At 34.3% G+C, this 72,089-nt stretch overlaps 1 protein-coding gene across 1 annotated transcript; it reads right to left on the reverse strand.

Moving 5' to 3' along the window:
• Positions 1-16,102: 16,102 nt before the first annotated feature.
• On the reverse strand, positions 16,103-49,662 carry LOC126881751 (uncharacterized). The gene is made up of 3 exons (XM_050646222.1): positions 48,226-49,662; positions 47,536-48,099; positions 16,103-16,120 (listed from the first exon to the last, which is right to left on the reverse strand). The coding sequence occupies exons 1-3, from the start codon at positions 49,660-49,662 to the stop codon at positions 16,103-16,105; spliced, it is 2,019 nt and encodes a 672-aa protein (XP_050502179.1).
• Positions 49,663-72,089: the final 22,427 nt, after the last annotated feature.

Genomic DNA, 72,089 nt, shown 5'->3' on the forward strand with positions numbered 1-72,089 from the left:
TGTTTTTCGTTTCAAAGATATTTATTTTGTTTCATACCTTATCTCAACCCTGTCTATTGACCTGTGATTGTGATTTGTAATAATTGTCATTCACTTAATAATTATTTCCAGTAATTGACTGAATTTAGATTCGTAAATTGCGAGATTGATTACATTTGTCTATATAAGATCATAGATTCTCCTTCTGTCAATATTGATTCCACCATTACATTCACCAGTTTTGACTTACTCCTTTAGTAACTCCAAAACTTTTATTAGTTTGAAAATTTTCAGTAAGAACTTTGATTTGGTCTCTACCATTTTAAAAAGAATCTGCACCCGCTATATCTTCAACTTCTTTATTAGATCATACACAACAAAATACAATATAGTGGCAATAATGAATGCAAAGATACACTTGTGTAGGAATCACAGCATATAAAATCTGGCGAGCTAAGTGGATAGAGACCTTAAGGGTTAAAATAACGTTATCCTTGAAGATTCTCACATACATTATACAATAATTTATGAGTCTGGCTAAGTAAATCAAAATAATAATGTTATGGACGCCGAGGCTTAAAGTAATTGCTGGTAATGAGATTGCTGATGGTATTGCTAAAGAATGGGCAATTACTCTTTTTATCGCACAGGCACAACCATAGCCATTCTGGCGTAAACCAAATAACGATGACAACGAGTAAAAAGCATATTTATTACAAACTTATTCCTCAAGGCAAGCGTCCACAGACCCGCATCGTACGCATCGGACGCATCGTACGCAACGGATTTTAGTTTGCCTTGTACAGAAACTTATGTAGCCACGTCCACTGATCCGCATCGTACGGATCGCATTATCGGCAATAATTGTAAGGCAAACTAAAATCCTTTGCGTAAGATGCGTACGATGCGGGTCTGTGGACGTTTGGCTTAAAGCTACTCTTAGATCTGGACAGGTGTTCTGGATAATGCCCACTGAGATAGGGGGTAGAGTACTCAGAGCAAGATGCAATACGTATATTCTGCAGCGCTCTGCTGAAAATGTGGACAGACCAATTTGAAGATTCTGCGAAACACAGGAGACATATTGTCCAAAACTGCAGAATCATTGTTCACCAATGTCATACATACCTGGAACCAAAGTGTTATCCAAAATGGATAACAGACTTTCTGAGAAGCCAAGATCTGTTGTACTGAAAATATATTTAGAATATAGGTACACAAAATATTTTTCAAGTCGCAGTGTGAAAAGATGTATGATATCGATATCTGATGTGATATTAAATAAAAAGACAGAAGAAGCACTAATCGATATCTCTTCTTTGTCACTGATATTTTATTATCTCCTCTTACCCATCCTCTTCTTCTTCATGTGTCGTGCTCTATTATCGAGCGTTGGCTATCAAATTGGCGATAGTAATTTTGTTAACGACAGCTCAGAAAAGGGATGCAAGGATCTGTTAAACCATTCTCTCGGGTTTCTAAGCCATGACGTACGTTCTTCTTAGACCTGGTCCACTTGTTCCATCTACCTTGCCTTGTATTATTAAATGGAGTATGTATTGTTAAGATATGTAAAATTTGAATTAATATGGTTTCGATCTTAATATTTTAGAAAAGTTAAAACATATAATAAAAATATACCAAAATTCATTTCGAAGAAATGAAAGTCAATTATCTTTGGATGGCCGTAGGTAAACAAAATTTAAATAGGGATTAAGTATTTTCTTTGTACAGTTAGTATGATAAGAAAGTGGTTATGTGTTTGGACAATGAGACCGGGTTTCCCAAATGGACTTTTGCGGCGAGGGAACAATTGTATTTAGAAATTTAAATGAATGTAATCTTTGTTTAGATATTAAGAAAGGAAAAAAAAACCGATTGGCATGTAATTAGTTTTAGGAAATTTCTAATGGTAGGGAAAATTGGTGTTTGTTATCTGAAAGGTAGATGGGGATAAAATTGAGGAACTCGGATTGGTGAAGAAGGAAAAAGGAGGGGCTAGGTATGAAGAATGGGAGTTTAGCGAAATGTTAGAGGGTGGAAGAAGAGTCAGTTGTTAAATGATCGTTAAGTCGACTAGTGGTGATCTCTAAGAGTCTCCTGAAATAGTAAGGCAGATAAGTGAATAGTTGTGAGTTTGTTGAAATAAGTGTCCTGACGGAAGCTCATCACGTAAAGCATTGTAAGTTATATTGTTCTACTTATATTCCAAGAGTCACCGTTGCATGCCGGAACGAGAAATAGATTCAGTTTATCGAGAGGAGAAAAGGCTAGCATTGTTTTTTGAAAGATACGTGCATCTGTAGGGGGTCATTAATGACAATAGGCTTGCAATAATTTGTTGCGAGATTGCTGACTACATAGGGGGCTGCTAAGAGTAAATTGTAGGCGACCAGAGACAAGAATTTGGACAACTCATCATCCGAGAGACAGTTTTATTTTTTTTGTAGAATTATTCATAACGCAAATTTCAATAAGTACTTTAGATAGTGGTAGGGTTATTTCAATAATCAGAATAGGAGATATTATTTTTAGAGGATATTTTGAGGGTGAATTTATTTCAATAGATGCTTTTATACCATATATGTGTTTTATTCCGTTAATCTTTGACCTTATTTATCATATGTAAAGCAAAGGAGATATTGAAGCACGAGAATATAAAACCCTGAGATTAGAGCATTAAATAGTGTGATTAAATCATAAGTGCATCATTAAAATTAAATTTAATTAATTAGTTAATTATCTAATCAATTGCTTTGAGCACACCGATCTTTGAATATCACTTTAACTGGAGCCCAGAACGTGGTGGCTTAAAAATATCGCAGCTTTGCATTTGATGGTAGGGAAAGAGATAAGGAATAACTACAGGTGATCCAGAGATAATTTGACAATTTTTCCAGGTGTAAAAATAATTTTGATTTATGGATTGATCGTAGGTATTTGATATTTACTGCCATTGAATTATTTGATTTTTTTTTACCAATCGTACATTTGATATTTATTTTGAAATTTACTGATTGCATATTTGATATTTGTGGAGAAAATTTATTAAATTTGGGGAGAAATATTTGTCGTGTTCTGCAACTTATAGAGTGTTGTAAAATTTCACATTTGGCGGGGACAAAGAAAACAGTAACGAAAAGAAACAACATGTCGACCACAAGGAGGCAAAGCAAAATGCAAGAAAACAGAGAAGAAGAAAAAATTGTTGAAGAAGGATTGGATAATGAAGGAGATACAACGATTATGGAGAGAAAAGAACAGGAATTAACAGGAATAGAGAAACTATTGCAACTGATGCAACTCCAGTCACAACAAATGGATAGAAATCAACAGGAAACAAAAAGGACAATGCAAGAAAATCAACAGGAATCAAAACGAGCCATGGAAGAAACACAAAGAGAAATATCACAGAGAATAGAACAGAAATTGGAAGAGAATGATGGCAAATTGGAAAAGCGTTTGGAAAAATATGAAAATGAAATGAAAGCCTGTTTAGAAAAAGTTAGAGAAGAAACAGAAAGGAAACTGGAGATGCAACGAGAAGAAATAGAAACTAAAATGAAGGATATTAAGAATGTGCAGAAGATGGAATTAGAACAGTTAGAAAGCAAATTTGAAAATGCAATACAAGAAGACAGGCGAGAAATAGAAGAAAAATTTAAGCAAAACGAAAAACAAATTGCGGAACTCAAGAATCAACAGAATTGTGGAGAAAGAAGGGAAATGATTATCCATGGTACAAGCGACGCGAAAATACAATTTGGCGGGGATATTAGAAAAACACACCCAGTACCATTTGTTAAAAATTTGAGAACCAAATTGCAACATATTAGATATTTTGACGACTGCAAAGAAACAATTAGAAACCATCTGAAAGAAGGAGCAGCGTTATGGTATGAAAGTAAAGAAGATGAGTTTGAAAATTGGACAGATTTCGAAAATAAATTTCTCAACTATTTCTGGGGGAAAGTTAAACAGAGGGAAATCAACCAAGAGCTACAGAATGGAAGATATCACGAGAAAATGGGAATATCGGAGGAAAGATATGCTTTGCAGATATATAACAATTCCAAATATCTAGACTACAAATACTCTACCGAACAACTGGTAGAAATGATAAGCAGACATTTCGAAGAAACGCTGGAGGACCACGTGATTTTGAGAAACTATCAAGATATTGATAGTTTGTGCCAATTCCTTCAAGTAAGGGAAGCAAAACGAAGAGAAATGCGAAACAGAAGACAACATGAACAATATAATGGACCGGCAAGAAGGTATCAATCAAATTATGACCAGAGAAACCGACATGCCCAATCAACAAACGAAGATAGGCCGAGAGAATACCAAAATTACAATAGACAATAAAATTATGATAACAGGAATCACGCAAAAAATAGAACATATGAAAATCACAACAGAAACAGAGATGCACAAAATCCTCCGACTAGGAATACGAACGAACAAAGGGACGGTAGAAACAATCAGAATTTCCAACGACAAAATAGAAGGGAGATGAATCATGTAACAATAGAAAACGAGGAAGAAGATATATGCAATGAATCCAGACAGGATTTTCAATAAAGCATCCACTGAACAAACATAAACAACTCTCCGGTATATTTTGTCATCCGAGAGAGTTTATACAGTTGGCGGGAAATGAAAGACAAAGTTCTAATTCCAATTTAATATTCTTAGATGCATTTATAAAACATAAAGCGATTAAAATTTTGATTGATTCTGGATCGGAGATATCGTTAATCAATAAGAAACTAGTAAAAGAATTAAATTTGGACAGATTTGTGTATAAAATTCCTAGGGTTGCTTTAGTGGGTGCAAACAACAAAAAATTGACGACAGTAAATGAAGGTTTGGGAGTGCGGATCAGAGTGGGAGACAAATACTATATTATGCAATGTGTGGTGATCGAAGATTTAAACCATGATATGATAGCGGGAATTGATGAATTGAGTGAAAAACATATCACCATAAATTTTTCGGAGAATAAACTGGAAATCAGAGCAGAACCAGACAACATAGAAGAAGAAACGGAAATAGAGAGGAAAATAATTGTTGAAAAGATAAATGAACAGGAAAAACATAAAGAAATCAATATGACTGTAGAGGAAAAACCGAAAGTACAAGAAAAAAATCAACCAGAAAAAAAAAAGAAGGAAGAAAAAGAAGACGAGTTCAAAAAGAAAGAAGGAAAACACGGTGGATACAAGAGAAAGACAGGAAATCGAAGATACGGAAGAATTGTCGGCAATCGACGATAAAACAGAAAGGAAGCAGGAAGAAAAGGAAGTTCTCATAAGAGAAATGAAAGCAGTAGAAACATGGTGCTCGGGATACCAAATGGAAATTGAAGATAAAAAAAAAACAGAAGAAGAAATAAAGGATGAGGACAGAGAAGAAATGGCAATAATGGACGAGAATCCAGAATTTTATGAAGAAATATTATGGACAGTGAACACATGCGAACAAAATGAGGATGAAAGAAAATTAAAATGTGGAGAAAACATGGAAAAGGAAGTAGAGAAGATTCTAGAAAATTATGGAGATTTGATTAATGAAGAAAGCCGAGTGGCTAAAAATTATGAACATTCTTTTAAAGTTAAAAACTTAGAAAATTTTAAATCCAAGACATATCCAATCCCGTATAAATACAGGCAAAGCGTCGGACAGGAGATTGAAAAAATGATCGAAGACAAGGTGATAGAAAGATGTGACTCTCCATATATCAACCCGATAGTATGCGTTAAAAAATCGAGTGGTGATTTGCGATTATGTTTAGATGCAAGAAACATTAATTCACACACAATCGCGCAATACGAAGCGCCTTTGAACATCGAAGCCATATTTGGACGAATCACAGGGTCACACATTTTTTCCAAAATCGATTTGAAACATAGTTTTTGGTTAATACCTTTGGCAGAGAAATGTCGAAATTATACCGCTTTTTCGATCGACGGAGTGGTATACCGATTTAGGGTGGTACCATTTGGCCTACAGAGTGCATGCGCTGCTTTGGTTCGCGCATTGAACACAATCTTAAATAGGCATGAAGAATTTGTTGTACATTACATAGATGATTTATTAATTTTCTCACCAGATATAACAAGCCATCTACGACATATTCACACTGTGCTAGAAGAACTGGATCAAGCGGGATTGAAATTAAATATTCAAAAGTGTCAGTTTTTCCAAAAGGAAATACTGTATTTAGGATTCAAATTAGACACAAAAGGGATTAGTCTTGCAGAAGATAGAATCGAAATTATAAATAACTACGCTAGGCCAACCAATTTAAAAACATTGCGGGGATTTTTGGGAATGGTAAACTATTTCAAAAAACTAATACCAGACATCAGCACAAAAGAAATACCGTTGATAGCATTACTTAAGAAAAATGTTAGGTGGAAATGGGGAACGGAACAAGAAATGGCTTTCAAAAATTTAAAAGGAGCTTTCTCCACAGCTGTAAGAGTACACCACCCAAGATATGATCAACCTTTCATTCTCCGGACCGATGCTTCCATAACAAAATTCGCAGGGGTGTTATCACAGATCCAAGACGATGTAGAGGTGCCAATCTGTTTTGTCTCCCGTGTAACCAAAACATATGAGAGAAAGTACAGCGTTACTGAATTAGAGTTCGCCAGTGTGTTATTTTGTGTAAATAAATTACGGTTTTACCTACTAGGGGCAAAATTCACCGTTGAAACAGACCATGCAGCTTTGGTACATATAATGAAAAATAGGCTGGTAAATAATAGAATTCATAGGGGCATTCTTTTACTTCAAGAGTATGATTTTGAATTTAAATATATCAAAGGAACTGACAATATCTTGGCTGATGCGTTGACGAGAGATGAACAATTCCGCAAAGAGGACCACAAAACTCTCCACGTTGGCATGAACATAATGAGAGAAGAAGCAGGCTTATTTTCTTTGGCTCAGATCAGGGAAAATCAGGAACAACTGGATGAAAGAGAAAAGCAAAGGGCCGAACAAGAAGATAACTTATATTTTAAGAGGGTCGATGGTAAAGAACTATATGTAATCACGGAACAGATGGCAAAAGAAGTTTTAGCAAAATTACACTGTGACAACGGACACATTGGAAGCAGGAAGGTGTGGCTTATGTTCAGGGAGAACTACATTTGTCGACAGGACTATACAATAGCCAAAGAGATGACTCGAAATTGCGAGACATGCCAAAAGTGTAAAAGTAAGAATTTCAAAAACGAAAACATCACAAAAAACGTCATAGCTCGGAAGAAACTGGATATTGTCGCCATTGATATGTTGAGCGATTTAATAACAACAACACAGAGGAATAAACACATATTAGTTATGGTGGATGTTTTCTCAAAGTATTTAAAACTGTACCCATGTAGAACCACGAAAGGAGCTGAAATACTTCGGAAGATAGACGATTTTATCGAAACAGTGGGAAGACCAGACAATATTTTGTTGGACAATGCGACATACTTTAGGAATGACCGTTTTAAAGGGGAATTAAGAGAGAGAGGCATAAATACAAAATTTGTAAGCATCCGACATCCACAGAGCAACCCATCAGAGCGTTTTATACAAGAAGTCACAAAATTTCTAAGAATTGCTGCGGAAGAACATCATCGACATTGGGACAGAAAAGTGTTTGAAATAGAGACGTATTTGAACTGTGCACCAAATACGGTTACCAAGGAGACGCCTTTATATGTAATGAAAGGAACAATGCCTACGAGACCGTGGGAAGACACCGCCCCCAGACAATACGAAGAAGTGATCGAGGTGGTTCAACGAAGATTGAGACGAAGTGGAGAGAAATATCTCCAAACGCAAGAGAGGACCCGAAGAAGAAGGCCGGTTACATTCCAGAAAGGGGATAAAGTTTTAGTGAGGGCACTGAGGGTGTCCAATTTACAAAATGGTATTTGTGCTAAATTGATGCCGGTATTTGAAGGTCCATATAGGGTCAATACGGAAAATGGGGTAAATAGTTATGAATTAGCGCATATAGAGACAGGCAAGATACGGGGTATTTTTAACATTCACGACATTTATAAGTATCATGAGTAGAGTTTGGTAACATAATGGAATAATTTGATCCTAAAAAAAACTTGTGTCATTTAAATAAATAACAGAGTTTTTCGGCAAATCAAATGGCGGGGAGTTGTTAAGATATGTAAAATTTGAATTAATATGGTTTCGATCTTAATATTTTAGAAAAGTTAAAACATATAATAAAAATATACCAAAATTCATTTCGAAGAAATGAAAGTCAATTATCTTTGGATGGCCGTAGGTAAACAAAATTTAAATAGGGATTAAGTATTTTCTTTGTACAGTTAGTATGATAAGAAAGTGGTTATGTGTTTGGACAATGAGACCGGGTTTCCCAAATGGACTTTTGCGGCGAGGGAACAATTGTATTTAGAAATTTAAATGAATGTAATCTTTGTTTAGATATTAAGAAAGGAAAAAAAAAACCGATTGGCATGTAATTAGTTTTAGGAAATTTCTAATGGTAGGGAAAATTGGTGTTTGTTATCTGAAAGGTAGATGGGGATAAAATTGAGGAACTCGGATTGGTGAAGAAGGAAAAAGGAGGGGCTAGGTATGAAGAATGGGAGTTTAGCGAAATGTTAGAGGGTGGAAGAAGAGTCAGTTGTTAAATGATCGTTAAGTCGACTAGTGGTGATCTCTAAGAGTCTCCTGAAATAGTAAGGCAGATAAGTGAATAGTTGTGAGTTTGTTGAAATAAGTGTCCTGACGGAAGCTCATCACGTAAAGCATTGTAAGTTATATTGTTCTACTTATATTCCAAGAGTCACCGTTGCATGCCGGAACGAGAAATAGATTCAGTTTATCGAGAGGAGAAAAGGCTAGCATTGTTTTTTGAAAGATACGTGCATCTGTAGGGGGTCATTAATGACAATAGGCTTGCAATAATTTGTTGCGAGATTGCTGACTACATAGGGGGCTGCTAAGAGTAAATTGTAGGCGACCAGAGACAAGAATTTGGACAACTCATCATCCGAGAGACAGTTTTATTTTTTTTGTAGAATTATTCATAACGCAAATTTCAATAAGTACTTTAGATAGTGGTAGGGTTATTTCAATAATCAGAATAGGAGATATTATTTTTAGAGGATATTTTGAGGGTGAATTTATTTCAATAGATGCTTTTATACCATATATGTGTTTTATTCCGTTAATCTTTGACCTTATTTATCATATGTAAAGCAAAGGAGATATTGAAGCACGAGAATATAAAACCCTGAGATTAGAGCATTAAATAGTGTGATTAAATCATAAGTGCATCATTAAAATTAAATTTAATTAATTAGTTAATTATCTAATCAATTGCTTTGAGCACACCGATCTTTGAATATCACATTAGTATATTATATCTCTCTGGGTGTCGCATAACATGGCCAAAATATTCAACTTTTCGATTTTTAACTGTTCTGACGACTTCCGTGACTTTTTCCATTCGATGCAAAACAACCGTTACGAACTCTATCCACCCAACTTATTCGTAGGATTCTCCGATACACCCAGATTTCAAAGACTTCCAGTTTCTTGAGAAGTGTATCCGTTAAAGTCCAACCTTCGACACCATACAAAAGAGTAGAGAAGACATAACATCTGACTAATCTAATTTTCAGACTCAAAGTAATATTGTTTTCACATAACAGTTTCTTCATCTTAAAGAATGCAGCTCTGACTTTCTATATACGTATTGTAATTTTTTCTTCTTCGTATTCTAATCATGCGAGTATGATTGATACGAAACTAACCTCGACGTAGCTAGTTTTGTATAAAATACAAGCATCATAATGATAATTAAATGCAAGTTGTAGGCTTGACTTTTTCTATGATCATTCACAACAAAAAAATGAATTCAAATTTATTTATTTTATAACACAAACAAATTAAGTACTTAGTTATAATATGATTAAATTAATTATTTTGTTGATACATTTATATTTATATTTGAATATTACAATTATTAAAATGAATTTGACGTTAAATTTTCAATATTTCTATGTAAAAAAGCCACAGTTATTATTAAAATTGTGAATAATATTTACAATTATTAAAATGAATTTCAGAACGTCATCTCGCTATTCTATTAGTTAAATATCTGTATCGTAATGAAAATCAGAATTCATAATACATATTGATATAGCGTAGGCACAAAATTTCGGACGAATCCTTTTTAAATGCATTCAATTTTTTCGAATTATGGAAAAACTAATAAATATTTTTGAATAATTTAAACGCAGAATGAAAGATTACATTATTACCGAGGGTTAAAAGTCCCTTAGAATAAACAAAAGGTTTATTTTTAACGAGTTACTTGAAATTAAAAATCACACTCAATTTTGTCTTCTTTTTTATTCCCGTATCTTCTTAAAATAATAAGTTTTAAGTGACCTTCGGCCTCCTTAATAATGAAATACATCATTGTGCGCTTAAATTTATCAAAAATACTTTTATTAGTTTAATGAGGAACTACCTTCCTGAGGATTCGAAAAAAATTAACGTATTTGAAAAGCATTGTCCCGAAATTTTGTGCCTACGCTCTTAACACGTTCGGTGCCCATGACGCACGAATAGCGTCACGAAGGTTTTATCAAAGGTGCCGATGACGCATAAGTGGTGTTAGTAGTACTGTACTACTAATATTGAACGATTTAAGTTTCGTGGTATTAGACGGAGAGCTAGAGCCGAAAAATCATCTTCATAAGTAATATGGAGTTTTTCCTGTGAAATGTGTCCATTGTATATTGACAATGACAATTATGACCCCTTTCAGGCTGACACCTCAGTGGATACAGGAAGTGACAATAAGGGATGAAAGGGAAAAGTTAGTGCAGTCATTAAAGGTTTTCACGTCCTATTTTGTTAAACCTACATCGATATGCATGAACATTGGTGACTAGTTAGAGCATATCTCAAGAAATAAAACTGATTTGGTGCCAACTTGCACTTTTACCCTGGTGGTGAATACCACCCCTTCCCGCGGTTGAAAACAATTTTATTAAAAATAACCCCACAAATCGATAGGGGGACAAATTTTAAGTAAAATTTGTTATATCATGATATTAAAATAAATCAATACTTTTTGAGTTATTAGATATCAAAGATTTGTCTATTTAAGAGCATATGCGTGAAGTTACGGATGATAAAAAGAACATATTAATTAATTGTATGTTAGTAAAATATTATTTTTATATTATTTCGATATTTAATTGAATTTTTTTTATTAACATAAATTGAATATGTCCAGAAACTGGGGGTGTCCAATAATGGGTACATTTGACATATTCGAATACACTTTTGCTAAATATATAATATCGAAATAATGTAAAAATAATATTTTAGTAACCTACAATTAATTAATATGTTCTTCTTATCATCCGTAACTTTAGGCATGTGCTCTTAAACAGACAAATCTTTGATCTTTAATAACTCAAAAAGAATTGATTTATTTTAATAACATGATATAACAAATTTTACTTATAATTTGTCCCTCTATCGATTTGTGGGGTTATTTTTAATAAAATAGTTTTCACCTCCGAGAAGGGGTGGTATCCACCCCCAGGGTAAAAGTGCAAGTTGGCACCAAATCATTTTTATTTCTTGGGGTATGCTCTAACTAGTCACCAATTTTCATGCAAATCGATGGAGGTTTAACAAAATAGGAGGTGAAAACCTTTAAAGACTACACTAACTTTCCAGTTTCATCCCTTATTGCTACTTCCTGTATCCACTGAGGTGCCAGCCTGAAAGGGGTCATAATTATCAATATACAATAGGTACATTTCACATGCCAAACTCCATATTACTTATGACGACGATTTTTCGGTTCTAGCTCTTAGACTATATCAGCCAAATGGCGCTTGTTTAAGATGGGCCCCTAACGTGTTAAAGTAAGAGAATAGAAAAACATATTTGAACACACTGTGGACAGGCAACATTTCCCAATACCTCTGTAAGGGTATGTTTGTATGATTCAGGATAAATTTTATGAAGAAATTTTGATGAATTATAATTTAACATTTAACATTCTTTAACGGCAGAAAATATAGGTATGTTATGCATTTAATGAAGTTATTGGATCTGTGCGTCCACACTGTAAATTCCAGTGAAGTGTTGATTGCTATCAGCGTTCTTTTTACAAGTCAATTTAGAGTTCATAAGATCAAAAGAAAGTAGATATTGGTATTGTCAGGAAGCGAAAAATGTGTTTCCTAATTAAAGATTTAAAGTTCTAGTTGAAAATTACTCGTATTATTAAAACGACAAACTAAATTAATTAATTACAATTCATATTCCATTATTTATATTAATAATTTACGTTTGAATTTATTATTTACAAACGTTTATTGATTATGGTTTGATGTAGCAGTAGCAGCAATAGAGAGTCTAATATTTACTTTTCTGTTTTAAATAATTAAACTCAGTCTAATCCCTCACATGTATCATCTAATAGAGTGCTAATTGAACTTGTCTTTATTTTATTGTTCAATATTGTAGTAATATTTCACAGCAAGAAAACGCATCGTCATCAATAGCCTTATAGTAGGGGAAGAAAGTATGCTAAATGTGCAGTCACTCGAGCGCTTTCGGGACCTATTGGGTTGTGAAGAGTAGGTTCTAAAACCAAAAAAAGTTAAGTAAAGTTTTCCATTTTAGTGGGGAATTTCCATTTTTAATTTAATTTTCCATTTCCAACAATCGTTTTTTCTTACTTTTTTCTTTCTGATGGAGAACAAGCCTACGTTCTTTCCGATGAGGCTCCAATAAGAGCCGAAAATCGCGATTCAGAGGACTGGACTGCGCTCCGTATTCTAATTGAAAAGTAAGATTGTTTTGCCTTCGCATTGCAACTGAATTAGAAATAAAATTTTTATTTTATTTTTAAATCGTTTTTTCCGATTATAGCGTCATCTATCCATAATTCGAAAAAATGTTTCAAATAAAAGTTACTTGTTTTTACGAAAGGAATCCGAATCTGCAATAAAAAAATGGGGGCTTCTATTTAAAATTTTAAAGTAACCCCCACCCCACATCCGTAAGGGGTCGTGTTTGGTGCCATTCGATAGATTTTTGAAACATATTGAATAAGTGTATTTTTCAGTTTTTCAATCTGATGTTCATTTCGCGAAATATCGCGGGATTCTTATTTAAAATTTTAAATTTACCCCCCACCCCTCTCCGTGGGCAGTCGTGTTTGATATCATTCGATAGATTTTTGTCAAATATTGAGCACATATTTTTTAGTTTTTATATCTATCGTTCATTTCGCGAATTATTCGCTTTTTTCTTGTGAAACTTTGTGACACCCATTTCCTTACGCCACGCCCAAATCGTCAGATTTTTGAAATATACACTGTTTTGCATGTACTTAACTTACCATATCTTAATCTGACGATTTTGAGTTTTTCTAAGGATAGATTTATTTTTTCGGCCCCCCTTAACGAACTCCCCTGTGTTTAGAGCCAATATATGGTAGAGGTATATCTACAGGGTACCAGGATTCTCCCCATATGATAATCTGACGCGCTCGAGTATCTGCAAAAATCCCCGCTTGGGCTCCCCTACCATTACAAGTATTCGCGAGTTTTTGCCGCGGTTACTATTGAGTTCCAATTTTGTCGGTACTGTGCCACTATTTCTCATTGTTTCACTCCTACTTTCTCTAGATCTTCTCTGATTGCATCTTTACACCTTTTTCTAGGCCGTCCTACAGATCTTCTCCCATCTGGTCTTTTCCAAAACACGTTGTTTATGAAGGCGATATATACCGGGTGTCCACTTATATTTTCCCCCATTTTAACTGCCTATAACTTCTAAACGGCTCAAGATAGAAATATGCGGTTTTCGCTGAAATGTTTTATTTTAGTAAAAGTTTTGTCTGAATGGATTGAATTTTTTATATCGCTTTCAAATACGAAAAGAAAAATGGCGGATTTTTGAAAAAAACGTTGTTGACTTTTTTTAATGGAACACCCAGTATATTTTTTTGTAAATTGAAAGAAAGGTCATTCACCTATCCAGCTATATAAAGTTTTTCAAAATCGGTTGTCAAATCACTGAGTAATTAATTTTTAAAATGAGAGGTGCAACGTGGATATCACATACCTATGTAAATAACATAATATGTGATTTCCACATTGCATCTCTCATTTTAAAAATTAATTGCTCAGTCATTTGACCACCGATTTTAAAAAAGTTTATATCGTTGGATAGGGGAATGATCTTTCTTCAAGTTTTTAGGTAAATAACCATTTTTTATGTCGCTTTTAAATAAAAAATGGCGGATTTTTGGAAAAATAACGTTGTTGACTTTTTTGATTGAAACACCCAGTATATTTTTTTTATAGCTTGAAAAAACGGTCATTTACCTATCCACCGATATTAAATTTTTTAAAATCGGTTGTCAAATGACTGAGCAAATAATTTTTAAAATGAAAGATGCAATGTGGAAATCACATAACATAATATCATTTTGCTTAGTTATGTTATTTATTGTAGGTATGTGATATCCACGTTGCACCGCTCATTTTAAAAATTAATTACTCAGTGATTTGACAACCGATTTTGAAAAACTTTATATCGCTGGATAGGTGAATGACCTTTCTTTCAATTTACAAAAAAATATACTGGGTGTTCCATTAAAAAAGTCAACAACGTTTTTTTCAAAAATTCGCCATTTTTATTTTCGTATTTGAAAGCGATATAAAAAATTCAGTCCATTCAGACAAAACTTTTAATAAAATAAAACATTTCAGCGAAAACCGCATATTTCTATCTTAAGCCGTTCAGAAGTTATAGGCAGTTAAAATGGGGGAAAATTTAAGTGGACACCCTGTATAATATAGAAATACTATTTATATATTACAAAAATCCATAAAATCCTTTATATTTATATTATATTTATATTTTTTTATTATTTAGGTATATATTACAAGTGAGTCCCTTCTTCTCGGCATTCCTTGATCCCTTGTCAGGACGTGACGATATTTTGAATATTAAAAAAAAAACAATAAAATACTTTATAAAAGGTATATATTTAAAATCCCTAAAAAGGGCTACATCACAGAACTAGTTTTCGATTGGTTGACCAATCATCATCAGTGCTTACGTGAAGTTTACATGCTAACCACCAAGATATAGTTTTACAAAAATATGTGGGTCAAAGCCCTTTACAAGTAGTCCGTCAAGGAAACATCGGTTAAAAATGCTATCTGGACGTTTAAAATATTTATTAATACGCCCCATACATCTGAGCTTTGGTTTTACATGTTCACATGGTGACAGTATAACATCCATGCTTAAGATAGCATTTTTAACCGATGTTTCCTTGACGGATTACTTGTAAAGGGCTTTGACTCACATATTTTTGTAGAACTATATCTTGGTGGTTAGCATGTAAATTTCACGTAAGCACTGATGATGATTGGTCAACCAATCGAAAACTAGTTCTGTGATGTAGCCCTTTTTAGGGATTTTAAATATATACCTTTTATAAAGGATTTTATTGTTTTTTGTATATACAGCCAACTACACGAAAACGTTTTCCTTGTGGATTTTGAATATTGTTAGCTTGCTGTAGCCATGAGTCATGAGCTAAGATCCTGTGCGCGATGAACATCTTCATGTAGGGATTTTCTCATCAGTCTTCATTATTACCTTTCCTTCTAGTAGCAATAATGGTTCCATAGTCTCCGATTTTTTGTGGCATGTTGCCGAAGTATATTAAGAATGCTCGTTTCACTTTTATGATAGCCTATCTTTCCTATTACGCTCTTCCAGAATTGCCAGGTTGGTTCTGTCCATGCTGTTCTGTCCTTGTTGTTTTCCGTGATACGCGTAGAATTCTTCTGTAGACTTTTTGTGAGTTCATGTTTCAGTTGTGTCTGTATATGTAGCAATTGTAAAAATAATGGCATTGACCAACATAAACTTTATTTGTTGTTAGTGTTTACAATTTTAATTAATTTAGCTGTTGTGGTTTTCGGCCAATTCTAGTCTACGCTTGATTTTTGAGAATACATACTTAAAAGAACATATTGGTATATTTACCTTGTAGCATGGTTCAAAGGGATTGTATTACCTGTAACAAAAAAAATATTAAATTAATACAAATTAAATATGTATAATATACAGGGTGTTAGTAAATAAGTATGAAAAATTTTAAAGGCTAATTCTACATGAAAAATTAATACCAGTTTGCTCTATAAACATATGTCCGCAAATGCTTAGTTTCGGAGATACGGGGTGTTGAAATTTTTATTTCAAACTGCCAATTTATTTATTGCTCTAAGACCAGTTGAGCTATGAAAATGAAATTTGGTGAGTTTTAGGAGGTAGTTATTACCAATTTTTTGACAAACAATTTAGAATGTTGTATTCATCATTGTCGCGCCTACGAGCAATGGTCTGAATTTTTTTAAAGAAATAAATAGTACGCCACTGAGATATTTCGAATTAAAAATTATTTTTTAATTCCATGTCTAATTTATGATAAAAAACCTTTCTTGCCTTTTTTTTTCATATAATGCACCGTTTTTATGCAGAAAAATAAAACATCTTGGCGCGTATTTTTCATTTCTTAATACATCATCAAGAACTATCCAATATAATAATACTAAACTAGAACAATAACAGAAAATATTACTAATAAGATTTCAACTAGGTGCAAAGCTGCAAGAAATGTTTAAAATGATCTCCTTTACAGATAACAGAAGAATTTTATATTCATCATTTACGCGCGTACGGGTAATGGTCTGAATTTTTTGAAGAAAAAAATAGTACGCCACTTTGAATTCCTCGGACAAAAAATCTTTCTTTCCTTTTTTTCATACGAGGCGCTGTTTTTATACAAAAAAAAATAAAACATCTTAACGCTTACCAAGTATTTGAGGTAGTTTCCATATGCATAGAAACTGGTACACGACAATTAGACCGAAATCATTAGACCGAAAGCAGTAGACCGAACTCATTAGACCGAAAAGCACTTTACCGAAACCTCACTAGACCGAATAGCATTAGACCGAAATGGTAAATAAATTTAAAAAGTTTGCAGTAAATTATGCTAAGATTTTGTATATCTGTCTTTTTGTTTATTGTATTTTTTTTGTATTATTTTATATATAGACTGTGTAAATTGTTACTCTGTGTAGTCTGATATGAAATAATTTTCATCCGTTAAACAAATTAGTGAAGGTAAAAATAAATTAAGGGCAGAGTGACGTTAACACCATTTTAACTATTTATAATAACCATCCAAATAACATTTAGTTGTAATTACATTAGTCTTATCTCTTTTACTGCGACAAATAAGAACTGCTTTTCGGTCTTCTGCTGTTCGGTCTAGTGAGGTTTCGGTAAAGTGCTTTTCGGTCTAATGAGTTCGGTCTACTGCTTTCGGTCTAATGATTTCGGTCTCTTTACAGTAAACCATAGAAACTTAGTTCAAATACTTTGTAAACGTTAAGATGTTTAATTTTTTTGCATAATAACGGCGCCGCATATGAAAAAAAGGGAAGAAAGATTTTTTGTCGTCAATTGAACGAGGAATTCAAAAATGATTTTTAGTTTGACATATCTCAGTGGCGTACTATTTTTTTCTTCAAAAAATTCAGACCATTACCCGTACGCGCGCCAATGATGAATATAAAATTCTTCTGTTACCTGTAAAGGAGATTATTTTAAACATTTATTGCAGCTTTGCACCTAGTTGAAATGGTATTAGTAATATTTTCTGTTATTGTTCTAGTTTAGTATTATTATATTGGATAGTTATTGATGATGTATTAACAAATGAAAAATATGCGCCAAGATGTTTTATTTTTCTGCATAAAAACGGTGCATCATATGAAAAAAGGCAAGAAAGGTTTTTTATCATAAATTAGACGTGAAATTTAAAAATAATTTCTAGTTCGAAATATCCCAGTGGCGTACTATTTTTTTCTTTAAAATAATTCAGACCATTGCCCGTAGGCGCGCCAATAATGAATACAAAATTCTTAATTGTATGTCATAAAATTCGTAATAACTACCTCCTAAAACTCACCAAATTTCATTTTCATAGCTCAACTGGTCTTAGAGCCATAAATAAATTGGCAGTTTGAAATAAAAATTTCAACACCCCGTATTTCCGAAACTAAGCATTTGCGGACATATGTTTATAGAGCAAACTGGTATTAATTTTTCATGTAGAATTAGCCCTTAAAATTTTTCATACTTATTTACTAACACCCTGTATATTAAAATATTCTTTTAATTTTTAAAATTTCTTTTAGGAATAGGATGAATAACTGGAAATATTTTTTGTTTCAGAATAAGACGCTTCAGCAAAAATGATTAGGTAGAAAATGTACCTAATTTAAAAATAGTATTTATCACATTTTTAAAAGAAAACATAATATATATTTTGTTTTCTTTACAAACTTTCAGACGAGACAGGGCTTATCAATGCTTCTCATTTCTTCGGGCACTTGTCATATGTCGTATGTTAATATTATCAAACAACATAATTATTCGCGGTGTGCAAGTACTTTGAAAGGATACGAGAAACGATCGTGCGCAAATATCGGAGAAATATTGAAACTATCTGAAATAATTCATATTGCCAAATTGAGGTATATTTCATACCTACTGTCATTGAAGAAGAAGAATTATATGTAGCGCCGCAATATTGATATGATATGCAAATATTATATAACATTAAATTTAATTAATTGTATTTTGCTTGCAGTACTGCATTAATAATTAATTTTATTTACTGCATACAATTGTTTACCTTTTAATAACATAACCTCAGTCTTAATTTTTCTTCTTATAACTTTTTTGGGCTGTGGCCTTGAGAATTTATTGTCCAGCAACTAGGACTAATGCAATTGGCCAATACAATTAAAAGTGCGAAAAAAATTGCTGAGCTATGAAACCAGGTGTCGCTTTTCCGAACTTGCACGGTTCCAATAACAAGTTCCCGAAACAAATGAGAAACGTTGAAAAGCCCTATTCGACAACAAATGATAATAGAAAAAACAATAATAGATGAATGACATCGAAAAACAAGAGCTACTATGGTACGGACACGTGAGACGAGTGGAGGAAAGAAATGAAAAAGGAAAGAAAAAAATGAAAATGTGATTACTTTCTTATTTTAAAAATCCAATTTACTAGTACATACATTCTATTTATTTTATTTGTAAAATTCCTCACATTTATTTACTATTCTAACGTTTTGGCAACGCTGTGGAGTTCCGACGTCAGAAATCTTGAATGACGTAAGCTGATTCTTGTAGTAAAAAACCATAGTAAATAAATAGGGCTTTTCATTCACAGTCATTTGTTTCGAGCTTCTGTCGTGTGTCATGTGTCATATAATATTAATATATCTACGTCATACGTTATTCGTATCTACAACGATGCAAACCAAAGACGTATGACGTAGATATATTAATATTATGTGACACATGACACTCATGACAGAAACTCGACACAATTGACAGTCGATGAAAAGCCCTATATAATGAGTTTTCAAACTGTCAACTATTTATATTATATGAATTTATAATAGGTGAACTTTATACAGAGGTTCAAAATCCAGAAACAGGTCGATTTTTATTTTGAAATTAACATTTTTTGACATATTATATATATATATATATATATATATATATATATATATATATATATATATATATATATATATGTATGTCATAATAGTGACGTAATCAATTTGAAAGGTTATTCCACTGTCTATTCAGTAATACAGTGATGAGCGCGCTAAATACATTGTGAAATAAAAACAGACGAAACTATTAGAGGTGGAAATTATCGATATAAACGTATAAATTAACATTACATTACATAGTTTCCCACCTTTAGACTTATCGGAGCAGTATGACAACTGTCACTGTGACAGGAGAATTTTATAAAATACTCCTGTCACAGACGTCTAAAGGTGGGAAACTATGCAATGTAATGTTAATTTATACGTTTGTATCGATAATTTCCACCTCTACTAGTTTCGTCTGTTTTTATTTCACAATGTATTATGTTTTCCATCTTTTGCATTATTTTTTCGCTTATTAGCGCGCTCATCGCTGTATAAACATTAATATCATTTGTTATACAGGGTGGACGAAAAATAATTTTTGAATTAAATTAAATGACGCAAAAAGAAGGGTGTATGTAATAAATTTAACTTAAAATACATTTAACTGCTGTCAGAAAATATGAAAAAAATGTTTATTTAATAAATAAACATTGCTTTCCGCTTAAATTAAATGTCAAACAGCCACCCACCTGCCTCTTGGAAGATTAAACATTTAATTTAAGAGATAAGCATTTTTTTCTATTTTCTGACAGCAGTCAAGAAAGAAGAAGATGTATTTTGAGTTAAATAAATTACATAAATACTTCTTTTTGCGTCAATTAATTTAATTCGAAAAATATTTTTTGGCTATCATGTTTATAATCATGTTAATGGTTAAATTATTGAATAGAGAATTGAATTCACTGTCCCTATTCCAATTTAAAAAAAATCATCGATTACGTCATCACACCCAAATGAATGCCTATTATGGCATATATGCAAAAAATCATAATTTAAAAATAAAAATCGACCTGTTTCAAGATATTTCTCCAAAGTGACCTATTCTCAAAAAAAACGAATTTACTCCATAATTTTGAACCTCTCTGTATATTTAAGAATACATTAAATAGTGAGGCACTGGGAATAAATTAATAACATTACTATTTATTATCAGGGCCGCCGAGAGGAATGGTCGGGCCCCGGTAAGAAGTGAAGAGTGGGCCCCCTGCAAAAAGTGAAGAGTGCCCCCCGGCAAAAAGCGAAGAGCAAAAAAAATTGTTTAATTTTTCTAGAAATAAAATTAATAAAAATAAATACATACCTAATAAGAAACATTTCAACTATAAATTTTATTAGTATTGATAGTGAAAATATTTATAATACAGGCGCTCTTTGAGTTTTCTGATTCGCAAATCTGTCTATATTTTCAAAAAATCGGATGATTTTATCAAATCATTCTTAACGAACAAAGTTGCTCGGTCAGTTAACCAATCCTGTTTCATTATAGATCTCCTAGCATTGTTTATGCGTGTGGCCAACGCCAATTCAGTCGAATTCGGGACAAGGCTAAAAAAAATAACTGAAATCCGGGACTTTTCAATGAAAATTGGGCCATTTTTTTTAATATAGAACTATAATACCATCATTTGATTGATTATTTAACATTTTTATGTTGACAATGATATTTTGATGGGATTAAGCCACAATTGGATATAATGATAATGACGATAATTAAGATACAGAAACGAAAAAAGTCCACAATTTGAGTTTTTATAGAACAATACATAGGCGTAACCAGGTGGGGGTTTTGGGGGTTATAACCCCTCCATTGGGATCTACTTTGAGCTCTATACTAACACCATTATATGTGTTGTTGACAAATCAAGGCATTTCGAAGTTGTACCCCCCTTCCTTAGAATCATCCTGGTTACGCCGTTGCTATAATATCACTACTTATATAATATGCATGCGTTTTGGATGTGGTATTAGTATTACACACTATGCGTTTAGTCTGGTGCAGGTAGTAAGCGCGTACCGATGACTCAAAACGCATCCGCTTCCAACGCAACCGGACCGATCTGTCACACTATGCGTTTTCACCGGATGCGTCGGAAACGCATCTGGTCAAAACGCATAATGTGGCATCGGCCTAAGGATCTTTCCGCTTCTGCAACCTGCAACTGTCACCGGTAATGTGCAAAATACTCTTAAGAGGATCGGTACGTATTTTCGGCTGCAATGCTATTCAAATGGGGATTCATTTTTTTCGAATCCTGAGAAAACTAATAAGTATTTTTGAAAATTTTAAACGCAGAATGAAAGATTACGTTATTAGCGAGGGCCGAAAGTCCCTGAGAACTTCTATAATGTTTATTTTAATAAGTTACAGGGGTGAAAAACTAAGAGAAAATTTAGTGTGATTTTTAATTTCAAATATATCATTCAAAATAAACTTTTTATTTGTTCTAAGGGACTTTCGGCCCTCGGTAATAATTTGGTCTTTCATTCTGCGTTTAAATTTTTCAAAAATATTTATTGGTTTTTTCAGGATTCGAAAAAAATGAACACAATACCGTGGTAATATTTTCCAAATCTATCTTTGTCTTACAACGCACTCAGCCGAATATATGTAATATTGTCAGAATATATTATCAGTGACAATTTTTAATATTTGACATTGCATCGGGAATGTGTTGAGTTATTGATTAAATATTATTGATATATAGTGTATTTGATAAATAATTGATTTAAGACGTGAACTTAATAAAAAGTTATTTATTGTGTATTATTTGTGGAAGATCCTAGCAGAAAATACATCAGGATAATATATTCTGTGATCCAAGTATTTTGTTGTTAAAGATGTTCAAAATTGTAAGCGTTCCATAACAATATATTATTAAAAAATCACTTTAACACTTTTCCTCTTTTCTCGATTGAGTATTAGTCTTTGTTGTACAAATAAATTATTACAGTCACGGAATACATAGTTAGTGAAAAAATTATCACATTTATTAACTGAATTAATAATTTGCAATTATAAAAATAACAGTTATCCAAGAACATTCAAAACCCATCTCTTTAAATTAATGATGACATTTTCAAGTAGAATGACATTCTAGTAATGTTTACATATCCATACCAGTGTGAATTTTACTACACGTAATTTGCCGTGTAAAGACAGAAAAAGTAGGGATACACGTAAAATATTTGCGAATTATGTACCCATAGCCTTAAACGACGTTATGAAATAATGACTTCAATTTGAGATGTTTAATTTTATAGACAAAGCGAAAACGGCGGGTTCGTTGGGAAAAATATTCCCATGAGATATTTTTGCATAATCACATTCGTGAGACATCCCAGAATAAGGTTCAAGAAGTCGCCCACGAGAAAAGTGGGCCAATTTTTTTTAACAATTTTTTTTTAATCAAATTGCAAAAAATCAATATTTTGGCCCAGACTAATTTTTTTTAGGTTTTTTGGACCATTCTGGACAAAAAAGATCTCTTATAATTTTTCTCTAAAGTTGATCTTTTTCGAGTTATAAGCAAGTTAAAATTTGAAAAACGCGAAAATGGCTATTTTTAAGGCTTAATAACTCGGTCAAAAATTATTATTTTGAAAGTCAGAAAGTGACTAAATCAAAGTTTAAAGTCGCCGTTACATGATCCTGAAGAAATCTGTGTCATTAATTTACTACTAAGCTGTTATTTTTAATTAATAACAATGAGTGGTTGTATCGTATTGACGCTGCTGTAAATGTGAGTGCGAGTAAGATGCACAATTGGACTGCTGGAATAGCTTCTCTCTCGCACTCAGCATTTACAGCCCCGCACACGTGCATGGCGCTTATTATTATTACTTAAAAATAACAGCTTAGTAATAAAATAATGACAAAAATTTCTTCAGGATCTTGTAGGGGGAGCTTCAAACTTTGATTTAGTCATATATTGACTTTCATAATAATAACTTTTAACCGAGTTATTAAGCCTTGAAAATCGCCATTTTTCGTTTTTTTCAATTTTAAATTGCTGATAAGTCGAAAACGATCAACTTTAGAGAAAAATTATAAGAGACCTTTTTTGTCCAGAATGGTCCAAAAAATTAAAGAATAAATTGTTCGGGCCAAAAATATTGATTCTTGCAATTTGATTAAAAAAAAATTGTTAAAAAAAAATTGGCCCACTTTTCACTTGGGCGACTTCTTGAACGTTATTCTGGGATGTCTCACGAATGTGATTATGCAAAAAAATCTCATGGGAATATTTTTCCCTTCGAACCCGCTGTTTTCGCCTTGTCTATTAATAAGTAAATCTATTGGAGAAAGATGAGATTCACCAATATTTTCATTATTTGTCGCTCTCAAATAACGAAAAATTTCATCTATCAATTCTTCACTGATGTCATTATCAATTTTTTTCTTAATATTGTCATCTTCATCTCGGAATGTCCACAAAATGTTAAATAGTGAATGAATTTCATTTACCGGGTTAAATCTTTTGTTTAAATTGCTTATAATAATCTATGACAATATTAAATATTTCACAGCGAAATATTGCGCCGGGCTCAAAATTATCAGTAGCGTTATTACTAGGCCAAGGCAAATCATCAAAAAATTCGCAGGCTTCTTGCATAATTTTTCTTTATTTGATGTAAATTCTGGATGTATTCCATAATTGCTGGGCTGGCAACTAATTTAGATTCTTCAACAATGGAGACCATGAATTTCTAATTTTTTGTAAATCTTACATTTTAGTATGGTATAACTAGACCCAAACCCAGACATCCAAAGTGAAAGTTATAAAGTTAGTGTTAATGCCATACTCTGCATAGAGTACAAAGACTCGTTTCATATGGGCTCTCTGAACCGCAAAGTGGAATGTTTTCCTGGCGGTGCCTTTTGGTATGTTATACCTGGGTTAAGCAGAAAGCTTGAATTGAGTCGAAATTCATTTGAAAGTTATCCCAAACCCAGACATCCAAAGTGAAAGTTATAAAGTTAGTGTTAATGCCATACTCTGCATAGAGTACAAAGACTCGTTTCATATGGGCTCTCTGAACCGCAAAGTGGAATGTTTTCTTGGCGGTGCCTTTTGGTATGTTATACCTGGGTCAGTGCCGGATTAAGAGGGGGGCTATGGGACTATTAGCCCCCGGCGGTAAATTTTGAGAGGCGGTACGTCGCGTCGCTCCCATCACGTTTTAATTCTATATGTGGATATTTCAAATTTATGGGGTTGCAGCCTATGGAAAGTACTTCTTTTTTTTAGTTGCTGAAGAAATTTATGTTTTTTTTCTCAGCTTCAACTTACAGATGGAAACGACTCACTGATCTATTGAAAAATTGTGGCCATACATTTGTTGAATATTTGTTGGCTATCCTCAAGCAAACAATGTACACGAAAATATGGCTACGTTAGAATTTGGTATTTATATTGCCTTTTGGTTCGAGGTACTGGAAAGAACTGACCTAGCGAGTAAATCTTTACAAAGCGCAAATATGGACTTACATACCTACATGTTCGTCTTTGCTCATACAACATAGCTCATTACAACATTTTACGGATCTCCTTCGTGATAAATGTAACTTATTTGAACAAAAGGGACAGATCACAACAAACGGAATACAGCAAAGAAATTAGAAGTCGCAAAAAATAATTACAGTTTGGCGAAGCAGATACAGAAGAGATCCTTACACCGCAAAATAAGATTAGAATCCAAGTGCTGTATAAAACAATTGATTATTTGGCAAATAATCTGAAATCTAGGGGAAAAGCTTATGAAGATCTTGCCATCACTTTCTCATTTTTATTTTCTCTACCTCTTTCAGAGGATAACGTGATTTCAGACGAAGTGTCGGTATTAGTGAATATTTATTCGAACGACTTAGATCAGGGGTGGGCAAATACTTTTAAGCGCGGGCCAAAATGACATTTTCAACATATCTCCCGGGCCGGAAGACTATACCGTGAATGCACGCTGTGTACGCATCTTTTTGGTTGAGTTTTTCCCTGAACTGCCCAAGAAATTTTTTTGGCACAAACGCTATAAGTAATATTTTAAAACATTTAGACAAAGAAATTTGACGAAGAAGAATTTATCAACGGGCTGGATAAAGTAAGCAAAAGGGCCGGATCCGGCCCGCGGGCCGGCTTTTGCCCACCCCTGACTTAGATACATCTTTAGCAAGTGAGTATATTCAATTAAAACATTTTATAATGTCACTACTAGGCCAAGTTGAGTATAAAAATCCAACAACTCACAGTGCTACTTTTGTGATCGAGCTTTTGCACAAAAATAATATAATTGCAACCTCCCCAAACGTAGAAATAGCACTAAGAATCTTATCGTTGATGGTTACTAATGCAACTGGTGAAAGATCATTTTCCACTTTAAAACGGGTCAAAAATTATTTGAGAAATACGATGACGGAAGAAACATTAAATTCGTTCGCTGTTTTAAATATTAATAATGATCTGCTTACAAAATTAGATTTTAATAAAATCATCGACCTGTGTGTAAGTAGGAAGTCAGGAAAATTTGTTTTTAAATAATTATGTTAATTTACTTTACCTACAAGTTGTGAGTTTGTGTCTTTGTGGCTTTTTTTTATATATTTGTAATAAATTACCTAATAATATTAAAATAGTTTTAATGAATTGTTAACCTAAGACGCATCTATACCTACTGGAGAGTGGAGGTATAGTATGACCTAGCCCCCGGCGGTCCATGAACTAAATCCGGCACTGACCTGGGTTAAGCAGAAAGCTTGAATTGAGTCGAAATTCATTTGAAAGTTATTCTCCAACACCAAATTGTTCTATATGGTCCACATAATTTTCAGAAAAAAGTCACACCATTTTGAGCGTCGGGTTTGGGGGGGGGGGGGAGAAGGGGAGAAATCGGTAAATTCGTAGTTTTTTACGTTTTTTGTAAATATTTCTAAAACTATACGATTTAGCATAAACAACCTTTTATACAAAAATGTTCTACAATAAATTTGCCCGCCAAAACGAGGCGGAGAAAAACTACAACGGAAAATATACGACCTAATAATAAGGATTTGGGAAGAAGAAAGAATGCCCGAAGAATAGAAAACTGGATGGATATTTCCGATTCTTAAGAAAGGGGACACCACAAAATGTAACAACTATAGAGGAGTAACACTGTTAAACAGCTGCTACAAATTATTGACATCATTAATCAGACAAAAACTCTCAAAACACATTGAAACTAAAATAGGAGACTACCAGCACGGATTTAGGGAGGGAAGGTCAACAATAGACGCAGTTCACATAATCACACAGTCAATTGAGAAATGTTACGAACATGATATCGACTTACACATCCTTTTCATAGACTTCAAGCAAGCCTTTGACAGCTTAACAAGACCCGACCTAATAGAAGACATGAAAAGCCTAGATATACCAATGAAACTTATAAAGCTTACGAAAATGATAATGAAAGGATCGACTGCAGCAATAATTACAGATAACGGAATCACCAAAAATATAGAAATAGCAAGTGGAGTACGACAAGACTCTCTATCAACGTCACTATTTAATGTCGCTATAGAAGGAACAATAAGAGCTACAGAAATAAAAGGTACGATCAGAGCTTATTTTACTTCAAATCAGGCCCGAGGCACTACACAATTTTCGGGCCCCTGAATATAATTTAATAATACCTACCTAATAAAATCTAACTTTTTTAAATGTATTAGGTATCTAAGTATTTAATAGGAATATAGTTGCACAAGAAAACAAAATTTTTATTAACAATAAATAAAATTTATATTTAAACAATTAAACATTGTTTAAGGGGATAGGCGCAAACTTTCGGCTTCAATGCTATTTAAATGCATTCGTTTTTTTCGAAGGCTGAGAAAAGTAGTAAGTATTTTTGAAAAATTTAAACGCAGAATCAAAGATTACGTTACTACCGAGGGCCGAAAGTTCCTGAAATCTTCAATAATGTTTATTTTAATAAGTTACAGGGGTGAAAAAACAGAAAATTAAGTGTGATTTTTAATTTTAAATAAGTTATCTTATTCCAAAGAAACTTTTTATTTATTCTAAGGGACATTCGGCCCTCGGTAATAATGTAATCTTTCATTCTGTGTCTAAATTTTTTAAAAATATTTATTAGTTTTTTGAGGATTCGAAAAAATAATGCATTTAAAGAGCATTGAAGCCAAAAGTTTGCGCCAATCCACTTAATTATAACTCTTATTGTTACCATTTATCATTGTCTGTTCGTAAAATGAAAGAATTTTGAAAATTTGTTTTGTTATTGTAATAAACATGTTTTGTTTGGTGATCTTTCCGGGCCCCATTCAAATACGGGCCCGAGGCAGGTGCCTCACGGGCCTAGTGGTAAAATAGGCCCTGGGTACGATTATAACATCGACGTCGCAACTTGTGGCGTATGCTGACGACATAGCATTAATTAGCAGAAACCTAAACAGTTTAAAGGAAGAATTTAAGAAGTTATGCAAAGAAGCATCCAAAAGGGGTTTAGAAATAAATCAAAACAAAACAAAATACCTAATATGCTCAGGAAAAAACCCAGTTAATATGATAAGCTTAAATATCGGTGAATATAAATTTGAAAAGGTAGAACATTTTAAATATCTTGGAGTCTCAGTTAATGGAACTAATGATAGAAGTATCAAAATTAATGAAAGAATCCAGGCAGGAAACAGAATCTACTGGAAATACAGTAACTTCCTCAAAGATAAGAAGCTTACTCAGAATACAAAACTGAAAATCTACAAAGCAGCAATTAGACCAGTAATCACATATGGTGCTGAAGTAATGTGTCTGACACAGAAAGAGGAAGAAAGATTGAGGATCCTAGAAAGGAAAATAATTCGGAGGATAGCAGGACCACTAAACTTAGGTAATAATGAATTTAGAAAACTCATGAACCACGAAGTAAGAGAACTTCTGAAAGGAGAAGACATCGTCAGATTTATCAAGGCACAGAGACTCAGATGATGGGACATATAGAAAGGAGGAATCCAGAAGCCGTTATCAAGAAAATTGCCAAATGGAGACCTGTATCAGGCAGAACAGGAGAAAGACCCAAAACTAGATGGGAGGACCAGATAGTGGAGGACCTTAAGAAGATGGGAGTCAGAGAATGGGTAACCAGAAGCAAAAACAGGAACGAATGGAGGAAAATTGTAGAAGATGCCAAGTCACACAACCAATTGTAAAACCAAAATGTTAATGCGGATTGATTCACCGCGACAAACGAATCGGAAGAGCCCAAAGAGGGCGGCAATCACTCCGCTAGGAGTGTAGATGCCATGATGATGATTCCAAACCGTCTACTAAAACTGATGTTGTTTGATTCCAATACAAATTTGCAATTATGCTAACATATGTGCCAGCCAAGCCAGTGTCTCTAAGAACTTCGATCAATCTAGAGTGTCTTTTGGATCAAATGTCTTTTGGAAGTCAATAAAACAACAGTACATGTCTACAGATATATCACGACATCTGTGAGCAAGTACGTTCATCCCAGACAATGTCTCTCTCGTTCCAAATTTTAGAGTTCTTGTAACCGCAATTCTATATCTAGCTGTTCATTTTTATTCTTATTAAGTACATACTTACTTAAAACAATAAGAACTCAACTCAATAAGTAAACCAATTTTTAGAATTATCGAGAGCTCGTAATTACATGAGAGCTCTAAAATTATCGATTTGTATCCCGAGTGACACTTTGAGAGTTTTAATTTTGTCAAAACAAATTTAAATTATGTCAAAACACATCGATAATTTTTAAGAGCTAGAGAGTAATTCAGCAAGATTATTTCATGAATAAAACTGTCTTTTTAAATTATTTTAACTAATATTTTATTGTTATCTTCTCCTGAATATTTGCTAAACCTGTTTCTTGGTGTTCTCTGTGACCAATTGTAAAACATTAAATTGTCATTAATGTCAAATGCAGGTCAGGCCATGTAGTTAGGGTGTTCACATTGTTAAAATGGCGTGCACCCTATACTCCATGCTATGGCATGCTAGACGAGCCATACAGTCTGTAGTCAACACCCCGAAGTATGAGCGGGAATACAAGGTGTATCAATACTCATACGCTTATGAAACGCACCTGGCGGATCATAAAGGCCTTCACATTTTGCTCTTTTTCAACTTGTCTTGAGTGAAATGTCTTTAATCGTTCCTATATCAGCCTCTCTTGGCTAACTCTTGTTTCTTCCGACCCCGAATGGCGATTAGGTTTCCGAAGGCAGCTTTAGGGCAGATTAGGGCATTTCTTTCTACTACATATTCTTCACCGAAAGATTGCCGGTATAAGCAATCTCCCACTTGCTGACCAACGGCTTCGGGCGGATGAATTGGTAAGTGGTAGGGCACCCTTTTGTCCTGAGGTTGTGAAATCGGCCCCGAAGGCGAATGAACCAAATATTTGGTCAACGGTATAAGGATGGGGAAGCACAAGTAAGTAGAGCAAACACCCCATTAATAATCCAGAGCGATACGCCCTAGTCAATCAATCGTGGTAATGCTCAACACTAAAATAAATTCCGGAGTAAGTCCTCCGATCGGTTCTCCGGGGAAGACAGTTTTGAGTTCACCACAAGATAATAAATTGAAGTGCAGAAAGAATATCAAGATCTGTACATGCAATGTCAAAACCTTATATAAAGCAGGAAAAATTAACAATGCAATACAGGAGATGAAGAGAATGCATATTGAAATCATGGGAATAGCAGAAATGAGATGGCCAGATTTTGGGGAAATACAAGTGGAAAATCACAAGGTATACTACTCGGGAAAAATTCCCTCCTACAATCCATCCTGCAAGGAAAAATATTTGGAAAGCGAGGTCCAGGAAGAAGAACATCCTGGTTAAAGAACCTCAGAACCTGGTTCAACACAACATCTGTGCAGCTTTTCCGCGTTGCTGCAGATAAAGTGAAGATTGCCATGATGATCGCCAACATTCGTCACGGATAGGCACATCAAGAAGAAGAAGTCAAATCATGTATTTTTCTGACGTAATACTTGACGACGGGAAATTATCGAAAAACATCAACATTAATATCACAAGAGATTGAGAATAAATTGACAATAATGCGACAATTTTTCGAAAACTTGTTGCCTGGCAATAGAGACGAGAGCCCGGAGGGCTCGAGTGACTAGTGCCGAATGGAAACAAGTTTGAGAAAAAATGGAGCAATATTTTCTTATTTATTCTTACGACATACGACAGGTTATTTTTTAATACTTACATACAAAATTCAAGTTTTTGTATAAAAACCTTCAGTGACATTTATCCCAATTAATCTGACGCACATTTTTCAACTTGTCGAAGTGATCAGCACAGTTCAGCAAATATTCAGACGAAGATATTAATAAAATATTAGTTAAAATTATTTATAAATACAGTTTTATTCATGAAATAATCTTATCGAAGTAAACTCGAGCGCTTAAAATTGCCGATTTGTGTTATCCTCGTGACAATTTGGTATTAGATGCAAAAGTTAAAGTTTATTATGGTTAATTTTCTTAAATGTTACAGTTGTCAAAACTAGGAAATTCGTTGTAATTAAACAGAAACAATTTACTTAAAAATTATTCCCACTATAATAATGTAAGTAGAAAATTTCCATTATAATAATAATCTGATTGGACAGAATTAAACACGTGCTGAAAAATCTTACTACACGATTGGAAGTTAAAATCATTAAAAATAACCTCTGTAATTTTTATTGTTATAGCTTTGTATTGGTCAGAATCTATATGAATGAAAAAATAAAAATAAGAAGTTTGAGAATATCGACCTTGTGTTCCAGTGCTTGTAATATTACGAAAAATAACAACTTATATTTTACTATCAATATTTTGCATGCTTCCAGATACTCAAATTCCCTATTTTTCATATGCAGTCACATTTCTCTACGTTTCCAATAAACTTCTCAAGAAGAGACACTTAGGAAAAAATCTTACTTGCATATATCATAAGATTATGGCGAAATCCAAGAGAATATCGGTGGGCTTCGTTCAATGCAAACAATAGAATACGAATACAGGATATAAAATTCATGAATGATATTTACTATGATATGTGACGTTATTCGAAATAGAGAATAATAATTTCAGTATATTAGTCATCGATCATTATGCAGAATCACTACGTTAATCAGTTAGTTAATTAAAATTACATTTTTATATAAATTTAAGAATAGGAGAATACGTTGATAAGGTTACCAATCAAAAAGTGGCCGCAAATAGTGAGTAAGTAATTCATTTAAAATAAAATCGTTCATGACGTAGATCGTAGATGCTTGTTTTTTTATATCAAATTTATTTTTTTTTGTATTACGATAATGTATCTGTAAAAGTGGCTGTAAATTTAGTGCGGCAGATTCGTGCAAATATTATAAGAATTGTGCATTTAATGATAGAAGCATATAATTTGGGCCACATACATTAGACATATAAAGGTTCAAAATTAGATACGAGGCCATCTCAGATTCTGCCTTTTTCAAAAATGGCGGGGATTCAAAATGGCGACTATACATATGTGACCAATAGCACGATAACTTTTGAACGAGACTTCAGATTTCAACCAAATTTGGTATATAGGTTCTTTTTTGATGTGTAATATCGAGATCTTGAACCAGAAGAATCGGTTTACCAGAAGTTGTGTTTTTCCTGGTTTTATGTTAAAATATGTTGTTTTTTTTCTCAATTATTTCACCCTGTATGTATTAATTTTTCAAAAAGTCAATACCACCATTGAAAAGAGCATAAAAATATTTTTTAGGAAATATTTTTAACTTTTTAGTTATGTTAATTACCATTTAATAAATGCAAAACGTATCTTCACATGTACCTATATGCGGCAGATTCGTGTAAATAATTATATAAGAATTATTGTGCATTTAATGGTAGAAGCATATAATTTGGACCACATATACTACACATATCGATAGATCAGTATCAGAGTGCACCAACTCAAAAAACATAGTTCTTCACAAATCAACTTTAACTTATTTTTTCTGGGAGCAAATATTTTTAATCTGTTGTAAATGGTCCATTTGTTTTTCAAATAGAACAAAATTTTGGAATTAGATGTTTATTTTAGGGTTCTTTTAGATGATAATTTTTGATTAATTTTTTTTTAAAGAATTCAGATTTTTTTTTTTTGAGTTGGTGCACTATGAAACTGTCGACACATGATTTTTTAACAGTTAGTGCATTTTGTATAGGGTATTTGTATGGAAATCAAATAAAATTATATAAGTATTTTTTTCTTATAAAACCATTATTGTTTCCTTGTTATGAAAAAATACAATAAAATCAAAATAATTCTGAATTTTCACTTTCTTCAGCAGCGGCAGCTGTGGCTGAAGTTGGTAAGTTCTGGAAAAACTCACAGTGAATTCTGGGTATTGCACCCGAGGAGCAGAGCGACAACAAATAAAATTTTTTATGGGGTGGCACTCCAGGAGGTTTATCCAGGAGAGGATGAGAGATGGTTCTTCATAAGCCACGCTCGTTCTGTTTTATAATATTTATGACATTATAATTTTCGTCAAAATAAGACTTCTTTTACATTATTTTGTGTGGCTGGTTTTTCTCAACTCTTAGAATTTGTATTTCGCTCCATTTTATTTTGTCTCCGGCTTCAATTATATTAAAAATTTTCCCAATTTTTTGTAAATTTTCACTTTATACACTTCTCCAATTTCTTCTGTAGCGTACCAGGCCGTCCAGTTTTCTTTTTCTCTTCTTCTTTTTTTTTGTATAGACATGACTCTGTCTGTTTTTTCAATGTGCCACTAGTAAGTTGTCGTTTTCCATCGTTCTAGGGCCAATTTAAACTTGAACGATGCTTGAACGATGGAATTCGGCCGTTCCAAGATTTCAGAACCCAGTTCAGATGATTTCATGGATTACGCATGCGTTGTGTTAACACGAACCGCTGTCATAATATAAATATAACCTCTTTTATTGTATTAAGCCCAACGATAAACGATAACATTATTTTTGTTTTATTACATTTATTTATAATTAATAAAATGACTATTTGACTATACTTCGTCCAATTTACTTACCGTTGCACGTCATCCGCGTCATAGCTTGTAACATGATACCAATACGAAATATTTAGGCGGTAGGTGTGTTCTTTTTTAGAATCATAATGATTCTAAAAAAGAACACACCTACCGCCTAAATATTTCGTGTTTGTATTATGTTACAAGCTATGACGCGGATAACGTACAACGGTAAGTAAATTGGACGAAGTATATAAATACTTAAATTTAACTTTATTCAAAAACAGCATAAAAAAGGTCGTACAAAATGGCGATAGTTTTTTACCTTTTGGCATCTATTGGCATCTCTCGAAAGCTGTAGAACGTGCACTCACAATGAGAAACGCCTTCCAAACAAAATCGAAGTTCACCGGTGAACCCCGTTCAACTGAACCATAGATTAACGCAGGTATGAGAAATCGACCCTTAGTGGTCTTCCCACTGATCGTCTTCCTATTGGGGAACCGTCTCTCGTTGTTCTGACTACTATATTTTTTGTCATTCGGCTTATGTGGTCATTCCATTCTATTCTTTTGTTTCTTACCCAGTTATTAATGTTATCCACCTTGCATCACCGCCGTATATCTGCGGAATGGGACGTTTCGGCGTCGCCGTTTCGGCGTGGCCATTTCGGCGTGGCCGTTTGGGCGTAGAGCCGTTTCGGCGTAGGCCGTTTCGGCGTAGGCCGTTTCGGCGTCGGCCATTTCGGCGTCAGAAATTTTATTTTAGTTGACTAAATACCTACATTGAGGTTTATTGGTCAGGCAATTTTTTGGAAAAAAATCTTTTAATATAGTTATTTAAATACATTGGAGTTCATTGGTCACACAATTTTAACATTAATGGTCAAGTAGAAAAATAAACTAAATATATTTCTTTTATAAACATTTTGTTATATTTTATTCTGCAAATACCTATATTGGATTTTTTATTAATGCATATTAATAATAATTGCTGTTCTCTTAATTGTCCCAGAGCTAATTAGATGATAACTGACATTTTTCAACTTTAATTAGACATACATTATATGGTATATAGACGGAGAATTTTAATATTGTTAAAATATCTTTTTTAAGCAAAAATATTTGCAGAATGTATATTTTTAAAAAAAATTAAATTATACAATATTTTCTTGAAAGGAATCTGCTTTTAAAATATTTACCATTAGTTAGTATAATAATAGTTATCCCTATATTTATTGCAGTTTCTTCGAAAATTTAAATACAAAATTCTATAAATCACATAATAATGTTATTAACATTTCCTCGAAAACTTAGGTAAAACTTCAGGTAAATTATGGCCCTCCCTGCGGTCGGGCCATAAACTTTACCTTCAGGATTAAATGTACTACTTCAGTCCCGCGGTATATAATGTACTATTATTAGGAAATACCTCGAACAGAGATCAGTTTAAGAGTTTATGTAGTGTCTTATAATATTTCATAGTAGTATTTATACGATATACAGACGAAGAATTTTTAAGCTATGGAACGAAAAATTTTATCGACCAGAGGAAGAGAGAAATTTACCACTGATGGTTTCATGTATGTTTTTGACGCTGTTAGTAAAAGCGATGAATCCCTAAAATTTTGGAGGTGTGAGAGGAAACAAACGTGCAAAGCAAGAATACATACAAGAGATGGTGAAGTCATCAAGAAAGTAAATGTTCACACTCACGACTCCTCGGCGATGGACGTGGAAGTAGCACAAGTTGTTACAAAAATGAAAAAGCGTGCTACAGAAACAAACGAAGGGACAATAGTGGTAATCAATGAGTGCCTGAGAAATACAAGTCAAGCTTGTCATGGTCGGCTCCCAAACACTGGCGCGATGAGAAAATTCATCAGACGAAAACGTAACGAAGTTCATGCAGCCCCATCAAATCCGACAACTGTTGAAGAGTTAGTAATTCCCGAGTCTTATCGTGTTTACACGTTACAAGATGGTGTAGAAGAAAATTTTTTATTAGCAGATGATGGAGAAGGATTGCAAAGAATTTTGATTTTCGGGAGAGAATCGTGGCTGCAACATCTACAGACCTCAGATGTGTGGTATGGTGACGGTACATTTGCTATAGCACCATCTCTATTTTTACAAGTATACACAGTTATGGCCACAAAATATAATGGAGTCCATCCAATATTTTATGCCATGCTGCCGAATAAAACAAGATCCACATATACCCGTATGTTTGAATTGATCAGACAAATTGTACCAAATTTGCAACCCAGAGCAATCCATTGCGATTTCGAACAGGCGGCATTTAAGGCAATGGAAGATTGTTTTCCAGGCGTCGACATCAATGGATGTTTTTTCCATTTGGCACAAAATATGAAGAAACAAGTGGCTGCTATGGGATATACGAGAGAGTATAATGCTGATCCACAATTCGCTTTAAATTGCAGAATGTTGACAGCATTAGCATTTGTTCCTATCGAACATTTAGATGATGCCTTTGCCGTTCTAGCGGAAGCTCTACCTGCTGAACACCAACCACTTGTAGACTGGTTTGAAGACTACTATATTGGACGTATGAACAGAAGAGGAAATGGCAGAAGACCAAGTTTATTTCCCCAAAGGATGTGGAACCTCTACCAGAGAACTCTGGATGGAGAAGACCGGACAAATAATCACGCTGAGGCCGCCCATAGAAGACTCAAGATGGAATTGGGAGCAGATCATCCAACCATATGGAAATTTATAGATGGCCTGCGTCAGGTGCAGAAAGGTCGAGATGTCTATTTCGAGCAACTTGTGGCAGGTAATCTCCCACCATTGAAATTAAGAAAATACAGAGACGCAGATGATCGCATTTCACGGCTTGTGGGAAATTTTGATGCAAACGGGGATGTTTTAGAATTTTTAAGAGGACTAGCACATAATTATAATATGTAAGTAGGTACTTTATTTTAATTAATATTTCGTGAATAAGTTTTGTAGGTTAAATATAAATGTCTTGTATGTAAGTATAAATGTTTCAGAATTTTTAATTGGACTAGCACATATCTAATTATAACATGTAAATAATAACTAAAATAAAATATTCATTTTTTCAAAATCTTGTTTATTCATTTATTTATATATAATATCTACAGCTAGAAGCCAATTACAGATATTACATTAACTATGAGCTAAATAACAAGCACACACACATAAGTATAAAATTGACATATACAAATCTACCATTAATATTAAAATTTTGTGATCAATGGACTCCAATGTATCTACTTAAATAACTATATTAAAAGATTTTTTTCAAAATAATGTCTTACTAATAGACTCCAATGTAGGTATTTAGTCAACTAAAATAAAATCTCTGACGCCGAAATGGCCGACGCCGAAACGGCCTACGCCGAAACGGCTCTACGCCCAAACGGCCACGCCGAAATGGCCACGCCGAAACGGCGACGCCGAAATGTCCTAGACCCGTATATCTGTACTTCTAGCTCTGTCCCATAGAGTCTTACCATCGATTTTTCGAAGGGTTTTCATCTCCGCTGTTTTGAGCAATCTTTTTGTCCTCTCTGTGTCGGGTCGTGTTTCTGCCGCGTATGCCATTATTGGTCTGATGACTGTTTTGTAAATTCTGCCTTTCATTTCTTTTCCGATATTTTTATCGGAAGTTTTCTTAGCCAGGCTTATTATTGTCGGTACCATTTGCGATAAAATATAGAGCGGGTTTCCTTTTAGGTATCTTTTTTTTTTCTTTTTTTAAGAGGGCATGCATCGCATCACCCTCATTTTGAGTATGTCCAACTACTAAGCATTTGTGGGTTATGCTTTTTATTGCTAAGTTTTGAGCAATATACAAACAAGCAAGCAATGAACTTGTTTTTGTTTTGGCCCGGACAGTTATCGGAGTAAAATATGTGCTCATATTGAAGTGCCCATGGTTCTTTAAATACTCTCAAATACACGTACCTATTTCATTAACACCTTTGCTTGCGATACGTTCGTGACACAAAAAACTATAGCCATGTTTGTGAGAAATATCAAATATGGTGAAGTTGTAACATGATAGGCGTCTCATGTAAAAAAGAAAATCACTCCGATCTCCATTTGGTAGTAACAATACAACTTGGAGATGAAAGCAACAAACTACAGTACTTTCCAGTTCCTTTGAATTCTTGATATCCAACTCCTTCTCTAACCGAATCTGATTTTTTTCTCTGATATGTGCATCATGCTTAAATTGTTGTAGTACTTTTTACAACACTGGTCCTTTTTGGCTAAAAAAAGGCAATACTAAATTCCCTGTTGAAAATCTTGGTGTAATATATTGTCATATTGTCATTCTGTGCAAACCCCTAGCTCTGTTTTTTTTAATTGCTGTGCATGCTTTTTCATTATTATCCTATTCAAAATGTTTAAAGTGTTCATAAAGAAAACTTTACATACTCTACTTTTTTCATTTCTCATCTCAAAGTAATAAGCTATATTTTCGCATCTATGACTCCCTTCTTTCTTATATTGATATTTTGGCTTAACCGGCATTACATTATTAGCTATAAAATTTTCTGCCTATTTAAATCACCAAGACCCCAGTAGTTATTTAACAGTTCTTCTCTTTCTCTATCACTAAATTTTTCCGAACATTTAATTTAGCAACGGTCAGTGCAAGCAGCTTTCACAGACCATTTTGAGTTAGTAGCTGACAAAAGTTCTACCGATCAAGTTTCATTATGCACTAACTCAAAGTGATGCGGTATGAAACTACGACGTTGTAAAAAAAATATTCGATTCTGCATGTTGACAAGTCAAAATTTTTACAATGGGGTTGGAATTTTGAGATGGTGTAATTTGAAACTGATAAATAAACGTATTTTAACCATTTCCTCATACTTATCTCAATATTGAAAAATTTTGAGTTGGTGCAGTCTGATACTGATGTATCGATATAGAGGTTCAAATTTATATACGAGGCCATCTTAGTTTTTGTTCCTGTTACAAAAATGGCGGGCATTCAAAATGGCAACTATACATATGTGACTAATAGCATGATAACTTTTGAACGAGATGTCAGATTTCAACCAAATTTGGTATATAGGTTGTTTTTTTGATGAATAATATCGAGGTCTTGAACCGGAAGAATCGGTTTACCAGAATTTGTGTTTTTACTGTTTTTTTTTATGTAAAAATATGTTGTTTCTTTTTCAATTCTTTCACCCTGTATATATTAATTTTTCAAAAAGGTGATACCGGCGTTGAAAAGAGCGTAAAAATATGTTTTAGGAAATATTTTGAACTATTTAGTTATAGTAATTACCATTTAATACATGCATAACATATCTTCACATGTAAGTACCTATGTGCGGCAGATTCGTGCAAATAATAATATAAGAATTATTGTGCATTTAATGGTAGCAGCATATAATTTGGACAACACATACTACACATAAAAAGATTCAAATTTAGATATGAGGTCATCTCAGATTTAGTCTTTTACAAAAATGGCGGGCATTCAAAATGAATCTGTCGCCCATAGGTACCCCTGGTTCCAAAAAAAACTGATACGACTCTTGACGCGTATTTTGTAGAAAATTGAGCAGTGTATTTTGAAGGATAAATACTTAATATTTACATACTGTCAATGTCACTGCCAAATCTTAAAATTTGTCAGATAGCTTATTCTGTTCCACGGTTATTAGACTTTATTATTAATCTTTATTATTAATACTTTCTTCGCAACTGAGGGTATCTTACCAACTGTATTGTTTTTAAACAATAGATGATAAGATGATAAAATAAAAATATTGACAATTCAAAAATGTGAACATTATTGCATTGTGTGTGGCCTAAGTTTGGGCTGAAAACTGAAATGTATTACATTTTTACAAAATTTTGGAATATGTTTAATTACGTAGACCAATTTTAACAGTTGTTTTCAATACAGATTTCAATCCTCTACAAATAGTTTCTAATGTCTTTTGATGTCAAATAATTAGGGAAGCTGGATTTCAACAGTTTAGAATTTTACATTGAGTTAATGCAAAATTGTGACGCATGTCAAAATTCTCAATGTATTTTAATTGTATTCATTTTTTTTTCGAATCCTGAGAAAACTAATAAATATTTTTGAAAAATTTAAACTCAGAATGAAAGACTACATTATTACCGAGGGCTGAAAGTCCCTGAAAACTTCTATAATATTTATTTTAATAAGTTACAGGGCTGAAAATAAAAAAAGTGTGATATTTAATTTCAAATATTTCATTCAATAGAAACTGCTTGTTTATTCTAAGGGGCTTTCCGCCCCCGGTAATAATGTAATCTTTCATCCTGCGTTTAAATTTTTCTAAAATACTTATTAGTTTTTTCATGAATCAGTTGTTTGTTGTTTGTTTATTTTATTATTTGTCTGTCATAATAAATATAATGTCAGATCAATCAAATACACTGCTCAACATGATCAAATCTTACTAAGAGTCGTATCAGTTTTTTTAGGAACCGGCTGTACATGTGAACATTTGTTATGAATTTATTAAATGGTAATTAACACGACTGAAAAGTTCAAAATATTTCCTAAAAAATATATTTACACTCGTTTCAATGGCGTTATTACCTTTTTGAAAAATTTATATATACAGGGTGAAATAATTGAAAAATAAACAAGATATTATTACATAGAAAAACAGTAAAAACACAAATTCTGGTAAACCGATTTTTCTGGTTCAAGACCTCGATATTATTCATCAAAAAAAGAACCTATAATCAAATTTGGTTGAAATCAGAGGTTTCGTTCAAAAGCTATCCTGCTATTAGTCACATATGTATAGTCGCCATTTTGAATGCCCGCCATTTTTGTAAAAGGAACAAAAACTGAGATGACTCCGTATCTAAATTTGAACCTTTATAGTGTAGTATATGTGGTCCAAATTATATGCTTCTACCATTAAATAAATGCACAATAATTCTTATAATATTTGCACGAATCTGCCGCATATAGGTACATGTGAAGATACGTTTTGCATTTATTAAATGGTAATTAACATAACTAAAAAGTTAAAAATATTTCCTAAAAAATATTTTTATGCTCTTTTCAATGGTGGTATTGACTTTTTGAAAAATTAATACATAGAGGGTGAAAGAATTGAAAAAAAAACAGCATATTTTTTACATAAATACCAGAAAAAACACAACTTCTGGTAAACCGATTCTTCCGGTTCAAGACCTTGATCTTGTACATCAAAAAAAGAACCTATATACCAAATTTGGTTGAAATCTAAAGTCTCGTTCAAAAGTTATCGTGCTATTAGTCACAATGTATAGTCGCCATTTTGAATCCCCGCCATTTTTATAAAAGACAAAATCTGAGATGGCCTCATATCCAAATTTGAACCTCTATATGTGCAGTATATGTACTCCAAATTATATACTTCTATCATTAAATGCACAATTGTTTCACATATCGGCTGCACTAAATTAGGGTTGCTAGCTATTAAAACGCGAGGTATCAGAGATGAAGTGAAAGAAAAGATTGACAATGTTTGATGGCGAATCATCATCATCAACATTCAACTCGGATCTATCCACTGCTGGATATAGGTCTCCCTAGAATCGTATTTCTCAGTAGGTAGGTATTTTGTATAGGTATTCCGATATAATAACGACCTTCACGAAGTACGTAGTAATCAGAGTAATCAAAGTAATCAAAGTAGATACAATAGTCGTTACTCGCTCTAATACGATTGGTATGAAGTAACGAAGTAATCAGAGTAATCAAAGTAATCAAAGTAGATATAATAGTCGTTACTGGCACTGATACGATTGATACGAAGTAACGAAGTAGTCAGAGTAATCAAAGTAATCAAAGTAGATACAATAGTCGTTACTCGCTCTGATACGATTGGTACGAAGTTCCGAAGTAATCAGAGTAATCAAAGTAACGATTTGACTCTCTGTATAATAATCTTTACTTTCGGTATTCGTAAGTAACGGGTAATTTGTAACGAATAGTTACTTTTTCAACATCACTACTGTTTGACGTCTCGATTTCCACTCCGGAAATCGTTTTCAAAAAAGATTGTAGCAAAGTGTGCCATTAGAGAAAAATAATAGAGGCAAATTAGAGAGGGATGATAAATTTACAACAAAATCCAAACTAAATGTATCATCTATCATGTAGCTACTAACACTTTTGACACGTAACACTTATTTTCAACTAGATAATGATTCTTACAAGCAAAATTTCAACAATCAACCAAATTCACCATGGAAAAGAATCTAATTAACGTCCCTTTTTGAATGTGTTAATCACTAAAGAGGATACAGGATATGCAACTACAATTTACAGAAAACCATCCCACACTGACATATATTTCAATTACAACTCAAACCACAACATACACGTCAAAAAGAGAATTATCAAATCATTATATGACAGAGGAAAGGAAGCAACAAAACACCACAAGCAATCCAGAGAAGCTCACAAGAAGAGATTTAAAGATCACAATACCATATATGCATTGTTGTTAGAGAAACAGACATGAAAAAAAATCAAAGAAGCAGGATTCATCCTATTGAATGAAGAAAAAAGTGTAGCAAACCTATCAGCAGAATATGTATAACACAGACTCTGGTTAACAAAAATGAAATAAATCAGCAACAAGAATATTCCAACATTAACCACCACATAATACACAAACGCATACATAAACAAACAGTACACAAACACTCAAAATTATAATTTGATATCATCCTGAGGGTAAAAACATCACTCCCAAAATTTTTAATTAAAGCAGGGCTACTTGTCTACTAGGTCGAGGTCAAAGTAAGTCACTCTTCAAGTTTGAAAAACATAACCTTCCTACTAAACAACTTTCGGTTAAACACAGTTCACGACTTTTAAAAATAATATTTTTTGAAAACGATTTCTGGAGTGGAAATCGAAACGTCAAACATTAGTTAATTAAAAATGTAATTTTCTATACATCGCCAAGTCACAAGACAACAATTTCAGAACCTTTTTAAAATATTTCTTTTTAATACGAACCACAATCTTCTTCAGAGCTTTGAAACTTTTGCTCAAGATAAAATTTACACATTTAAAATTCAGTAAGGCTTTGGGTTATGCGGTTTTTTATATAGTTTTTTACAAACAAAATAATCCTTAATTTTCCTCAATTTATCGATATAAATGGTTAGCCTATTTATCGATAATTGTTGCTTTGATGTGAGCGTCAATTTAATTTTATCAACCAGCAATTTTTCAGTCTTTTTAAAATATATATTTTTACACGTTTTTACCTCTAATTTAGAGCTTGAAGGTCGTGAAGTGATACGACGAAATAAGCGTTTGAGCTCATTAAAAAAAAAGAGAAGAGTTAAAAGTGTTATAAGAAATTTTGTTCAAATATTTTAGTGTGCCTCAACTTATACAGAGTGAATTAAAGTCTGGAATGGCCCAAATATCTCTTAAATGGATTGTCCAAATTATACAAAAACGGGAATACACCTATTTTGCAATATAAAAATCTGAAATTTGATGTTTGTAACGTTGCCAGATTTACCATTTTTCTGACATCTTTAATCACTGTGTTTTTTTTAATACAACACCCTGTATATTGTACCTTTATGGAAATCTCCGCTTCAATACCAGTTCAACCTTACTTTCGATTTTTTTGTCAGGAAATCAAAAGCCTATAAGTAAATGCCTATTCGTCTCAATAAGTTTTTTAATTCAAACTATGTACGACTAAATTTGAATAAAATAATTAAAACTTTCCTACATTGCTAAATGAATGTCTACCTAATCAAGTGATGAAAATGTCCTCCGTTGTTAATTTGACAGTATCCTAAACGATGATAGAATTCATCTATTAGATATTGGTGTGAGTTTTTATTCAATCTCACCCCACCGTGGCAAAAATGGTTTAATTATTACCTTTTGCCTAATTGGACATAGGTGAATATTTTAGGACCACACCCGTATGTCCCGTCCTTCGATATAAACAAAATAGTGAACTTTTAGGAGAACTGGTTCGAATAATTTGATTTGGTCTGGTTTTAAAGGTGCTAATTAATACGATAGAAAGGGTTGTGTATTAGCGATAAATAAGGGTATTCGGCGAACAAAACATTTATTAACAACAACGATTTTGACAAATAAGCGGCTTAACGATAAATTATAGTCTTAATAGCGAACGAGAGAGAGTAAGAGTCTTTTTAATCTATTAATTATTGCGGAGAGAGTATTTTTACGGCGAAGAGAGACGCACAAGCGAACAAAGTGTTCAACTCGGAGAGCAGAAAGAGACTGCTGAAATTCTATTCAAATCTCTGCACTATTATCTTTGATAGTTTAGTTTACACCATTCGCCCTGAAAAGGGCCAAACACATGTTACACTTCTTTGGCAAAATGACCTGCTTTTACCCCGAAACTATAAAAAATGCAGATGTATATTTTATGAAACACACAACGCTACACTCAAGTTTTTCAGAGAATTAAATATTTTAAACACAATACAGATTGTCCCAACAGATTTACAGAGAGATATTTTTATAAAAGCAAATTAATGTAAATAGCTGTTGTTTTCACAACATACTCCCCCGCGTTGAAGCACTGGCTTTAACATAAACCTAACCTAACATAAATCAACTTACAATGTTCTTAAGCGAAAACACTAAACTTAACTTAATTTTAACAGTCATTTGGTAGAGGACACAATTTATTAATAGAGCGCTTGAAGACTCCATCTTTAGTTTTGACCGATGCAACTCTTACTCGGCCATCCCTTCCGGGAAAGACATCAATCACTCTTGCTAGAGCCCAGTAAAGAGGAGGAGTGTTATCTTCAATCAACAAGACGAGATCGTTGGGCTCTAGGTTCTTATGAGGAAGAAACCATTTAGGGCGATTTTGGAGTCTGTTCAAGTAGTCAATTGACCATTTTTTCCAAAACATTTGCTGGAGTTTAGAGAGATGTTGCCATAAACTTAATCTATTTTCGGGAATGTGGATTACATCCCTTTCAGGAAATGACGTAAGAGATTGTCCAATCAAGAAATGTCCAGGGGTCAGATAGGTTAGATCAGAGGGATCATTTGAGAGGGAGCAAAGCGGTCGAGAGTTGAGCACAGCTTCAATTTGAGTGAGAACAGTGGTAAATTCTTCAAAAGTGAGCTTAATATCACCCATGAGTCTACGGATATGATGCTTTGCGCTCTTTATAGCGCTTTCCCAGATGCCACCATGATGAGGGGCTCGAGGAACTATGGTTTTCCAGCGAATATGCGATGATGCCAAAAAATCATTAATAGAGCGAGAGTTTTCTTTTTCTTTTAAAAACTTATAAAGTTCAAACAACTGATTACGAGCTCCCAAAAAGTTCGTGGCGTTGTCACTGAATATAGTCTGAGGGAGGCCTCTACGGCTAATAAAACGTTTTAGAGCGAGAAGAAACGTCTCTGTAGAAAGGCCGGACACGACTTCGATGTGAACAGCTCGAGTCGATAGACAAACGAAAAGAGCAATATAAGATTTTATCAAGGGAGCTTTGCGGAGTTTGGAAGCTTTAATCTGAAAGGGGCCACCAAAATCTAATCCTACATGAGCGAATACTCGAGAGGATTGCAAACGTTCCTTTGGCAAATCTGCCATAATCTGAATAGCGGGTTTGGCATTAAATCTAAAACAAACCATACATTGGTGTATGACCTTTTTAACTTCACGTAGTCCATTTAAAGGCCAATATTTAAGTCGAATTTGAGATAAAGTATTTTGAGGACCAGAGTGACAAAGTCTGATATGTTCTCTCTGAAGAATGAGACGTACTACACGATTTTTTGAGGGAAGGAGAAGAGGATATTTTTGATCAAATGTGACGTCTGAGTTACCAAGGCGACCTCCTACACGCAGCATTTCATTTTCATCCAAAAAGGGGTTTAAGCGTAAAATAGACTTATTGGATAGAGTTTTACCTTTTTTAATCTCAGAAATCTCAAGCGAGAAAGAAGAATACTGAAGCATCTTAACAATCTTCAGTTCAGCGTTTTGAAGTTCGCTTACTTCAAGAGAATTTGATAACTTATGAGAAGGCGATTTGGCATTATTGGCAAACCTGAATATAAATGCTAAAGTTCTTACAAACCTTGAAAAATTAGAGAACCTATCAGAAAGAGAGGTGAAAAAATCTATTTGATCATTTCGAATGTGAAGAGTTACTTTCCTTTCTTCGGGTAACTTGGAGGTATAAACTTTTGGATTGTATTTCAACAAATCCAACCGAGATTGATTCAAAAATTGAGGAACATGAAACCACAAAGAAGATTTAAGTATTTCAGCGGGTAGCATTCCTCGGGAGAGTATGTCGGCAGGATTCTCTTTGGATCGTACGTGCCTCCAATGAGCGTTAGGAGAATTATCTAAAATTTGTGCAACCCTATTTGCTACAAATTGAGTCCAACGAGAGGGATGCGAACGAAGCCAAGCGAGAACAATTTCTGAATCCGACCACATATTTATAGAGTCTAAGCGAGAGAGTTTTTCTTCAATAATATTAGCAATCCTTGCTGTGAGCTTACTACACAATAGCGCACCCATGAGTTCCAATCTTGGGAGAGTCAAGGGTTTTAGCGGAGCGACACGACTCTTAGATGCTAAAAGTGAACAAGATACTTGTTCAGATCTATAAATCACACGTAGGTAGATGCAAGCTCCATAGGCCTTTAAACTTGCATCCGAGAATGCGTGAATCTCAACACTAGTGATTTCTTGACTTAAAAAGAGACACCGAGGTATATTTAAATCCTTAAAATGAGAGAGACTGCGAACAAAATTCAGCCACTCATGCAACGTATCTGCATCTATGATATCGTTCCAATTAATTTTGGAAATCCAAATTTTTTGCATGATTAATTTAGCGACAACTGTAACTGGGTTAATTAGGCCTTGAGGATCAAATATTTGAGCTATCATTGACAGTACTTCTCTCTTGGTGTATGAGTCCTTTAGGGTGAAATTTGGGAGAGAGATTGAGAAGGTGTCAAGAATAGGATTCCAACATAAACCTAAAACCTTATTGGAGCCATTATCTGGAGCTATTACATAAGTAGTGTTCGAAGAGAGAGAAGAGATATTTTTTAAAAACAAGTCTGAGTTAGAACACCATTTATGGAGAGAGATACAAGCGGTTCCAAGCAAACTAGTTATTTCCTTATGAGCTTTAAGGAGAGTCTGTACATCATTAGCGCCATAGAGAATGTCATCAATGTAACAACTATTTTGAAGAGCATCACTGGCCAGAGGATACTCAGTTTGATGAGTTTGTGCCAGTTCCATTAAACAGCGAGTACTCTGAAAGCTAGCGCTTTTAGTTCCATACGTTACGGTTTGCAATTCAAGACACTCAATGTCTTTTTCAGGGGAGTCACGCCAGAGAATATTTAAAAGAGAGGTTTGAGCAGGATTTATTCTAACTTGTCTATACATTTTTTGTATATCCGTTGTAAAAACGAAGGAATACAATCTAAACCGTAGCAAAATGTCAAAAAGTTCCGGTTGAAGAGTAGGACCTTTGAGTAAAATATCATTGAGCGAATAACCACTAGAGCTTTTCATCGAACCATCAAAAACAACCCTAAGCTTTGTTGTTAAAGATTCTTCCTTAAACACACAGTGATGCGGTAGAAAATATTTACTTTCTAACTTTTCGTTGGTTAGAGAGAGAGGCACTATTTTCGCATGTTCGAGAAGAAGATATTCATTAATGAAAGATTTATATTGAGCGTATGTACTTTCGTTTTTTAAGAGCCTATGTTCTAATTTCATAAATCTTTTAAAGGCCATTTTAAAGGATTCACCTAACATTTTATTAGCGTTTTCAGAGACAAATGGAAGATTTACTTGAAAGCGGCCTGAAGGTAATACAAGAGTAGTTTTGCTAAATATTTGTTCCGCTAATTCTTCATCGGGAGTTAATTTACTAACGAGGGGAACTTCTTCAATTTCGAAAAATTGTTGAAGCAACTTATCCAACTGATTTTCTTCGGGTTCGGATTGAACAAAGAGAGAAACATTTGACTGAGAGATAGCCAAATGTGAATTACGGTGAAAAACCTGAGGATTAATTGTACCAAAAATAACATAGCCTAAGTGAGTATTCTGAAGAATGGGAAGATTTTTTCCTAACCGTATAAATCCATCCGTCAATAATTCACTATAGATATCACCAGCTAGAAGCAAATCAATTTTACCCGGAACAGAATACGAGGGATCTGCGAGAGTGAGATCCTGTGGGACTTTTATTTTACTTCTATCTATAGTAGCTCTAGGAAGCCTACAAGTTATACTATCGAGTACAGCGAAAGAAGTTTTAAAACTTCTGTCCTTTACATTATAGGGGAAAAATTCTAAGTTTAACATTTCGTTTGAGAGTGAGGTGTTTTCGGATATGGTTGATATCTGTAGCTGTTTAAAATAAGGGATGAGTTTTAACTTCTCAACCAAATCACGAGAGATAAACGAATGTTGGCTCCCATTATCTAGGAGCGCTCTGGCATGCATGGGTCTGCCGTCTTTCGAATAAACGGTTACTAAAGCGGTAGCCAACAATACATCAGTTTTAACTGATAAAGCGGAGAGAGATGTGGCTGCCTGAGAATCTGGAGACTTTTGCATATCTAAAGGAGGTCTGGATGAGCTAGTAGAAGCTTCATTTTGGCTGCGATTATTAAAAGAATGCTGAGTAGATATGGGAGCGACAACACGAGAAGCACCTTGAGAATTTTGAGGAGTTTGAGCATTGCGCTCACGAGAGAGAGCTTGCCTATTGATGTTACTAGAGGAGGAGACATTTTCAGAGGTTCCATGGAGGGATGAGTGATGATGACCCCCACACAAAGTACATGATCGAGTAGAGCCGCAATCTTGAGAGAAATGTTTACTACCCAAACAATTAAAACACAGTTTCTTACCTTTTACAAAATTAAATTTTTCCTGTAAAGAGAGGCATTTAAAATCATTACACTGATAAACCTTATGAGCATTACTTTTACAAAAAATACAATTATTATTATCAGAGAAAGAGTGTGATGGTTGGTCAACTGATGAGAAGAAAGATGCTTTTGATTGAGACCTGTTATTAACCTTTTTATCATGATCTGAAACATTCAATTTTTCCTGAATATCACACTTTTTCTCGAGAAATTTAAAAAACTGTGAAAGGGTAGGTAAGGTCTTTGTCCCAATATCATATTCAAAGGCCCTATGTGTAGAAAAATCTAATTTTTGTAAAAATATTTCAATTAATAGTAAATCCCAATGCTCAATTGGTACGGACATATTTTTCAAAGCGAGCAGCGTCTGCTGAGCTAGAGTTAAAAATTCGCGTAACGCCTTTGAATTACTTTTAACTAGAGATGGAGCCTTTAACAATTTTTGAATGTGTAAGCTAATCACTCGCGATTTGTTTTCGTAACGATCTTTGAGAGTTTTTACAGCTATATCGAAATTTTCGTCGATAACTTCGATGTTGTCGATCAACTGGAGGGGTTCATTTCGCAGGAACGATTTAAGGTAAATAAATCGTTGCACATTATTGAGTTCTTCATTGTTCACTATTATCTCGAAGAGCTGGTAGAACGAGTTGAACTCAGAGAATGACCCGCAGAACGTTTGCATGGTGATCTCCGGAAGCCTAACCTTAGCAGTGGCCACAGTTGACTGAGTGCTATTTGATCTGAGAGGAGGGGGGCCCAACAATAACTCGTCCATCTTACGCTGTAGGCCCGCGAGAATAGAGAAATATTTTTGCTCAGTTGTTACCCTGTCTTCTGCTTCAGTACCGGCTTCATCAATCTCGTCTATCTGATCCATTATTTCTTCATATTTTAAAAAACAGGTTTTTAATTCTGTTTGCCGAAATTGAAATTGTAGCGCATCCTTTTCCGTACTAGCCTTTTGTGAGAGCCAGTTTTCGATTCTTGTAATTTTAGCCTTCAAGGGCGTCCTTTTTTTCTTGAGGTCTTCCATTTCTATCTCGAATTCGATAGAACACACGGCGAGAGAGAGTCTATCGATACGCGGCAAAATCTAAATTACACTGGAGAGTTTTTTGTCAATTAACAAGCGCGGCGAGAGAATAAGAGTCTAAGTTTCACAGAGAGATACAGCGTCTACGTTAAATGTCTACAAAAGTGTTTTTGACCGTAAAATGTCTTTGAGCAGAGTTTACCTTGGATCAGCAATAAAAGTTTTAAAAAATGGAAAAATCTCACCAAATTAGTCCAATTGATAAAGCAACAGGTGGCAGCTACTAACCACACACAATAACTTCACTTTCTTTTACTTAGAGTTTATCGCGACGCGAACTAACAAGTCTTGTAGAGGTATTACACACAAAAATGTCCGAAAAAGCGGCACAAACGCGAAAACCAACCAAAAATCCGGGTCGATGTAGACCATCAAATGGTGTGAGTTTTTATTCAATCTCACCCCACCGTGGCAAAAATGGTTTAATTATTACCTTTTGCCTAATTGGACATAGGTGAATATTTTAGGACCACACCCGTATGTCCCGTCCTTCGATATAAACAAAATAGTGAACTTTTAGGAGAACTGGTTCGAATAATTTGATTTGGTCTGGTTTTAAAGGTGCTAATTAATACGATAGAAAGGGTTGTGTATTAGCGATAAATAAGGGTATTCGGCGAACAAAACATTTATTAACAACAACGATTTTGACAAATAAGCGGCTTAACGATAAATTATAGTCTTAATAGCGAACGAGAGAGAGTAAGAGTCTTTTTAATCTATTAATTATTGCGGAGAGAGTATTTTTACGGCGAAGAGAGACGCACAAGCGAACAAAGTGTTCAACTCGGAGAGCAGAAAGAGACTGCTGAAATTCTATTCAAATCTCTGCACTATTATCTTTGATAGTTTAGTTTACACCATTCGCCCTGAAAAGGGCCAAACACATGTTACACTTCTTTGGCAAAATGACCTGCTTTTACCCCGAAACTATAAAAAATGCAGATGTATATTTTATGAAACACACAACGCTACACTCAAGTTTTTCAGAGAATTAAATATTTTAAACACAATACAGATTGTCCCAACAGATTTACAGAGAGATATTTTTATAAAAGCAAATTAATGTAAATAGCTGTTGTTTTCACAACAGATATCACAATGTTTCTCTAGAAATTAATATGGATTCATCGATATAATTATTTACCTTCGCTATTCAACACTTACTGGCGTAGTTTTATAAATTTTAATTTTTAAGTATTCCCAACAAAAATAATCTTTTGGATTAAAATATGGTGAATGGGCAGGCCATTCAATACTACCTAATCTACCAATCCATCGTCCGTAAAATATCTGATATATTTAACATCGAATATTTACACCAAAATGACATGGAGTTTCGTCTTGCTGAAACCATAATATATCTTATGTGAGCGGCCGTGGAGTAACGGCATAATCGCTGGCCTCATAGGCCAGTGTACGTGGGTTCGATCTCTGCCAAAGACAAACCATTTTAATTTCCAATAATGACACGAGCCGTCTCACCGTGCCTCGGAGAGTACGTTAAGCCGTCGGTCCCCCTGGGCTAGTGTACATCGACACTAGTTACTTGAAACAGGGTTAAAGATGTAATTGGCACTGGAACTATCCGAAAGGATCTCCCCGGCAAAAATGCCATACGATATCCAGATTTAGCCATACGGCTCACACTCCCTCTAAGGGGAAAATTGACTCATCCCAGATACCTACGGTATCAAAAGGATTGAGCTCTGGTGGGACTCTTTCCGTGTTATCGAGCCCTAGGTGACTTGGAATGCAGGTGTATCTCCCAAAAATTTTCGTACACTTCTGGCCGTCGCGAGTAGTACAGCTTTCTGCATGGTCTTATAAAGATGTTCATTCAGACCCACCTTTTTGATGCTTTCGAGGAGGGTCTTCGGAATGACTCCAGTAGTAGACATGATAATCGGTATCGTCTGGGTACTTTGCATTCTCCATTGCCTTCGTATTTGAATTTCCAGATCTCTGTACTTGGCGATCTTTTCAGTAAATTTACTACGTAGATTATTGTTGTTAGGTATCGCCACATCAATTAGTGTTGTTTGTTTTGTTAATTTATTAACTAGTACAAGATCTGGTCTATTATGTGCCACTGTTTGGTCTGTGAGCACAGTGCGGTCCCAGTATAGCTTGTAGTTGCCATCCTCAAGCATACTCTCAGGGACGTATTGATAATACGGGAGATGGTCCGTTTGGAGAAGTCCCAGCTTGATAGCTATCTCCTGATGAAGGATTTTTCCCACTGCGTCATGCCGTTCCTTGTATTCAGTTGCAGCAAATGCCTGGCAGCCCCCTGTAATATGTTGGATGGTTTCTTGGGCTTGACATCCATATCGGCATCTGTCGTTTTGAATCTGAGGGTCTTTGACGATATATTTCAGGTAATTTCTGGTTGGTATAACCTGATCCTGAATGGCCAGTAATGAACCCTCCGTTTCAGGGAACATCTTTCCTGATGTCAACCAATAGTTCGACGCTGTATTGTCGACATAGTCTTGGCTGACCTCATTGGGATGTCGCCCGTGCAGAGGTTTACCCATGCAGGTGCGCATTTTTTCGTCTTTAGTGAGGTGGTTTATGCGCATTTCTGGTTCCCTCAGTTTGATCGGTGTTGTGTCATCTACTGCGCAAATAGCGCGATGTAAAGTAGATGTCTCAGCTTGCAACTGAAAATAATTTCTTAAATTAGCAATTTGTTTATCTAATTGCTCACCTATATCCATAAGTCCTCTTCCTCCTAGATTCCGTGGTAATGTTGTTCTTTCTACTGCACTTTTAGGATGGTGTTTTTGTGCCTTTGTGAGGTGTGTTCTTACTTTTCGCTGAAGATTCTCTATGTCCGTTTTTGTCCACTTAACAATGCCAAACGAATAGCTAAGCGCGGAACATGCGTAGGTGTTTAGTGCCTCAAACAAATTTCTACTGTTAAGTTGTGAGCGAAGCAGCTGTTTTACCCTTCGTATAAACTCTGTAGTTATCTCTGTTTTCATTTGTTTATGGTCAATTTTCCGCGCTTGCTTTACTCCAAGATATTTATACATATCGTTTTCACCCATGGCCTCGATGTTCTGGCCATTTTGCATATCGAATCCTCCGGGCTGTACTTTTCCTCTGACTATATTTAAAATACGGCACTTGTCTAGTCCGAAGTGCATACTAATATCATTAGAAAAAGTTTCTACATTTTTTAGCATCTCATCGAGTTGGTTTCGAGTGGAAGCCATTAATTTCAAATCGTCCATATACAATAAATGATTAAGCTTCGCCACCACATTGTTGTTATTTTTGATGCTAAAACCTGCGTCTGTGGAGTTCAATAGCTGAGATAGTGGGTTCATAGCTAGACAGAACCACAGAGGACTCAACGAATCTCCTTGAAACAGGCCCCGGCTGATTGCGATATTTTCAGTTTCGATGTTAATTTCACCAGGTATTTGAAGGTGAATTCTAGTTTTCCACTCTGTCATTATATGCTCTAAAAAGGTCACTATATTATCATCGACTTTATATATTTTCAATATATCTATAAGCCATTCATGCGGCACTGAATCAAAGGCCTTCTTGTAATCAATGAAGGCAGTAAATAGATTCCTCTTTTTGGAATATGCCTGGTTAGAAATGACTGAGTCGATGATGAGTTGTTCTTTGCATCCCATGGAACCCTTAGCGCATCCTTTCTGTTGAGGTTCTATGATATTGTTCAGAGCACAGTGTTGGTAGATACGCCGGGCTACACAAGATGTGACCAATTTATACAAAGTTGGAAGACAAGTAATTGGGCGGTATTTGGCTGGATCTTGGGTGTTATTTTGATCCTTCGGTATTAAATAAGTGGTACCCTGAGTTAGGAATGCTGGTATATCCTGCGTATTAGAAATAACATGATTAATTAATGTTGATAAGCATTCATGAACACTCCAAAACTTCTTGAGCCAAAAGTTTTGAACTCCATCTGGTCCAGGAGATTTCCAGTTATGAAGCTCTTTGATGATATTTGAGACTTCTTCAGAAGTGAAGGGTTCGTAAAGGGTAGTAATGTAGTGTTGGCAGTTCTGTGTCGTATCTTCTATCCATCCAGCATTGTTGTTAAGAGCAGCTGGTGTGGAAAGTTGATTTCCCCAAAACTCATGAATTTCTTCTTGGCTTGAGTAAGTCTTATCGACACGTTCTACAGTGGAATTGAGTTTTCGATAGAACGCCTTCTCAGAACTCTCAAAAAGAGCATTGTCGCTTTTGCGGTTGTTACTAACTTTGTACCTCCTTAGTCGCCCTGAATAAACGGAGAGTTTTTGTTTGAATGTATCCAGACACTGATGGGCTGTGTTGTTTTCTGGATCATATCTTGAGTGTCTTGCGGTACTCAGCATTATTTCTTCAGCTCTCTTGATGACTTTTCTACTTGTTACACCTCGTACGTATTCTGTGACTATACCAATATCCTTACGTAGTAGTTCAATCTTTCCGAGCAGTCTTTTTTCCCAAGGTGCAATTCTGTTACCAGTTCTTTCGTTATTAGTACCCCGTCGTGTTCTGATCTTAACGCCCATTATATTAGCAATTGCTGTTGCTGCACAGTAGATTAGCATGTGCAAATATTCTAATGTGTGGGCTTCTGCGACATAATTGGGTAGGACTTCAGTGTTCACAATTTGTAACAGCGCACCTAGTTTCTTACAAGAGTTTATTCGTGGTAGCGGTGGTCTGCTAAGTGGGTTTGTTCCATTAAACTCCTGTACCGCACGTGCCATTTCGCTTACTAGGTTATCACGTAACTCGTTGTTTTCCTGCTCTGCGATACGATATTATTATTATTATTATTATCCAGATTTAGCCATAAGACTCACACTCCCTCTAAGGGGAAAATTGACTCATTCCAGATACCTACGGTATCAAAAGGATTAAGCTCTGGTGGGACTCTTTCCGTGTTTTCGAGCCCTAGGTGACTTGGTATGCTGGAGTTTCTCCCAGAAATTTTCGTACGCATCTGGCCGTCGCAAGTAGTACAGCTTTCTGCATGGTATTATAAAGGTGTTCATTTAGACCCAGCTTTTTTATGCTTTCGAGGAGGGTCTTCGGAATGACTCCAGTAGTAGACATAATAATCGGTATCGTCTGGGTACTTTGCATTCTCCATTGCCTTCGTATTTGAATTTCCAGATCTCTGTACTTGGCGATCTTTTCAGTAAATTTACTACGTAGATTATTGTTGTTAGGTATCGCCACATCAATTAGGCCCGGTTTTTCAGTGAGCGGTTAAAATTTTGGTTAGCTAACCTAGTTTAAATTTTAGCCAATATTTTAACCCTCATAGCGTTTTTCAGTGCTTTAAATCAAGTTAAGAAAATCTCGGATAGTTAACCACTTTTTTTCTTCTGTTGGCAGCAGTAACTGTACGTGCGCATGTGCAATTCGAGAAATAATGATTAATTTGACAGAAAAATAAATAAAAGACAATTTCATAACCAAATTAAAAAAGTGATTAATGCAATGCAATATCAAGTTCGGAATCTTCGTTTAGTTCATAACGTCTACCTCGGTTTCATAAAGAAGAGAATTAGAATTACTGGGACGATTTAAACTTTTTTCCGATTTTGTTTGTCAAAGACCACGGTCTTATCACTATTTGAACAGATTGACCAGGAAATAAGAAGTCAGACTCTTTGGCAAATAATTAAGTATTTTGCTGTGTAGACAAATATAAAATAATCTTTTTAAAATATTACTAGGAATCATGCATTAAATCCTGTTACAGTAAGTGTAAACATAGGTACCTGTTACATATATTTTTAAATATATTTCCTTATAATTCCTCCCTGTATAATAACGATAATAATTTATAATTTCAATAATAATAAGGAGGTATTAGAATACTTCACGCGATGAAAGAAAATAACATAGCTCAACTAATCCCTTCTGTCAGGCAGGTACTCAAAAAAATAAACATGAACATGATGCATTCACTGCACCAATGCGCAAGCGTAACCGAAAAATTCGGAGTTAAACCATCTAACGAGGATCGGTTAAAATCGTGGTTAACTTAAATCTGAAAAACCGGCCCTTAGTGTTGTCTGTCTTGTTAATTTATTAGCTAGTACGAGATCTGGTCTATTATGTGCCACTGTTTGGTCTGTGAGTACAATGCGGTCCCAGTATAGCTTGTAGTTGCCATCCTCAAGCATACTCTCAGGGACGTATTGATAATACGGGAGATGGTCCGTTTGGAGAAGTCCCAGCTTGATAGCTATTTCTTGATGAAGGATTTTTCCCTGGCCAGCAAATGCCTGGCAGCCCCCCTGTAGGGCCCTACAGGGGGGCTGCCAGGCATTTGCTGGCCAAAAAAAGGAAATCACAATAAAGATGCATTAGAAATAAACAAAACAAGACACGTTGAATGTTACGAGGAGCACTCCCGAATCATGATTTACAATGTATAAACTTTGTAAATCATGATTTGGAATTTAGGTACAATTTGGCCTTTCTTTTTTTCTTCTTCCGGTCAGCTTCCATTGTAATATTTTCTTTGTTGTTTTTGTATCTTCTTGTCTCTGGGCATGTCCCAGCCATTACAGTCTTTGACTTTCACAAATCTTAAAATAACGTTCCCTTAATTTAATTCGTTAGTCTGGCTACTTACAGAATTATTTTGATCGATTTATGTGCCCAGATATTATGTGAAGGCATCCAAACGTTCTATTGCGATATTATTTTCATTGTCAGGTGTTCTTTTGACGACCATCTACCTACTTCGATTTTGTTTTTTGTCAAATATATTACAAGGCAAAAATGGAGATGGGCTGGACATGTTGCAAGAATGAAAGACGACATGTGGACAAAAAATTGCTTGATAGTGACCAAGGGCAGACAAGAGGAAGACCAATTGGATAGCAGAGGTGCAGAACAGAAAAAGATGGAAATATCTGGAAAAGGCCTATGTTCAACAGTGGACAAATCAGTGCTGATTGATGATGATGATGATATAAGATAATAGTCATAACAGTTATGAAGTGTAACCCTTAATGATGGGCAAGTAAACGAGAGCAATATAAAAAATGTAGGTCTGTCTATTGAATGGAATACTCAATGAAAAATCATCACCATTATCATTCAACCCGGATCCATCCACTGCTGGATATAGGTCTCTCTCAGTTTTTTCCAGTTGTTTCTGTTTTGTGCTGTTTTCATCCAATTTTTGTCGATCTGTTTTATGCCATCTTGTTGGCAGACGACTTCTACTTCGATAATATTCTTCTTGTCTTGGTCTCCAGTGTATTATTCGCTGTGTCCATCTGTTATCCGACATTCTAGCTATGTGCCCTGCTCAATTTCACTTTAGGGTAATAATTCTTTCTATGGCATCTGTCACTCCTGTTCTTCGTCGTATTTCCTTGTTCCTAATTCGAACCCCACGAGAAATGCCTAACATTGAGCGTTGCATGGCTCTTTGGGTAACACAAATTTTATTTCTTACTTTCTTGATTATTGTTAAGTTTCTGCACCATATGTAAGTAGGTACTGGCAACACGCACTGATCAAAGACTTTTCTTTTGAGACACATAGTCATTTCTGACTTAAGGACATAGATGACACATGACACGAATGCCATCCAAGTGAAGTCCTATGCGGCGGCTTAGTTCGCACGTTTGATTATTATCTCTTCCTATCCGTATCTCATGCCCTAAGTACTTATAAGAGGTGGTTTCTTCAATAGGCATGCCATTTACTGAAATATTTTCGCTTAACACAAGATTTGTTATGCTCTGTGTTTTTGTATGGTTGATTTTTAATCCAATTTGTAGGGAGGCTAGGTATAGTTTCTACAGTTGCGATTTTGGATCATCGATGCTGTCAGCAAAAAGAATAAATGTTGTAAACAATTTTGGCGAAAGTGTGTCTCCTTGTCGCACTCCCCGTTTTATTTTAAAAGCGTTGGTCTTTTGATCTGCCAGTTTCACGCTTGCTGACGCATTTTGATAGATGTATTTGATCATGTTGATGATGTTGATTTTTTATTTAGCGTATGGCTTAAGTATATCACAGAATATATTTAGATTTATGCATTATACAATGCATCACAAACAGATGTCCAATTTTTTTATATATTCGATTGACCCTTCGGTTGCCATTACAAAGTCTATAGGGTCGCCTGTGTATGCTCTGCGTGGGCAGTCCTGAACAATGTGACTGATCGTCTGTCTTGCAGCGCCGCAGTCACAAGAAGGCGAGGGGAGTTTACCCCATCTGTGGAGGGAGTCGGCGCATCTTCCACAGTTTGTTCGAATTCGATTAAGGGCTGCCCAAATCTTACGGGGACGTTCAAATTCGCCAGGTTTCCCTATGATGTCCGGTAGACTATGGTAATGCGGATCTGTCCTACTTTCCCAATCTTCTCTCCATCGGGTATTTAAGTCAAAGTTGGATTGCTGCAGCGCTTGAGCAGATTGTAGAGGGGGTAACCTGGATCGGAGACGGTTTCCAAGAATATCGGGGATGTCGTTGTGGACTAGAAGCTGGCGACTGTCCATTATTTTGTTATATTCTTTAACCAATGCATGTTCGCGGCGTAGGTTGGGTGGTGCTATATTACTAAGGGTAGGTAGCCACATTGTAGGGGTGGGCTTAATTGTGCCTGTTATCATACGCATAGTACGGTTTAGTTGGGTGTCGACCAGGTGGGTATGCCTGCTATTTAGCCACACTGGAGCACAGTATTCTGCCACCGGATATATCAGGCCAAGAGCAGATGATCTTAATGTTGATGCTGTGGACCCCCATGTAGTGCCGCAGAGTTTCTGTATTATATTGTTGCGTGTTTTCAATTTTGCTGCTGTTTTCGTCAGGTGTTCTCTGAATGTGAGCGTTCTGTCTAGAGTAACCCCGAGGTATTTCGGGTATTTATTGTGTTTTAACAGCTTGTTATTAAAATACACTCGCAATTCTCTGTTTGCCAACTTGTTGTTTAGATGAAAAGCTGATACTTCTGTTTTTGTAGTACTTGGCTGTAGTCTCCATTTCTTAAGGTATTCGCTGAGGATGGATAAGTCATTCGTGAGAGTGATTTCTGTAGTTTCTAAAGATTGGTGGCTTGTTGCAAGGGTCCAGTCGTCAGCATATCCAAACTTCCGAGATTCGGTTTCAGGCATGTCAGCAATATAGAGGCTGAAAAGTAAAGGGGCAAGGACAGAACCCTGTGGAAGACCATAGTTAAGTTTCATCTGTCTACTCGTCTCCTTTCCCATTATAACCTGGAAGGCTCTGTTGGTCAGCATGTTGTCAATGAGGTTAATTATCTTTCTGCAGGGGATAATGCGGGCCAGTTTATATATTAATCCCTGTCTCCAAACAGTATCATATGCTGCTGTTAGATCTATAAATACTGTTGCTGTCTTTTGTTTCTTTTGAAAACTAGCTTCTATAAAAGTTGTTAATGACAGCACTTGGTCCGTACAGCTTCGATGAGGGCGGAAGCCAGCTTGTTCAATGGGGACATTTTCTAGTATCCTGTGATTAATTCTGTTGAGGAGAAGCTTTTCTAATAGTTTATATACCATGCTGAGTAGAGCTATGGGGCGGTAGTTTTCTGGCTTATCGTTTGATTTGCCCGGTTTCGGAATTGCAATTATCTTTGTTCGCTTAAGTGAGAAAGGAATGTTACCTGACTGAAGTATATCATTAAAGAACATTGCAAGCCACTGTTTCGTGTATGCACCACTGTGTATCAAGAACTGTGTGATGATGTTGATGACTTATGGTGTTAAAAGCTTTTTAAACAAATATCAGGACTAATGGCTTGTTAAATTCAACACTTTTTTCTATTAAGTTCTTAATTACTTGTAAATGATCATTCGTGCCGTATCCTGATCTAAAACCTGTTTGCTCTTTTGGCTAATAGAAATCCAACTTACTTCCTAGTCTGTTTGTAATAACTCTATCGACTCTATAATAATGCCGACAAATATATATGTAATAAAAAAGAAATAAAAAACCATTTTAATTATAAGAAAAATTAAAATAATAAACATCATCAAGATTTAATATTAGCAATAAAATAACTGAACTTAATTTTCATAAAGAATCTCTCAAGAAAATAAAAAAATTACATAATATATTTATAACATTCAAATAATAGCTAATATCTTTATAATAACTGCATAATAATATTCACCTACTCCATGTCCCATTAACAATGCATATTATACTTTTTTATTTGTGCGGAAGCGATTATAAAAAAAAACCATTTTAGCCGAGATGTCACATTCGCGAAATCCTCATATCGGTATATCAATTAGCGACATCGGCAACACAGCTGTAAAGATTTCACTTTACAAGCTTCTTCCCCTTTACCGGAAAGTGGACGTTACCGTGCGAGTCGTTCGCGAGAGCGCGTTTTGAAGGCGCCACCGATCAAGCGACCGGCGGCAAGTTCCAGATTCGACCGTTGGGATCGCGATTGTCGGCGGACGGCTGATAGTTCGGTAATTTTAGACAACCAGATTTGGAAAAATTCAATGCTAGCCAAAATTTTGATTTTTCGCGGTAAAAATTTTGCGATCGCGTACCATTCGTATCGATATCAAAGCAGATTTTTATATTGCATACGATCTAGTTCAGATTTTTAAAATAGACTTTTTATTAATTGAATAGTAGAAATTAGAAAGGGCCAAAGTGCCAGAAATAAAATTTTGAGGTAGGTAACCTAAAAAACAGAAGGACCTATAAAGATCCAAAAACATTACTGACAATAGCTATTTGTATAACAAGGGAGCAAAGACTTTTCCTCCCGAAAATGAAGTTTACTAATCATTTAAGGGAGGAAAAGGCACTTTACTCCCATGTTATACATATAATTTTTCTACCTCCCTCAAATAACAATTTTTTCACTTTTAAATAATTTATTTATGTAACTAACAAAATTTATTAGAGAACTAAAACTAAAAAGTACGTACAGTATAACTGTCAACTGTCAAATCTAACTCAAATTATTAATGTAAACACAGTTAAATCAAAATAACAATTTACTGTTTTTTATCATTCTGAAAAATACAGGGTGTTCTATAAATAAACGTTAAAAGGTATATGTAGATACTTACGTAATAGAAACTAGAATATTGGATAGGGCGTCAATAAGTTGTTTCATCAAGGACAAACCATGACGTCACTTTTACTCCCTAGGGAGGAAAAGTACGACTTTGCTCCCTACAATCAGGTTACGAAATGTATACTTTCGGTAGAGGTAGGTGGAAATAGTTATTTGTATAACAAGGGAGGAAAGTGCTCCTTTTCCTCCCGAAAATGAAGTTTGCTGCCCAACGCGTAGTGCAGGGTAGTAATCATTCAAGGGAGGAAAGGGCACTTTACTCCCATGTTATACATATGATTTTTCCACCTTCCTCTAATAACAAATAAGTTTTTCATTTTTAAATAATTTTTTTATGTAACTAACACAATTTATTAGAAAACTAAAAGTAGTTACAGCAAAACTGTCAACTGTCAAATATAATTCAAATTATTAATGTAAACATTGTTAAATCAAAATAACAATTTACTGTTTTTTCCATTCTGCAAAATACAGGGTGTTCAATAAATAAACGTTAAAATGTATAGACACACTTACGTAATAGATAATAGAATATTGTATAGGGCGTCAATAAGTCATTTCATCAATGACATACCATGACGTCACTTTTACTTTTCCTCCCTAGAAAGGAAAGTGATTGTGTAGTTTTGTGATACTGAATTTGTACAATTTCGACCTTTTTTTTTTCTTCTTAATTATTTGTGCAGAAAACTAGGAGAAATTTATCAAACGACAGCATTCTAATAAAAAATAAAATTTTGAAGTGAAATGAAGTAAAAAGTGGGTTTTGCAGAGACCGTTAAAAATTGTCAATTTTCAACTTGTACTTTAGAGCGAACGGTTGGTCTGAAAAAAAAAGTAGATAGTGATATTTGTAGAGAATTTTAAGTACTTTAATTTCTATCGACAGACTATTTACTAAAAGTTAATAGTTTTCGAGATTTAAGCAAAAAAGCGGTAAAAAGCAGAAATTTTTCGCTTTTTTTCGCGATTTACTCAATGTTCCGTCACGAAATTTTGTTCGCAAACCTCATATTCGGATTCAGCAGCCCAAAATACATATATAATGAAAGAAATCAGAACTACCCCAAAGTTTTCTCACTAGGGTGCTCGTAGAGTAAAAATTGACTGAATTAGTAACCTATTAGTCATACTTAACTGAAAAAAAGTATACATAAAATATGAGAAAATACATAGCAAATTTTTATTTTAATAGAAAAAATTGTATTAACAAAATTCGTAGTACACAAATAAGACAAACAGTAAAACCTACTTTAAAATAAATAAAATAACTGAAAAATCCAATCTTCCTAGTAAGATTGACTACAAACGACCTACTAAAATACGTCGCGTAACATCTTGTATTAGAACTCAAAACTTAACTTCATAAAACTTTATTGCATTGTAAAATATCCCATCTGGAAATCCATCAATTTAACGTGTATGTTTAAAAAGTACGATAAACAAAAACCCAGTATCTAAAAAAGTATAAACCGGCTACAACAGCCCTGAAGCTTGCCAATAATTAAATCATTAATAAAATTAATGCTGCTGTAAAACTAGAAATTGATCAGAAGGACTTCAGATTAGCAGAGAGAAGAAACAAAATAGAAAAGTTAAACTTATTTGTTACAGATTTCTTTTTACAGATTAAAAACTTGGTTTTATTCAAGTTCATATTTAAGCCACCAAAGAAATTTTTACTATTCTCTGCAAACCTGGGCCCTCTCAAGGCTGAGCGGCCCCTTTATTATCAGTCTCAGCATTTCTACCGCTGTTCCCTCATTACGTGGCTCAAATCTTGTAACTTTCTTATTTTTATTGTCTTTATTATTTCGTATTCTTTGATCATTTCTCACAATACTTCCGTGTTTTTTTTCTTCTGTGTCCATGCTGTCAATACGAAACACAGCAAAACAGTATACAAACCATCCCAGGTCAACAAATCCAACGAAAAAGCTATTTTACACAAAAGTTATAGTCATTTAAAGATTGCCGGCCCGCGAAAATTTAAAGTTGGCGACATTGTACGTGTATCAAAGGCAAGACATTTCTTTGAAAAGGCATACACACCCAATTAGACTACAGAATTATTTAGAATTGTACAAGTTAAGATAACAAATCCTATAACGTATTTGCTTGAAGACATGCAAGGTGCACCGATTAGCGGCGGTTTTTACGAAGAAGAATTGCAGAAATCGAAAAATCCCGACATTTACTTGGTTGAAAAAGTACTTAGAAGAAAAGGCAATATGATGTACGTTAAATGGTTTGGATTGGATAGCAAACACAACAGTTGGATTACTAATTCAGATGTACTTTTAGGCAAGCCGCACACCAACGAAACATGAAACGAAAAACATGGAACATGAAACGTAAAACACGTTTCATGAAAATTAAACACGGCTCAACAAATCTTGAAGTCCGCCTACCAATGAAACGAGTGTGATTCATGCTCATAACACATTTTTATTTTCGGAAAGTTTCATAAATGGCCGGACATCTATTTGTTTAGCAGTGTTTTATTTCCATGAAACGTGATTTACGTTTCATGTTTCTTTGATGTGCGGCCTGCCTAAGGATCTATATTTCGATACGCCGCGTAGAAATACATGTTTTTCAAACAAGCCGGAAATTAACCGCAAGGAGTGGGGGAATGAAACACGTATATAAATTCATGGCATACTAGGAACATCACATTATTCCGAACAGGGAGAAGTTGGTTTTTTGCGGTTTCCCAACTTCATTGCACAATTATACCTGTTCGTCCCAAGAAAATATCCGCAACTATTTTCTCCACTCGAACGCTCACTGTCCACGCTGCACTCAAAGCCACCTCCTGACCGCCGACGAGGGACGCAGGTTCGCCTGTCGTTGTACAATGGTTTCTAGGGAGATTGGTCGAGAGCAAAGCACGGACAGTACACGTAAATGTCTATGGAACCAACAACAATCCATCAAACTTTCTTCTCTGTTGACTTCTTAGCCTTCTGGACACCACCGTCCGGCATAACCCAGGATCCAAGAACACCAGGACACGGCGCTCACCCCAGTGTGATTTTCGGACTGTTTGCTTTTGCTGCCAACACAATACATTCACCTCAAACCCTGAAGAGGACAAAATCCTAAACGGGGAAGCACATTGTACGCATTTCTTCTTAACATTATCAAGACTAGCAAATCAAACAATGTAGTAGTAGTAGGAACATCACATTCAGCATTCAGTTTACATTCACTTCGTAAACAGTGCTTGAAGAACAGTAGTGTCATGTGTTCTCAAGATAGCGGCTACGACAGTCAGTCATTTATTAGTGTAGAATTGATGATGATAGTCAACCACCCAGTCCTGACGCTGAATTAGATCGAGTATTGGCAAATTTGAAGAAGCTGCCACAAATGAGCCATATTATTTATTGGAATCTACATATCCAATGAGTTCTCTCCACATAAAAACTGGATTATCTCCAGCTCGAGATTTTTCACCATCCATCATTCCGTGTCACCATGGTACGTTTAATAGAATCAATTTACGCACAAACGAGTGGACAACAATAATTGATGAGCGTTTTAAAACAAAAATGATTGATTTTTTCCAAGCAGATCTACCGACTTATACTGATAAGTATGATCCAATCGACTTTAAGTGTGGTGATTTCTGCACACAACGACAATTGGTAATGGAAAATGTAAAGTTACTGGCCATTGAGAAATTAGGAGTCGAATATTATTTATGGGAAGGGGAGGTCAATCAAATTATAGAAGCAGACGCAGACCAGAGCATGATGTCCCATAAAGTGACGCTGTAAAAGAGTTTACCATTTCATGAATACTATATAAACATTTCAACGTTCATGAAGAAACATTTTTGTGTCAAAGACTCTTTGTATGAACCACTTGAAGCGTTTAACGCATATTGCACTATTTTCCCAAATACTTTGTTAAGTTTAGCATTAAAAGAATATGTATTTTATTGTAAAAATAGACTTGTAGATGATTTAACAGAAAGTATATAACAATAAATGGTATTATTAAATATGTTGTCTTTTATTTTTAATAAATATCACCAAAACATACGAGTACATATCAACGGTGATATTAGGGGAGTGCAATTAGAACGAAAACATGCATTGTTTCGGAAAAATTCAAACAAGCTTATATTTTTCTAAAACTTTTTTTGTTAGTTTATATACATGTTAAAGTAAAAAGTTCTACTCGCAGATTTGGCCGCTCATTGTTTATTAATTGTTTAAACAATAACAATTGTTTTGTATAAATAATTTTAAAAATATCGTTAAATTAATCATTTCACTTTGATTAAATATGTTCCTATTTTGTTTTTGATTATGCTGAATCCGAATAGGGCATTGCAATTTGAAAATTCTTATACAGAAGCTCTTACACAGTATGTCTGAGTAGCTAGGAACCACATTAAAAACATTTTTTATTATGAATTTTACGAAAAAAAGTTATTCTTCATAAAATGCTCTGGATAGTCAAAAATCTTAAGCTCAACCATCAGATATCCAGTTTTATCAATTTTATACGAGTTATGTCAAACATATCAAAAAATGCTATTATGAAAAGTTGTTTGAAATTAAAAACTATGTTTAAATATACAATTACATCATTCTAATCGAAAAATTTTTTCTCAAATTACAGATACTCATCACATTTTATTACAATTTTGATAACTATATTATCACTTTTACGGTGAGCGGCCGTGGGTAACGGCATAAACGCTGGCCTCATACGCCAGTAGACGTGGGTTCGATCCCTGCCAAAGACAAACCATTTTCATTTCCAATAATGACACGAGCCGTCTCACCGTGCCTCGGAGAGTACGTTAAGCCGTCGGTCCCCCTGGGCTAGTGTACATCGACACTAGTTACTTGAAACAGGGTTAAAGATGTAATTGGCGCTGGAACTATCCGAAAGGATCTCCCCGGCAAAAATGCCATACGATATTATTATTATTATCACTTTTACGAAAAAACGTTATTCTTCATAAAATGCTCTCCCTGGTCTAAAATCTAAGATACAACCATCATATATCAAACTTTTTTAATTTTATACGAGGTATGTAAAAAATATGAATTTTTCTTAAGAGTTAAGTGCCTTTATTATTCACAATATTTTAATTAAAAGGATGTAATTGAACACTAAAACAAATTTTTTAATTCCAAACAACTTTTCTTAATAACAATTTTCGATATTGTGAAATGTAACGGTACTTTACTCTTGAGTGAAATTCATATTTTTTTTACATACCTCGTATAAAATTAATTAAATTTGATATTTGATGATTGCATCTTAGATTATATATGATGCAGAGTATTTTATAAAGAATAACTTTTTTTCGTAAAACTGATAATAAAAAAGTTATCAATAGGTTCCAAGTTATGCAGACATACTGTATAGTAGCTAAAAAAAATTTTTTGCTGAACATTTATTATTGTTGAAGCTTATTATTAAATGTATTTTAGGTAAGTTTTACAGAAAAAAGTTTTGATCACTTTGTATAAACATTTTTTTAGTTGGTAATTTTCGGTTTTTGTATTACATTTTTGTTATCTTTCTTAATTTTCTCAAAAAGAAGTAGTGTATTTCATTTCTAAAGTAAAATAATTTAGTGCATTTTAAAGATTACATCCTAAGCTTTAACAAGGCACTTATAAAACTGTAATGGATCTGTTCAAACTTGAGTAAAATACCGTCTTAAAGTGGTGGTATTTCTATAGAACTACGAAGATTTCAAAAATTACATTTTTTGAGACGTCATATCATTTGAATTAAATTTTTGAGATATTTTTTGAATGAAACATCATTTAGTAAGATACTTTAAAGGTAAGTTGTGCAAAATTGAGGGTTTTATAAGAAAAATTGTATTAGTTACACATTTTTAAATAATTTTTAAAAAAAATTCATGTAAGGCTCACTTTCCGCCCCCACCGTACTTATACACATACATTTTATTTATTTTTATAATAACCATAAGATAGCTTAATTATTCTTCTTTCAAGTTCAATTAGTAAAATTTCATTTGATTTATTACTTAAAAAATTACATTAAAATAACTCAACCGTGCACTTCGCCGTACGCTAGTTTACAGTGCGCCAATGTTTGTGAGAAGGGTGACTTGAGCGTTATAAATAAAAAATTATAGAAGATACAGATTTAATTTTAGAAAATTCCTTATATAGGGTTTTTTTTGTAAAATTTTCTGAATTTTTGAATGGTTAAGTCAGTTTTTTTCTAAAATTTATATTTTCGGAGTTATTTAAAAAACATCTAATTTCGTAGTTCATTTGTTTAATAAAAAATGAAGCACCCACTTCTCGAGTAGAACTTTTTGATATGTTGTTTATTAAACATTTCTTAATGAAATTACAAAAAGTTCTATCTCGTTTGATTTTTTCCGAAGTGAAAATCTATATGCACTCCTCTATATGCGATAATGCCATTTTGACAATGTCTTTGCGTTTGTTTTTTGTGTTAACGTATTCGTTACCCCCTCCCATTTCCAACGATACCTCACACGTCACGATCCGACGAGCAGTCGCACCTCCACCACACAGCGAGACTAAAATACCCACAATGGACCTTGCGAAGTGAGACAAAATGACTACAATGGACCTTATCGATTTCTTACTGTGCGAAGTGAGATAAAAATGACCAGAATGGACCTTAACGATTTCTTATGGGATTTTACATGGGAAAATAGCTAGAACTGTTGCTGCCCTTTTACTCAACATGATTTTAATTGTGGAACTTGTCATCCTGACAAGTTTATGATTGTGAAAACTAGCAGGTTGCTTTTAAGTTTATTCAATATACCCTATTCCACGAATATACGACTGTGTTGGATTATTTCGACAACGAATATTTTATTGTGCAAAATATGAAGAACGAAAATACATTGCAAATTACATTGCTGTTTATTGGAATAATTATTAGAGCCATTTACTTTCGTACTTCTTATGTTGCACACTGAAATATTCGTTGTCGCGATAATCCAAAACAGTCGTATGTTGGTGGAATGAACCATAGCAAACTTTATATATTATAATGAATAAATTTTTCTCCGACTAATATGTTGGGCATTAAGTCCGACACGTAGAACATTTAATGAAGGGGTAATAAATCAATTGGAAGTTCTGTCCGACAAAATACATGGGACGTTTTCGTAGTCTGGCGTGTAACCTGTTCCACAATTAGAGCTTCCCCTGTTCCAGTGTTCTCGTACATCAAAGTTTGTCTGACTAGACACCGCTAAGCTATTAACCAATTTTTAGCTTGCTATTAATAAACTTTTTTTGGTACGCGGGATCCAGGCCTATAAAGCCTGACGTACATATTAAAAAATTAACGTGTAGTCCAGGGCGCATCTGTTTTGAGATGGACGTTGAGAGGTGACTCAAATTTTTTTGCAGAAATTGTTTGAAAATAACTTAAATAATAATATTTGAGTTATCGTCCCACTCAAAATGGTCCGGAATATTGTTTAAATAATCAAAATGTCAAAATATGAAGGAAAAATTCGATTTTTTTATTGGTTTTTGGATTATAACTTTAAAACTATCCATTTCTGAGAAAAGTTGTACTGACATAAAAGTTGCGTAATTAAATTTCCTACAATATGGAATTGGTTAAAAATGTAAAAAATTGTCACCCTTGTTGCAAAATAGGAATAATTGCGAAAAAAACTATATAAAAACAAGTATTCGCATTTTACGTTTTTCAACCATTTATGCTACACTTAGGACCTTCATATTTTACCCAGAAAAACTTTATGATATAGTAAAACAACACTGTAAATTTCATTAAGATCAGTTTAATAAATTTTGCAAAATAAATTTTGCAATCCAGCTTTCGCAAAAAATATTCATTTTTTTTGCTTATAGAAGTGTACTGTCACTTTCATTTGCAATTTGCAAAATTAAAATCAATTAATTACCACGGCGTCAGGAAATTTTTTAAATAAACATTAATTTTTGGTGCTACGCGCAGGGCAGCGGTGTTCGATTCACACAAGTTGATTTCTACCAAAATTTCTTCCAATCTATTATTTTCAATATATTATCAATATATTATTTTCTTACTCTATATTTTGTTTTATTTTAATATTTTAATTCCACAAAAATCAAACTAATTTTATTATTGTTTGTGAAATATTGTTTAAACAATTGCATATGTTTAAAAATAATAAACTTTTATTCTCTAAGTTAAAATATATGAACAAAAAACGTTTTTGCCAAAAAAAGTGTTAGTTAAAAAGATAGAGTATGTGTTTTTATTTTGCAATAAACAAATTTATTTATTTATTTATATCGAAATGTAATAAAAATTAAAATGTATCAATCATTATCAAAGGTTATTGGAATGCCCAATCAGAGCAAACTATCCGCTGTCCTGAGCCTAGCACCAATTTAATGTTTATTTAAAAAAATTCCTGACGCCGTTGTAGTTAATCGATTTTAATTGTGTAAATTGTAAATGAGAGGTACGACACTTCTATAAGAAAAAAAAATTCAACTTGCTATCTGCTTTATTTTCAGTCCTGTAACATTTTGAAAAAATTAATTTTTTTGCGAAATCTGGATTGCAAAATTTATTTTGCAAAATCTATTGAACTGATCTGAATGAAATTTACAGTATTGTTTTACTGTATCATAAAGTTTTTCTGGGTGAAATATAAAGGTCCTAAAAGGAGCATAAATGGCTGAAAAACGTAAAATGCAAATACTTGTTTTTGTATGGTTTTTTCGCAATTATTGCTATTTTGCAACAAGGGTGACTATTTTTTAAATTCTTAACCAATTCTATATTGTAGGAAATTTAATTACCCAACTTTTATGTTAGTACAACTTTACTCGGAAATGAATACTTTTAAAGTTATAATCAAAAAACGAAGAAAAAAATCGAATTTTTCCTTCATTTTTTGACATTTTGATTATTTAAACAATGTTCCGGACCTTTTTGAGAGGGAGGATAACTCAAATATTATTATTTGATTTATTTTCAAGCAATTTCTGCAAAAAAATTTGAGTCACCTCTCAACGTCCAAATGTACTAATATTTTTACAGATGCGCCCTGGTCTAGTGCTACTTCCGTGAAATCCCATTATTGGCTCGATTTTCAGTAAAATCTCATTATCGGCCTAAATAGAAAAAGTCGGTCAGTTTGAAAATTGACTAATACATATTACAGCTCCAAAACAAAATCGCATCGAACATTTTCCGACTCGGTTGAAATCGAGATGATTCCCTTTCTATTTACTCGATTAAATCGGTGAGATTAACCGAATGATCAAGTGAGATACAACAAGGTTTTTCACTTAGTTAACCGGATTTTCACATAGTTAATCTAATGACAACGTAAAAATTCGGAATTGTGACTGATGAAAAAAAAATGCAACACTTTGTACAGGGGTCGGCATAAGTCAGGCAACAAATTTGCATTAAGAGAAAAAATGCAGCGACAAAATGAATTTATTCAAAGAAATTAGAAAAGGGATTCGAAAAAAGTTTACTGTAAAAGGGCCAATTTCTCATACCGAGTTCAACTCCAGTTTAACCTGAGCTTTTAGTGAACGTCAGTTTAAAGTCAAAATAGTCTTTCTCAATTCACTTTCAAACTTTCAATCGATGGCAGTTTAAACTACGTTCAACTTGAACGCTGGAATTCGATCGTACAAAGATTTCAGAACCCAGTTCAGATGATTTCATGGATTACGCATGCGTTGTATTAACACGAAACGCTGTCATAATATAAATATAACCTATTTTATTATATTAAGCTTAACGATAAACAATAACATTATTTTTGTTTTTATAACATTTATTTATAATTACTAAAATGACTATTTGACTATAGATACTTAAATTTAACTTTAATCAAAAACAGCATAAAAAAGGTCGTACAAAATGGCGATAGTTTTTTGCCTTTTGCCATCTATTGGCATTTCTCGAGAGCTGTAGAACATGCACTGACATGAACGTGCAATGAGAAATGCCTTCCAAACAAAACCGAAGTTCACCGGTGAACTTCGATCAACTGAACTATAGATTAACGCAGGTACTATGAGAAATCGACCCTAAAGTGTTCAAATTGATGCCCCTCTTGATCACTGCATTTATTGCAACGTTTCGCAAGCGTCAAGCTGTCCGCGAAGATTGTCAAATTCTTCTCCAATTGCAGTTCGGAGGTCGGGAAGGGTGCTTAGTCCTCTTGCAAAAACGCGGTTCTTGAGAAGGCTCCACAGGGTATCAGGTCACATCACCGTGCGGGCCACTCAACAATTCCTTGTCTGCTTAAGCAGGCCACGCACTGAATCGGCATATAGCGATCGGCTCGGCTAAGAGCAATCAGCAGATTCTGCTATACATGAAAATAAATAAGCGCACCGCCTAACAACGTTCGACAGTCGAACGTTTTTAGGCGGTGCGCGGTGGCTCATTTATTTCCATGTATAAGGTTTGTTCCAACTTGATACAAAACCGTTCTTGAATCGTTACGCGCACGCTCAATATCGAATAATTATGCGCAGTAACACATTTTTCGTTATTGCGCATACTCGTAACCGTTCAAGAACGGTTTTTGTGACGGGTTGGAATAAACCTATAGCAAAATCTGCCGATCGCTCTATGCCGATTCAGTGCGTGACCTGCTTTATCCATTCTCCAAAACGAACTTTAAGGTAAAAGCCACGTAGCTTGATCACCACGTGCTATCATGACACCGATACAACTGTCTGAAGCACGAACAAGCTTCGTTTTAATCTTTTTCGACAGTTTTGCCAGACTTATGAGCGTTGCCTGACTTATGGCGACCCCCGTATACGGTTATTTATTTGTTTGGAGCAAAAGTATTTCTTTGTAAACCTAATCTAAAAATATATATGTCATAAAGTTTTTACCTCGCTATCTTTTCTTTCACTGAAGATTCTTTCTTTTTTTTTTCGCAAAAACAAAAAAGATAAGAGAGTTTATTTTTGTTTATTTAACTTTAGCTCATTTGAAATTTTTAGTAATTTTTGATTGTTTTTATTTACCCAAAATATTTTAAATGCCAAGAGTTAGGCGGCGTTCATACTCGAGCGATAGCCGATAAGCGACATTTTATCGCCACGATATATTGCTAGGAAAGTTCATAGAGAAAGGACGATAAATCGCCGCGACCATGCGATGATAATGGATGCACATTCATTTCAGTTAAAATTGTGAGCTCAAATGATAAAGACGTTGTAGTGGCTTATTGGTTTAGCGTAGAATGAGAAGAAAAAGAAAATACTGG

This window comes from Diabrotica virgifera, chromosome 3 (genome assembly GCF_917563875.1).
Source record: "Diabrotica virgifera virgifera chromosome 3, PGI_DIABVI_V3a".
NCBI lineage: Eukaryota > Metazoa > Arthropoda > Insecta > Coleoptera > Chrysomelidae > Diabrotica > Diabrotica virgifera.

Excerpts from the sequence above, each read along its gene's own strand:
- LOC126881751 (XM_050646222.1), bottom strand. The coding sequence starts at position 49,662 with ATGGAAGACCTCAAGAAAAAAAGGACGCCCTTGAAGGCTAAAATTACA. Across the intron at positions 48,100-48,225 it reads TATTGTTGGCTACCGCTTTA|CTACAGATATCAACCATATC; the intron begins GTAACCGTTTAT and ends TATTTTAAACAG.